Raw genomic sequence first — 72089 nt, 5'->3', positions numbered from 1 at the left:
CAGCTAATACATATGCTAATGTATTTATTATAAAAGACGGGTTCATTTGATTATGAAGACTAAGAAATCCCCAAATCTGAAGTGGGTAAACTGGAGACCCAGGACAGCCAGTCTGAAAGCTGGCAGGCTCAAAACCCATGAAGAGTCATCTTCAGCTCAGTTTCAAAGCCAGAAAAGACCAGTATTCCATATAAAGCAGTCAGGCAGGAGAAGTTCCCTCTTACTCTGCCTTCTTGCTCTATTCAATTTTTCAACTGATTGAATGAGACTCACTCATAACGGGGAAGGCAATCTGCCTTACTCAATCTACTGATTCAACCATTAACCTCATCAAGAAATACCATCACAGATACACCCAGAATATGTTTGATCAAATGTCTGACACACCATAAAATAAACCATCATAATATGGACAGAGGAGCTATACTCCATGGGGTCGCAAAGAGTCGGACACAATTTAGCAATTAAACAACAACAGGCCTAATGCAGAGGTGACAAGTTCATAAAATCTTGAGCGATCCAACTGGTAATAAACTCATTCAAGTGTGCAACAGTGACTCAGACTAAACCTCAATTCTTGAGGCGCCGACATTCTACCTGGAGAGGAAGCGGTAAACAGTAAGTTTAACTAGTGGGAAGTAACAAACTCCTCAATCTCCTTGCCTTTACTGTGGCCATTTTTGCCACATCTCTGAAAAGCCTGGGGAGCCAGCTGCTGCCCTGGTATCATCATGCTGCTGCCTGGGGACTGCTGGGTGCTCAACAGCCAGTCTTTGGCGACTTTCATAGGAATCTGTAAATGTCACACTTGTGGGTTTTGGACATAAAATGGTTCTATCTGAGTTGGTCCCTTTCAGAACCTATGTCTGGGAGGATTTCCAAATCCCCCAACTAGAATATGGGCAGCAAGGACTCCAGTCAAAACTCAACCAACCAGAAACAGCAGTGACACCCTTTCTTCTCAGATCCTCCAGGGAAAATGAGGAAGGAAAAGTAGACACAGGTCATTTTATACCAAAAATATTTGGTCAGAATAAAGGGAGAGAGACTTTATGACAATGTGAACTGTTAATACTAACATGGAGAAGGAACTGTTACCTTGAACCTAAAACTAGCTGAAGCAAATTAAAATAATTTCCCTATAAACTTATCAAACCTAAAATTTTAATCTGAAAATACAATGTTTCACAGAAACATTAGGTTATTTATGTCTTTATTGCCAGAGTTTTTTGCAGTATATATAAGAAGTGTAATACAGTTGAAAACATGTACATTTAAGTATTTTATTGTCAAAATTATGCTTATGAACTGGAAATGAAGGAATAGAAATAGATTATTTTAACTGTTAAATTTCTTTTTGCTTATGAAAGATTATTTCCTTCACTAGCATAGCATTGAAATATATGTCTAATATCCAGATTATAGTGTTATATTGATAGTGGTATCAAAACCTGATATATTTTTAAAACCTTACTAATTTTTAACAACATTCTTCTTGGTTGTTCTAAATCAGTTCTTTACAGATCTGAGAGCCACTGCTCAAAGTGCCTGGTTTAATTAACATCTATTTTGTTTTTACTGTGATTGTTTCTAATAAATTATATCTAACTTAAATATTCACCATAGGAAGATTTTATTTTGTTTAAGCCAAACATAGTAACTTGTTTCTAACTAAAATGGCATTAGAAAAATGATTAAACAAGAAAGACAGAAATTTTATGCAAGTGTAAAGCATTGTCATGTTTCACCTTGAATAAGACCTGGTGAGATTTAGTGTTCCTCAAATTAATGAGGTTCATAGGAAGAGAAGATGAAGCTTCTGCATGTTTAAAGAATGATGTGTTCCAAATGTTTCTTACTGTACTTGAAAAGTGGCTGTGTTGAATGAGAATCACGATTGGAAACACACTGAATTCCTAACTTCTCGATTTACTGGCCCACAAGCACATTGCTGGATTGGGTATTCCTTTATCCCTCATTTAATCAATGTCAGCCTGGGCATCATGGTAGAGACCTTAAGATATGCCTATATTCATTATTCTCTCCTGAGCACATAGATTATGCTTGTTTTCACTTATGTAGGATCGAACAACACTGGGGTTTCCTAGGTGGCGCTAGTGGTAAAGAATCTGTCTAAAAAAATAAAAAAAAGAATCCGTCTGCCAGTGCAGGAGACAGAAGAGATGTAGGTTCAATCCCTGGGTTGAGAAGATCCCCTGGAGGAGGGCATGATGACCCACTCCAGTATTCTTCCCTGGAGAAGCCCAGGGACAGAGGAGTCTTGTGGGCTACATACAGTCCATAGAGTCACAAACAGCCAGAGATGACTGAAGCAATTTAGCATGCCTGCAGGATCAAATAACTAGCTCTGGCCAATGAAGTGTGCGTAAAAATAGTGTGTCCTTTAGTCAAAATGTCTTATTGCTAAAACACGAATCCCCGGAAGCCACAGGGGCCTCATATCTCAGATGGAACAGGTTCAATATATGAAGCCTTCCCATCCTGTATATCTGAGTCACCAAGTATAGCAAAGGCCCCACTGACCCAAGATGCAAATGTTATGAGACCAAGAAATAAATCTTTGTCGGGTTGAGCAACTGGGATTTGGGGGAGAGGATTTTTACTCTGGAGGTATAGCATACAAGCACTTTGTATAAATTAGCCTATTAGCAGCAAAAGAAATAGCACCTCTCCAATTGATTATTAATGATAATTTCTATCTACTGTTTCCATAAATATCCAAATATTGTACCTGTAATCTACTTTTTGTTCCCAATTTTTCATTTTCCAAAACTAGATCCTTAAAGATTACTAAAAGACGAACCTCTTTAATCAATGTGCTGACTTATTTGGAGTCTTTGGGTTTGTTTTTTTGTTTTCAGTTTTTATTTGTTTTTAGCATAGCGGGGCAGAAGGCTCATTTCTACTTTTTATTTAAGGAATTTTAGTTACTTAATAGGTTGTAAGTATATACTGTCTGCCCAGAACCATAACTTGTAAAGTCATTTTTCAATGTTTAGCATGTTTAGAGTCATTGTGCCATGTTGTGCTACATGGAAAGCTTTACCGCAACAGCCAGACTATCTAGGACACCTAGTAACCAAATCCCATCCCTTTTCATATTGGCTTTTTTTAAAAGTTGTCCTTTTTTCAGAGTTTTCTTCGTCCCTGGACTTCATGCACTATGACTCCTATCTTGCTCCTTTCTCTACATGTATCTGACTCGAAGCTTAGCCACCTGTTTCTGCATCTCTGCATCTTTTTTTTTTTTTTCCTTTCAGAGCTTTATGCTCTTGTGAAGTGAAAGTCACTCAGTCCTGTCTGACTGTTTGCAAACCCATGGACTATACAGTCCACAGAATTCTCCAGGCCAGAATACTGGAGTGGGTAGCTGTTCCCTTCTCCAGAGGATTTTCCCAACCCAGGGATCAAACCCATGTCTCCCACATTGCAGGTGGATTCTTTACCAGCTGAGCCACAAGGGAAGCCCCTTTATGCTCTTATCTAATAGTAATATTATTTTTTAGGATATATAATTATTGATGTTTTTAAAAGTGTTCCTTATTAGAGAATAAATGTTGCCAAATTTAAGTTTATAAAGAATTATAGATAAACCAAAATAACAGCAAATTTACTTGTTAATCAGTAAAGCAAATAAAATTACTTTATCTGTTTTTGTGATCCATGTGTATTTTCAATAGCTGTTTCAGCTATACAAGAAAATTTCCACTCCTTGTATTCCAGGACTGCATGCTTACTCAAGTTAAAAGTGACAACTGCTTGAAATATTTGATATCTAAGCAAACATAAAAAGAAGGATATTATACATTCATCATGATTAAATAATACTTCCCTGATAGCATTTATTTACATTTCTCCAAGGAATCCATTAAATTTGACAATTCATTATAAAACAAAGCAGTTTATGTGTAAAGCAAGTTTTGTGTTTGAGTCAAAGCAATATATTTTGAAAGCTGTGTGAAAGTTGTTTATAAAGCAATGTGGTTATATGGCATAGTTTCTCTTAAGAGTATGAACTAAAGCAACAATAGAAGAGAGTAAGAGAGTGGATGATAGTAAAGGGGCTTTTGCTGGAAACAGAAAAAATACAGGTTAAACTTAATATCATACATTTCAAATTAAATTATTTCATTCCTTTCTTTTGTATTTTACTTGGGGAAAATACTTTAACTCAGAATGAGACCATCAAGTAAGTCAACTCATGAAAGATTGTCAAAACTTTAAGTTAAAATGATGTAGCTAAAATTGTGCCTTGATGTGAATTTATTTTCTAGCTGAAAATGATCCAGTCATGTGGTGTGCAAGCATTTTAGTGCTTTAGGAGAAAGCTAAGACAAACCCTTCACTGAAGCGCTGAGGAGACTGACGTTTAGAAAAGTAAAGTGAGTTACCCATGCCACTCAGCTACTGCCAACTTTCAGCCTTTTAAAAGTTTATTACTGCTTTTGTAGTTTCTTTTCTTTCTGTTATGTGTTAGTCATCCCCAGACATTCATTTTTTCTCTTGGTGCTATTATACTTCTGAGAAAATTAATATTTTAGTTCTAAGGCAAGACACAGCATTTGTGCATAAAATTCTAATGCAAGTTTTAATAGTATAATCTTTACATCCAGGAAAAGACCTAATAGTTTCTGGGAGGAGTCCTTTGTTTCTTCATTTCCCACTAAGCATTGAGAAATTTGACTGATGGAAAATTGGTGCCTGAGCCCTGCAGCAGAGTAGCCTACTTACAGATTTCAGGGGAACCTGTCTGCCCCAGTGCTGCTGCCTTTCTTGAAAACACATTCTGGAGGGAGGAGGGAAATGGAGCGCATGCACATCCAGCCTTTCCTCTGGGCTTTCAGGAAGTGATTTTCCTAAAGCTGCCTGGACAGTCCGCTTTACAGTGAAACTTGGAGAGCCTGCACTAGCAGGGCTCTAATTAAGACACTGTTTTTAGTACTGTTTCAAGTATTACTCTGTTTGTTGTTGATTTGCTAAGTCGTGTCTGACTGTGATTTCATGGACGATAGCTCATCAGGCTCCTCTGTCCATGGGATTTTTCCAGGCAAGAATACCAGAGTAGGTTGTCCTTTCCTTCTCCTGGGGACCTTCCAGACCTAAGGATCAACCCATGTCTCCTGCATTGCAGGCAGATTCTTTACCAGGGAAATCTCTGTTTACCTATTTTGAATTATTTTCGCTTTGTGCTTTCCTATTTTACTCAGAGTAGTTTGAAAATCACTAACTTCAGGTGCTCATTTGGTCTTTACATGCAAGGTTTACAAAACAACTGGTTACTTGACAAAATCTTCGCAGTAACTAGAAATGCAGTTGGTGGGTTTTAGAATGGGTTTTAGAGTCACGGATTCAACCAAATTTCTGTGTTTGCTTGCATCTGCAGACGTGAAACGCAGAGATAGGAAAGATACATTGTATTCAGTGTCCTGGGCCATTTTATGCAAGGGACTTTGGCATCTCTGGTTTTTAGTATTATCTGGGGTCCTGTAAATAATACTCTAGGAGATACCAAGGGAGGAATATTTCGTTGTTTTCTAATTGTTTAAGAATGAGAGAGTAACGGAAATATAGTGGGTGTTTAAGGAGAATATAAATGATGTAATGTTCACCATTATAAGAGCTTGCCTGTTAGCCTGTTCCTCCTGACTTCATAAACACTATATCATCTTCTAGAGATTTCAAGTAGGCAGCATTTATTCAGAATCTCTACCACCAATGCCATAAATGCAAAAAGGATTTATGTTTTATTGAGAGCAGGATTAAAGCAATTTAATTGAGTCTGTTATCCTGTGGATGTAAACAGCAGAGACGGTGAGAAGTGAAGATAGAGGAACAAAAGGAAGAAAGAGGAAAGGATACAGAGTTGGGCTTTAGGAAGCTATAATGAGGGCAGCAGTATGAAAGCTGATGGCTTCACTGCATTTGTGAGTTACTCTGTGACGCCTGCCCATATCACGTTTCTTCAGCTGGCATGATTACCATGAAGAATAAAGAGGAAATTAGGGTGTTACTAAGTTGTCTCTGACCTGTTTATTCCTACTCAATGATGTGTGGAGGCTGAATCAGTATGTACCCTAGATTATCATCATCTTAAAATTGAATGGGAAAAGGTAAATGTAAAATATATGAAATTAAAATAATATTTTGTAACAGATGTTAGGAAAAGGTTATGGCTGCACAAAATAGTATTTTGCTGAGGAACTAGGCAAAAACTCATAAATAGCTACCCTGCAGTTCTTTCTCTCATTTATGGCTCACATCTAAGCAATCCCTATGCCCAGAAGATTCTCCTTTCTTAAGCATTCATTCACACTATCACTGACCTCCAACTATAGTCCAAGCATTCCTACACTAATTCCCACTGCTGTGGCTTCATCTACTCTTCCTTCAAATTTATCTCACTACCTTTAATCTTCTCTTCAAACCATTGTCTGTATTGCCTCTAATATTCAATGTTGCTCATTAGCATCCAAGAGACTATTTTCATCATAAAGATCAATGATTCTCAAATGCCAGTTTCCATGATATTCACCTAATATTTAGATTCTGGCTTAGACTAATGACTCAAAATTATATGTTCTATAAACAAACTAGCATTTAATTTTGATCTTTAAGAACAAATATGTAAGAGCTAGGTAGGAAAAAAGCAGGAAAGAATATTCCAGATGTAAAGCATATTCTTTGAAAGAAAATAACTTTAAAAAAATTAGAATTTCAGTATCTTATAACAGATTTACTATCTCTAATCATAATTAGCAAATATCTCATAAAGCATAATATATGTGTGTATATATATACATACTGTGTGGTTAGTCCTTCAGGAGTGTCTGACTCTTTGCAACCCCATAGACTATAGCCCACCAGGCTTCTCTGTCCATGGGGATTCCCCAGGCAAGAACACTGGAATGGGTTGTCATGCCCTCTTCCAGGGGATTCTCCTAACCCAAGGATTAAACCCAGGTCTCCCGCATTGCAGGAAAATTCTTTGCCATCTGAGTCACCAGGGAAGCCCATGAATACTGGAGTGGGTAGCCTATCCCTTCTCCAGGGATCTTCTTGACGCGGGAATTGAACTGGAGTCTCCTGCATTGCAGGCAGATTCTTTACCAGCTAAGCTGAAGCCCCACATACACATATAAAATAAGAAATGGAAATAAATTTAAATTTTTATTTTATGCAGAAAGACTCTACCAGGGAACATCCTGCAAGATGTCATATTTTTCAAAAGATTTACCATTACCTGAATTACATTTTACCTTATTTGAAACGGCTATCCTTAAAACAGTATTAACTGTGATTTCCTCTTTGATGTGACTATCATCTGACTAGTAATCTCTGTGTAAACAACTATAAAAGTGGGTCAATTATAATTTATGAAATACCTGTTTTCAGGTTTAGGACAAGAAGCAGCACAGAACAGTGATCCCTAATAGAAGTGGAACAAATGAGGCAAGTGTTGGGAGTCAGTCGCCCATGACTGTATTTCTGCACACATTGCCAACATCGATATTGACTACTTTTGTCCTAATCCTTCCTTTCAAGTACATTTGTAAAACAAATAGCCTCAGAACAGTGAGATAGCATCTCCCTTCTTGGCAAAGATTAGGCAGGTGTTCTTACAAGCTCCACGTAAAAGACTGGGCTTTGCTAGGCTCACGAGTCTTCATGTGTAACACAAACTCACTGCACATGTAGCATCCGCCTCTGCCTACCTCTGCTTCACACCCATAAAATTTATGAGATAAAAGGAACTCACATGAACACAAAGTTCATTATATCTGCTTGTATTGTGAGTAATAATCTGTTTTGTCTCTGACCTAGGAGTCTAGTATCTTCTACTGGCAACCATGAAACTATGGTAGGTTAACTGATCAGCTTGCACGTAGGGTGAAGCCCAAACTCATCAAAGTTTTTGACAGTATGTCAGACCACTGCTCTGGCTCTCTGTCAAAGTCCTGTTCAGAGTGTGGTACAAGGAAGGCAAATCCAGAGCATGATGGTTTTACCATGAGAGAATTATACTAAAGTTTGAAGCTCCTGAATCATCTGGGATCTGTGGAATAGAGTAGCAGACAGAAAAATAATATTCTTTAAAAAGTTCTAGAAATTGACAAATACTAAGCATTAAAATAAGCCAAGTCTACATTCACCTCTCAAAACTCATCCTTAAGCTGTGATCAGTTTCCCTTCTATGGGCACAAATTTTATACTTCTTATACCTCCCAGGACACGCATTTGCAACTCTGTCCCCTTAAAGCTAAGTATGCATTTCATTTATATGTGGGCTTTTATTCTAATATTAATTAAAGTTTTGTGAATAGATATTAAGTATGATTGCATAATTCTTAACTTTACTCATTGGAATAGAAGTATCTAAGGAATATCAGAATGTTTCTTATATCCCTGAAGTCATTCTATATAGAAAATTACTTACTCAAGCCTTGCACCAAGGTAAATAAAGAATGAATATTAGAGAATATTGGGCAGCTTGAAATGAAAGGTAATTAAGAGGACACCAACATTCAAAGTAAATGTGCAGTATTGGAAACCATAATAAATTATGATTTAACTAAAGGAAAGGATCAAGAATCAAGAGAAATGACCTATGGACTGTCATGGAGTTACATAAGTCAAAAAAAAAAAAAACAAATATGATGTAATATTAGTTATATGTGGAATCTAGAAAAATGGTACAGATGAACTTATTTGCAAAGCAGAGCGAGAGACACAGATGTAGGGAACAAACCTGTGAATACCAAGGGGGATGAATGTGGGGACTGAGATGGACACACAGACAGTACGATGTGAAGCGCTGATGAAAACCTACGATTAGCACAGAGAACGCCACTCAGTGCCCCGCGGTGATCTAACAGGAAGGAAATACAGCAAATAAGGGATATATGTAGACACATAACTGAATCGCTTTGTCCAGAGCAGGAGCCAACACAACTTTGCAAAGCAACTACACTACAATAAAAATGTTTAAAAGAGAGAAATAGGAGCAATACCAGGTAAGCAGACAAGGCACTTAAATAAATTTCTTTACACTCATGGTTTTGATGAAGACAAACTGTTAGGTGAAAACAAATTGCATCTGGAAAAAATATTATTCTGCTATCACAGAAAATGGTTTAGAATTCTTTTAAAGTTGAAATAGCCATATCCTGTGACTAGCAGTTCCACTCCTGAATAAACACACTGTAAAAATGTACATGTGAACAAAAGATGTGTATAAAAACATTTTTAGAATCAACAACAATTTTAAAAGTAAAAATATATTGGCTTGGCCAGAAAGTTCACTCAGGTAACATCTTATGGAAAAACCCAAAATAAATTTCTGGCCAACCCAATAAAAGTTTTGTTCAGTGAAAAAGATTCACTCATCATCACAGATGAACACAAAATTGAACCCTAAATAAAAAATACTGGTCCATGTGATCAGTTTGATTAGTTTTCTGCGACTATTGTTTTCATTCTGATGAAATGAATGGCCCTCTGATGGATAAGGATAGGAGGCTTATGGAAGCTTCCTGATGGGAGAGACTGACTGTGGGAAACCTACTAGACCATTTAGGTATGACCTAAAACAAATCCCTTATGATTACACAGTGGAAGTGACAAATAGATTCAAGGGATTAGATCTGATAGACAGAGTGCCTGAAGATCAATGGATGGAGGCTCAAGACACTGTACAGGAGGCAGGGATCAACCCCATCTCCAAGAAAAAGAAATGCAAAAAGGCAAGATGGTTGTCATAGGAGGCCTTACAAATAGCTGAGAAAAGAAGGGCAGCTAAAGGCAAAGGAGAAAAGGAAAGATATATCCATATGAATACAGAGTTCCAAAGAATAGCAAGGAGAGATAAGAAAGCCTTCCTCAGTGACCAGTGCAAAGAAATAAAGGAAAACAATAGAATGGGAAAGACTAGAGATCTCTTCAAGAAAATTAGAGGTACCAAGGGAACATTTCATGCAAAGATGGGCTCAAAAAAGGACATAAATGGTATGGACCTAACAGAAGCAGAAGATAATAAGAGGTGGCAAGAATACACAGAAGAACTGTACAAAAAAAGATTTTAATGACCCAGATAACCATGATGGTGTGATCACTCACCAAGAGCCAGATATTCTGGAATGTGAAGTCAAGTGGGCCTTATGAAGCATCACTATGAACAAAGCCAGTGGGGGTGATGGAATTCCAGCTGAGCTATTTCACATCCTGAAAGATGATGCTGTGAAAGTGCTGCACTCAATATGTCAGCAAATTTGGAAAACTCAACAGTGGCCACAGGACTGGAAAAGATCAGTTTTCATTCTAATCCCAAAGAAAGGCAATGCCAAAGAATGTTCAAACTACTGCACAATTGCACTCATCTCACACACTAGCAAAGTAATGCTCAAAATTCTCCAAGCCAGGCTTCAACAAGACATGAACCATGAACTTCTAGATGTTCAAGATGGTTTTTTAAAAGGCAGAGGAACCAGAGATCAAATTTACAACATCCACTGGATCACCAAAAAAGCAAAAGAGTTCCAGAAAAACATTACTTCTGCTTTATTGACTACACCAAAGCCTTTGACTGTGTGGATCACAACAATCTGTGGAAAATTCTTCAAGAGATGGGAATACCAGACCACCTGCCCTGCCTCCTGAGAAGTCTGTATGCAGGTCAGGAAGCAACAGTTAGAACTGGACATGGAAAAACAGACTGGTTCCAAATAGGAAAAGGAGTATGTCAAGGCTGTATATTGTCTCCCTGCTTATTTAACTTATATGCAGAATACATCATGTGAAATGCCAGGCTGGATGAAGCACAAGCTGGAATCAAGATTGCTGGGAGAAATATCAATAACCTCAATGACCTCAGATATGTAGATGCCACCACTCTTATGGCAGAAAGCGAAGAACTAAAGCTTGTGAAGAAAATAGGCCAATACACTTTCCATAAAGTACAGTTAAAACTCTAAGTAGCTTTCTGCAGGGGAGGGAGGGAGATATCTAGCCATTGAAATGGTACATTTTTGTCATGTGTTAGTGAACTCAGAGTTGGAACAAAACTCAAAATAAAAATCCAAGTTTTTTTGAAACCAGCTAGGCATATGTAAATGTTCTACCTACATGTCCTGAAAAATCAGAATAGAGGAAGTCTATTTTTCATTTAAACAGTTTTTTCAGTGTTAAAATTTTTTTCAATGTCAAAATGCTTCTGGACATAATGGAATGATTAGTACTGAATTTGTGCTCCAATCCTACCTTACTCAAAAATGGATAAAGGATAAGACCTTGTTACCGTGAGAGAAGGGTTTCCCTTCTTTCAGAGAGAGAGAACCCAAGCTGAGTGTGGGGCTCTTACTGATCTGAGGACATTGATCAGCACCAGGAGAGATCAAGGAAGCTGGAAATTGTAGGTAGTGCAGAGGAGGAAGCCACAGCAATGAGGAACTCTGCACAGCAAACACCTAAGTCTTTAGATGCTAAATTACTGTGTGTGAGCTGGTTGGTTGATACTCTACAAACTAGGAAAAGAGCAAGTAGTTATAAAAGGAACAATTTCTACAACTCATCAAGACCTAGGAGACATCTGTGTACTGATCAGAATAGACAGAGTACGAAGTTTAATATTCAGATGGACAGAACGCAAAGGTTATAATATTCAAAAATAATCAATATAATGTTTTGTGTTAACAGAATAAAGGAGAAAAATCATATAATTACATCAACATGCAGAACAAGCATCTCATCCAAAGTCAATACTTACTCATGGGAAATTTTCTCAACCTGATGAAGAGCAAATAACAAAAGGAAAATTCAGCTAAAATCACACCTAGTGGTGAAAGATAAAACATTTTTTTAAGATCAGAAACAAGACAAGATATTCATTTTGACCACTTCTAGACAACACTGTACTGAAATTCCTAAAAAAGACAATGATTTGAGAAAAGGCAATAATACACGGAAGGTTGGAGAGCTGCTAGAGCTAATGAATGGATTTAGCTATAGGTCTATAAAACAGCAATAAATACTGGAAAATAACTTTATAAAAATAAATACCAATTTCAATATAATCAAAAATGTTTAAAAAATATATGTAGAAACTTAGTTAATGAAATATATGCAAGATATGTACACTGAAAATAATACAACATTGCTGACAGAATAAAGAAGCCCTAAATGTATTAAAAGCAACTCCATGTTTAAGAAATGAAAAATTCAATATTAAGATGTCAATACATTTATGGTACTATCCTAAATTGATCTATAAATTTACTACAATCTCAATAAAAATCCTACCAGTTTTATTTTCTTGTAAAAATTAACAAGCTGATTTAAAAATGTATATAGAAATACAAAGTACCTAGAATGGTTACAATGATGTTGAATAAAGGAACAAGGTAGGAAAATATTTGTCTGATTTCCAAACTTACTATAAAGGCAATAATCAAGATATTGTATCATTGGCATAAAGATACATACAAATCAGTGAAACAGAATAGAGGGTTCAGAAACAGACCCAGGCAAGCTTAGTTCCTTTTAACAAACACACCAAGGTGATTCAATGAGGGGAAAGAACAGTCTTTGTATCAGATAGGCTAAAACAGTTAGCTATCGGTAAGGAAAAAGAAAATAGAATCTTAAGTTTTAACAAACACAAAATGTCTTAAAATTGCTCACAGATCTACATGTTAAAATAAATCTATAAAAGATACTGAAAAATAACATGGGAAGAATTTTCATGGCTTTAGATTTCTTAGATTTCACAGATTTCTTAGACAAGATAAAAAGGTAAATTTCAAAAAGACAAAATTGATAAGCCAAATTTAAATATTTAGCAATTCTGTTCTTCAATGAGACTTTTATAAAAATGAAAAGGCAATCATCAGAATTAAAGAAAATATTCAAATACATATATCAACAATGGACTAATATCCTTAATATATTAAGACCTTCTATAAAAGCCTAAAAACCACTACAATATTGTAAAGTAATTAGCCTCCAACTAATAAAAAAACAAAAAACAAAAAAACAAAAACAAATAGGCAAAATGTTTGAAATAACACTCCACAAGAGAAATCATACTACTAGCCAATAAGCAAGTGAAGCTATGCTCAGTACAATTAGTCACTGGAGAAATGCAAATTAAAACTTCAACCAGATACAAACCTACTAAAATGGCTAAATTTAAGTGATAGACAATAGTAAGTTTTGGCAAGGTTGTGGATAGGTCAACTAAATCACCTTAGAAAAATTTGCTAGTGTTTTGTATAAAGAAAAGTCTGCTAGTGTTTTATAAAGTTAAATGCACACTTAATGTATGATCCATCAATATCATGTCTTACCATTGATCCAAGAGAAATGAAATCACGTACAGACAGACACGCTTCTGTGTGAATGTTCACCGCAGCTTGATTTACGTGTGTGCTCAGTCGCTTGGTCATGCCCACTTCTTTGTGCCCCCATGGACTGTAGTCTACTGGGTTCCTCTGGCCATGGATTTCCAGGCAAGAATACTGGAGTGGGTTACCATTTCCTCCTCCAGGGCATCGTCCTGACCCAGGGATCTACCTAAGCACTCAGGAAGAGTGAATATGCATATAATGATACCTCCATGCAGTAGCATACTACTAAAAATAATAAAAGAAATAAACTGTTGATATGTGAAATAGTCAGAATAAACCTGAAATTCTTAAGCAAGCTAACCAATAATGACAGAGAACAGATTATTGCCTGAAGCTGTCTGACTGCAAAGGAGCTCAAAGGGTAGTTTGGCGGATAATGGGAATATTTTACCTCTTGATAAGATTGATGGCTATTTGGGAGTATGCTTCTGTTAAAACAAATCAAACGTTATACTAAAAACTGCATTTTAAATAAATTATAACTCGTTTATTTGAAAAATAAAATTCAACTCCACCTAGAAATTTCCATTACTGAACACTTTAAACCATAATTTAATTTTCATGGAGTGTACATTAAAACTGGAATGGGATGATGTTTTCATCACAAACACTTATGACTAGATTTTAGCATAAATGGTACAAATGATAAACATGGAATCATAAACTTTTACACACTTGTCAAAAGCAACTTATACTGAACTTGGTTACATAAGCTTTATTCATGATTTTGCCTATTTGTTTTTATGCTATATGGTTTGCTATTTTTTTAAGAACAAAAAGTCACAGAGAAACATTAAATACTATAAATGTAATGCACACTCACACAAAAAAAAGTTCAACTAGTGATCCCTAATAGCTCAGTTATTAAAGAATCTGCCTGCAATGCAGGAGACCAGGGTTCGATTCCTGGGTCAGGAAGTTCCCCTGGAGAAGTAAATGGCAGCCCACTCCAGTATTCTTGCCTGGAGAATCCCACTGACAGAGGAGCCTAGCAGGCTATAGTCCATGGGTTGCAAGAGTCAGACACGACTTAGCAAATAAACCACCAGAGTGCTATAAGCATTCGTTTCCAGAAGAGTCCCTGAGCACCAATGTGAACAAAAAGAAGGTGACAGATTTGATCCAGTCTAGTCTCTAAGAGGATTGTTACATCTTAGCAAATTATAAAATAAGCCTGTTTACCTGGATGGAGGAAATTACATTTCAAAAAGTATACATAAATAACAAGCACTGGGGATAAAGATGTGAAAAGAATTCTATTTCCAACTAGTATAAATATTATATAAGTTTATATAAATTAACTATTCACATGAACTTATATTTTAAATATAAAATATCTTTACACAGTAATCAAATGGCTGTTTTAAAGTCCTAACTAAATGAATTTATTTTAATCTTTATCTGAATTCAAAAATTACATTTCAAAATCTACGTTTGATTTGATGAAATAGTGGATTTGCATATATTTGTTTATTTAATGTCTCTTTTAGTTCATTACTATGTTTAAATTATATGTGATGACAAGTTCAGTTCAGACACTCAGTCATGTCCAATTCTTCGCAACCCCATGGACTGCTGCATGCCAGGACTGCATGACCCCATGGACTGTGATGACGAAGGCAACAAATAAAATAATAAAGAATCAGACCAAAATAATTATAAATAAAGAATGGATACAGAATCCAAATAAGTGTAGTTTTTTTAAACTTTTTACACTTTTTTTCCCCACTAAACATGAGATAGCCAGAGATTGCTATGATATTCTGTAACCAGCTTGCAGAGCAAATTGAGCACTGCAGAACATGAAAACATGCACACACATTAGAACGATAATTACCAGCTTGTTACAACACAGTGCAATAAGGCTCCAGTTTGTTCTACAGCTTTTGCTCTATAAAATGGCACTTAAACCATCTTGGAAGCATTGATTTACATGCTACTGTATTTAACATTATACTGATGAATTTTGAGGACAAAAATATTTGAGTTAACTAAGCAAATTGCTCTGCAACTAAGTCCCCTAGGACATTTCTTAAAATAAAAAAGGATGGTATCTATTGATCTATTTATCTATCCATGCTTTCTTTTCTTATTTAAATTTGGAAAGCACTATAAAGTGAGGCTTCCAATGAACAATTTCTAAAACTTTTATCACATGAAGAAGCACCATGAAACTTAGAGCAACCCATACCATCTGACTCTTGAAAGTCAAAATATTAGGAAATATTTAAATAATAATTCAAATGTAAGTTTAAAGTAACAAAAAGGACTATAATCATAAATAGTAGCTCTTTCTTCCATTTCTATGTACCATGTTTTAATGACATTGTGCTAGAATCTACCATTTTATAATTTTCAAATAGTCATATTACAAAACTTACAACATGTAACTATTTTTATGGATATTATATTATATACTTAAAATTAACATGCATATTAATAAAATATATAAATGTATGGTTTTCTCAATGTGGAATTGATATGCTGACATGGAAAATTAAAATAATACATGTATTTTAAACATCACAAATATTCTAATGTAATAAGATTTGAAAGTTCCTAAAATATATATATTTATATTACAATTTTAAATTTTCTAAAGGCATTTTAATAACCATCTTAAAGTGTAGGTTCAACCCATACAAATGCACTAATAACAGTAAAAACATTGAGTTTTTTTCCCCCCTTGTATCTAATTCAACCCATTATTTGCAAAGCAGCCTGACATAATTAACTTTAGTTCCCAGAGAATACTAATTTTTGTCTCTGCCTGTTACATAGGTTTCCTTATTGTATAGAATAATGTGAGGCTGGCTATAGGGTATTTTCAGGACCCAAAAGAATATAACCACATTGTTTTTCAGGATTTTATTAGTATTTACAAATATTATGCATTGTAGAAATCACATATTAATTTGGCCTTTGCCATTCATGTGCTTAAATTCTTATGTGATGTAAATGCAGTGGTAGGTGCTATTTTCAAAATTATTTCTGCATTTCAAGGTTTACAATCACTAGTTTACTAGAAAACTTTTAGTTTGGGGGAAGAAATTCACAACTGGGAAAAAATACAATGAATCAAGCAGTCTAGGGGGTTACAATCAAATTCTTTAGCACTTATATTCAACTGAGCATTATCACTTTACCACCACGTAGGAAGGAAGCAACAGTTTATCTCTGAGATTTAAACCCATTACCCATACTATCCTATTTTCTTTCATTTCTATAACTCAGAAGATATGGTCTAAATGTTTGTGTGCCTCCAGATTTTGTATGTTGAAATCCTAACCTCCTAAACGGTGATGGTTTTAGTGGGAGGACATTTGACATATGTGTAAATCATGAGGATGGAACCCACATGAAAGGGATGAATGCATATAAAACAGCCTCCAAACAGAGAGAACCCCTAGTTTCTTCACTATGGGAAGACACAATGAGAAGACACTGGCTATGAATCAGAGTATCTTCAACAGAATGCAACCATACTAGCTCACTGATTTTGGATTTCCTGGCTTCCCGAACTGTAAGGAAAAAATTGCTATTAATCTACCCAATCTGTGGTATTTTGTTATATCGGAGCACAGACTGAGATAACTTATTAAATACTAAACAGGTTTATATTCTAGTCTCTACACATAAAACATTGAATTGATTATATCTATCCCATTTGCACACTATATTTCACCTTAAGTTCTGAAAAATGTTTGAAATCAGCAAAGTAAGAAAGAAAATAAAACATATTAGAAACTACATTTTGTTAAGGAATTGGAGTTTGAGTTTTAGTGATTATTAACAGCTCCTATGGGATAACTGAATTGACCACTTAGAAACAAAGTTAGATTTATTTTTAGGCTACCTCTCATTACTTCCACGTAGTTTTATACTAAGCTAATAGTGAATAGGGCATATTAATGGTGAAGATACTTGTCATTGCTCAAAAGTTACTCAATATCCTCTATAAAAGAAAAAAATCTTGACTCTACTGCTAATGATTCTTAAGTTGAAATGTGTGAATATAGGAAGCTAATACAATTGGATACTATAATATCCTGACATAAGCTTTGTCTATGGAATGAGTTGTATCTTTTTTTAACAGCCTTACTGAGGTATAATTAATGAACAAAAACTGCACATAATTAATACATACAACTTGATGAGTCTGGACATACCTGTGAAACATATACCTGTGAAACCAGCATTATAATCAAAGCAATAAATGTACCTGTCACCACCTGAATTTTTTCTTGTTATTTCTGTTTTTGTGGTAAGAACACTTAACAAGACACCTACTTTGTTAACAAAAAGGTTTAAGTGTACCACAGTATTACTAATTATAGGTACTATGTTGTAAGAAGGTCTCTAGAACTAATTCCTCTCATATAATTAAACTTTTATAACCACTAAACAACAACTTTATATTTCCCTCTTTCCTCAGTCTCTGGAAACCACCATTCTGCTCTCTGCTTCTATGAATTGACTATTTTACATTTCACTTAAAAGTGAGATTGGAGAATACGTATTATTAAAAAATAGATCATATCCCATAAAAATATTTATCTCTAGAGTTAAGCCAAAATAACAAAAAAGAAGTACACAATAAACCTTCCCTTTGCATCACACACACCTTCTATGAATTTTAACATGAGTAAAGGATGAGAAAAAATCATTTGGCTTACTCTCTATGTAGTAGTCTCTCCAGGATAAAAGTATATGATGAATGAAACTGACCTTGTCCTCAGGTCATGAATTATTTGTTTAATGGCATTAGACATACATAGTTAAATATTTAAATTCATGCACGGGACATGGTTGAAACTTCATTTATTGAATGTTTGAATGTGTCATCTACAAAGAACATGATAGTCTTCTGAGTTTTAAAACACTGACTAAAGCAAAAGCTAACAAAATAGGAAGAAGAGAGGTAAATACCATTACCCGAAATAGCAGTTCAAGAATAAGCAACACGGAAACAATTCAAGACAATAGACATTCAGGGTCTTGGGTAGTTGAAGCCCAGGTGTTTGAAGGAAAATGTACTGAGAAGGGACATTTATCAACACGAAGTGGCTTAGGAACAGGTCTCAGAACAACGAGGCATTTGAATGTGGATGATGTTCACAAGCAAGACAGAGATTCTGTGTACCAGGAATAGTTCTAAATGTGTTACATGCATCATACTATTCAACCTCATCAACCTCAGAAGTAGGAACTTTTTATTACTCCTATTGTACAGATTAGGAAACCAGGCTTAGATACATTCAGTAACTTATTCCAGTTATAAACCTAGAGGTGGAACTAGAATTTAACTGCAGGCCATTTTAACCTGGATATTACAATCTTGACCATTTTGCAATCACCTCCTTATAAACCCAGGATTTAGGTGCATCAACTTTGAAAAACAACTTGGTCAGAAGAATTAGTTGAGGTAAGGATGCCAAGAGTTTTAGCTATGTTTTTAAAGTAGTACGTGCTGAGTTGCTCTGTTGTGTCTGACTCTTTGTGACCCCGGGACAGTAGCTTGCCAGTACATGGGGATTCTCCAGGCAAGAATAGTGGAGTGGGTTGCCATGCCTTCCTCCAGGGGATCTTCCCAATCCAGGGATTGAACCCAGGTCTCCTGCATTGCAGGTGGATTCTTTACCGTCTGAGCCACCAGGGAAATCCTTAAAGTTGTTAAATGGCACTCAAACAGAAGCAAAAACAGGCAGAAAGAATGTAGTGATGGAATATCTAGACACAGTTTCAGATATTATTAAATTATACATCTTTCAGGAAATTTATTCATAGGCAAAATAACTTACATAGTGAGATAGTTAGGTTCTTCAAATAAAAGCATTATTTGAGAACACCTGAATAAGATCAAGAATGCAGGGGCAGAAAATAAAATGTAATTCCTACAATGCGATCAGTTTTTAAATTTCTTTATCACTTGGCAGTGTTAAACATTATGAGAAATTCTGAGAGCACTAAAACAATCTCTTCCTATAAGTAACCCATAAGCTAGCCTAGAAAAGACAAGCATTAATTCTTAAAAGAAGTCAATGATTAATGCAATTCTTGTTAGTCACTCAGTCATGTCCAACTCTGCAACCCCATGGACTGTAGCCCACCAGGCTCCTCTGTCCATGCGATTCTCCAGGCCAGAATGCAATTCTTGGGATGTAGAAAACTGAGTTCTGCTTTTGACACTCAGATATACTGGACAGAATTTACTTTAAGGTCAAGAACATGGCTTACCACGACTTTGAGAAGGTAAGATGTCAGCAAAACTTCTCTCTGAGAGCACCTGTCCATTTTCAGAACTTCCTCAATATTGCTCTTATTCTGAGATGTTTATTAATATTTTGCTTCTTGTGATCAGAGCAGCACCACAATGCATTCTGGAGTATAAAAATGCTGCTATATGTTCTAGTATTTCAAATTATAAAGACTCATGTCAAATTAGAAACACTCATGTAATGTGTATGGTAACTCTCATGTGATATTAACAGTAGCTATTAAATTACTATTTAATATCAATTGCCTAAAACATGATTGTCATAATGACAATGGGGATAAAATAATAACAAAAATACCAGTTCTAAGAATGGTTCTAAGACATATGCCCATAAAAGACAATGAAACTTTCTTTTGGAGAAAAAAATGTTGTTAAGTTTCCACTTTATCTTCTATTCCTTCATTCAACAAAATACTATTGGGCACGTACTAAAGTGCAGGTAATTTGCTCAGGATAAAGATATAGTTTAAAAAAATAACTCATTCCCTGCCTCCAACTTTGAAGAACTCATATCTAAAAATGATAGACATTTTAAAAAGTTAATAAAAATAATACAATTTTAAATGGTAAATTATGTTTTTACTGTAGAATGTAGACGAAAGATCACTTGAGTGCTTGGAAAGTCAGAGATGACTGAACAGAAAAGGCAGCCATTGAGTTTCTTGATGAATTAATCAGAATTTTGCCACATGGTCAAGGGTAGAATAACATTATAGGATATAAAATTTGTTAAGAATGAATGATAAATCCTAGCATAATTATGAACTGTAAGTTGTGTAGCACTCTTGAATGGTAAAATGTAAGAAGGGGAGTTACAAAAATTTAAATCAGATATGTAAAAGGGGGCCGATGGATGCAGGGGTTTCAAGATGGCATGCTTGAGGAAATTCAACAAGAGTGTTAGTGAACACATTTCTGAAACTCCACTTGTGTGGCTCCACTAAGACTAAAGTTTCTCTTGTAAGAAATCCAACTCAAAGGAAGAAAGACAGAGACATACAAATTTTGATTTACTAAGAAAGACAGTTGTCAAACAAGGAGTAATAATCAGAACACGTCTATCCCTCACATAAAACTTGGAGAGGTTTTAGAGAGCTCCAAGTATCCTGGACTCCAAAACATCTCTGCAACACTTTCCACTTGGTCTCTCTTGCTCCAGAAAGCAGTCTTTCCCTGAAAAGGCATTTCCTTCATTATAGAGAAAATTACCACTTTCCCTCCAGCCAATCCTCCACTGGGTTTAGGCTAACCACTGAATAAATGCATTTCATTGTAGAATGGCCACCAGAGACAACACTACATTGATGGCATTTGATAACAGAACATACAGAGCAAGAAGGCATGCTTCCAAATAGTAAGAAGTATGAATGATAAAGGGTAGTTATTAAGCCCAACAGCCCATAACCTCAATTAGGCTTCTGAAAAGTTGAACTAAGAAGTAAAAAAGTAAAGCATTCACGGTAAATTATCTGATTATTAAATTAGAGATATTAATAATCTCTAGTATCTCTTGCAGGAAATTGACTGAATTAATTCACAAGACTAAAAATAATAATTCAGAAAATACCATTTAACATTATAAAAAGGTAGGAATTTTAAACAAATTAAATTTTGTAATTACCTGAATACATTTTTAAGAAAACAATCAGCAAACTTTTACAACTACTTCCTTTCAATGAAACTTTTCTCCATATCTATAATTTAACCTAATGAACAAAATTCTCTTTTTCTCATCCTTAATCACTCATGTATCAGAATATGGAAAATCTATTTTGATATTTTAATAAAATCAAATGCATTCAGCATGCAAAGCAGATTGGGTTGAACCATTTTATTATACCCAGATGCTCTGTTATCATCATGGAGGTATTTCTTTTTGAAGTACAGAGTGATATAATTTTATAGGTCATTGCTGAACATTCCATTAAATCATAAAATAATAATAACTCAATTAAATCATCAAAGAATATGTTGTGACAATCTAAATTATGTTTTAACAGTTTCATTAATATAATTAGTCTTAGATAACAAACATGATTGGGCCCTAGTAAAATATGAGATTTAATTGGTTCATTTCCCTAATTGGAGCTATCCTATTTAACTTACCATTTTTTTCTTTTAAAAACATAGTTATTTCATTTTCACAGAATAAGCCTTTTGAATTAGATGTAAGAAGTAGACATATGATGAAACATAAGCACTGGTCTTCATTTAACCCTGAGATTAATTGGGTAAATGGATCCCCTCCTTAATTTTAATTATAGGCCCATGCATGTAATACACATTTTGCATTCCTAGACCGTCAGCTATCTACCTTTGGGACTTTAGTCTTTAAGTACAAAAAGAAAAAAAAGAGAGTATGTCTCTTTACATGCCTCACATACATATTAAATTAATAATATGAGGGTATAGCTTTTTAAAACTATGACATTCTAAAATTAATTTCTAAAATGCAATGTTGGCTCTGCTCGCTCTGGTAATTTAGCTTTATGAATCTGCCTTTCTGGTGGCTGCAGTGGAAGCAAAATGCCTGGCCAGATGCAACATCACAGGCTGTGTTAGTGATACTCTCTGAAATGAAATGTTGAGTAAATTCACCAAGAAGAGTAGTAAGGAATCCAGGAAATGGTTTACAGAGAGTGCTTCATCTGTGAAGATTCAAAGAGACCTATAGGAAGTAGCTAAAGATGCATGAGAAATTACATTAAGCAGTGTAATTCAGGAACCCTAGCAACACATTTGTGGTGGCTCAGATGGTAAAGAATCTGCCTGTAATCCAGGAAACCTGGGCTTGATCCCTGGGTTGGGAAGATCCCCAGGAGAAGGGAATGGCTACCCACTCCAGTATTCTTGCCTGGAGAATTCCATGGACAAAGGAGCCTGGTGAGCTACAGTCCATGGGGTTGCAAAGAGTCGGACACGACTTTGCAACTAACACACACATGCAAAGGGTATGTGATGTACTCACATATACCAAGTGGTAAGCTTGGAATTGAAAATTGCATATGCCCTTCCTACTTTCTAAATGAAGATATTGCATGTTTTTTTTAAATACAACCTTTGGGAACCAAGTGAAAATATTAGATTTCCCCTTCTTAAAACTATTCTATTGTGCCCCATCAAAACCTCCCTCTTTATAAATGGTTCAAAGCTTGACAAATAGTCATACTAATACAAATAAACATTCACTGAGCTCTTACTATGTTCCAGAAACAGCTTTGATTACTTACCAAATTTAATCTTAAAAAATAAGCCTAAGTGTTGGTTGATGACTCACTTATGGAGACCTACTCTTAAACTAGACTAGATCTTCCTAGTTAGAATTTTCTCACTCCCTCTAAGTCATTATATTTACAACACTTTGTTTTTATCACTGGTTTTATTTTCTTTACACCTATATTTTAAATATAGCGTGGATAGGTTCAGTGTCTGTTCTAGTCATTATGTATTCCTAGCTTGTAACACTGTGCTGTACTCATAATAGTTATTTGAAAGTATTTATTGGGTTATATAATAAAGGGCAGTTTGAGTGAGTAGTTAGAAAATCTGTACAATCTTCTTCAAGAACTCGAAGTTAAATAAAATAAATAGATGGTATAAATGAATCCTCTGGTGACCCTTTAAAATGTGTGCAATTTGAATAATTTTAAAGAATGAAAACAATAAAATTATTGTCTAAATGCCTCTCTTTTAGTAAAATATCTGAAGGATAAAGATTTCGTGGCTTACTAGTTCCGTTTTTTGGCCAAATGTTTGAAAATAAATACATGGGTATATCCAAATGAATTAACATCCTGAACATTTCCTCCAGTAGAGTTTCAGAGGGATTATTTTTGCCTGCAAGTGAAACCAGCATGTCTTAAAAACCTAAAGCTAAAATATTCTGTGATCCTTCCTCCAGTGGTGGCTTAGATCCCTGAAGTCTGGAATGCCAATCAACCTGTGTGAACATGGGTTTCAGCTCTGGAGTGTGCCATATTGAATACTTCACCAGCTGACTGGGCTTTGTGTAAACCTTTATTATCTCCACCCTGTCCTGCTTCTCTTTCTGCTTTTCATCCTTGATCAGTTACATTCCCCGCAGTGTCAGGGAACAAAGCACTAGTTTTAATGGGTCTTTTCCATCTCTAGTTTCTGTTTTCTGCTTTCATTATTGCCAGCTGTTTCCTAATATTTTTCCTGTGTGTATGAAAAGAGACCAAACTCTGAGAGGTACACAAAATAATTCAAGGGATATTTATCTGAATTTAAAAAGCCAGATGCTCAAGAAAGCCCTTCTACAGGAAAGTATGTTAAATAGTCTATCATGTGTAGGTTTATATTTATAGCTTTAAATAACAGTAAATGTAATTTGGTCCATTGCTCAACAAAATAATTCTTCCACTATTATAGGAATATGCAAATTATAACTTCAACTTTTTATTTAATAAGTTTCAGTATACACTGTATTATATATAATTTTTCTAATAAATTACAATCAATTTATTTCAATTTGAAGAGATACTATATACTTAATAATTGTAATCTGAAGAAATTTGCTCACAGTAAGACCTACTGAGGGTAAAACAAAGTGAAATCAAAAATTTACATTCCCCATATTAACTGGGATATACTGCAAATAAAATTTTATTAAAACCAAAATATTTAATTTAAAAGTATGTTAACATAGGCAATAAGCTAACAACAATACATTTCATGAATAAAATACCTACTTCAGAATAATATCCCTTTCTGAAAAACAGATACTAAGTTTCTTATAGTTGATGATTAATCAGATTATTTGCATTTTAAAAATTATATTAAATTAATATCATTGCTTATGAGGTTCTGAGTTAACTTTCCTTTGTTTTTAAGAAGGTTTTCTCTCCCAGTTTTCTAATGGATTGTAGGGTTCGTAAATGTGTCAGTCTCTTCAATTGATCCTTAGTGGTCCTATAGTCATCAAAATATTTGCACATAGCACATGTAATGCTGAAGTATGTGTAATATATTGTACATTTTATGTGCTTACTATTGTAAGAAGTTCCCTCATGCTAACTTTTTTTTAATTCATCATAACCCTTTATAGTATGTACAACCCTTATTACCATTTCATAGATAAGAAAAATGAAATACAGAGAGAATACATAATTTGAGGTCACACAACTCGTAAGAGCAAAGATACAAATCAGGGATTGTAGTTCAACACAATATGCATTTAATCAGTATTCTACAATACAGCTCTACATAAGTGACATGAATCAAACACGAGAGTTTATAAAGTATATTTTGATTGTCTCAAAATATAATAGATTAAGCCTCGGGGGGGGGTCTTTTTTTTAAAATGTTTGCATTTTCGCACAAGCTAAACACTAATGCACAACAAATGTTTCTTTCAACTGAAAGACATACATTTGTAGAACTCTAAAAGAAAACTACTTGTAAACCTGTAGAAAGTTGTGCAATATGTATTTTTAGTCAATACATTGCTGCTTATAGGAAATGCCTGTAGGAAATTGTTCAATTCTTGCCCTTAGAGTCAATATTTTTTTCCTAAAATATAAACTAAAATGGACTAAATATTAAAAATATTGTTCACAGTCTTAGGTAAATCTTTTCTTAATATTTTCCACACTGTACACTATCTGAATGATGACAGATGTATCAATAATAGCAGTAAGGATAAAAATACGTCTCAAAAATAGGGATATATTATTCCTGTTTTATACTGCTGAATTAACATATCATCAAAAAGCAATGGCATTAAATAACAGAAATCATTTATTTCCAGGAGTTGGTGTGTTGATCAGTTTCATATGGTGTCTAACGGGATGCCAGGATGCCTAAAAAAGTAAATATGGCTTTTTACTCATAAGGCTGGCAGCTGGGAGATGGGCTGAGGCCATGAATGAGTAGCCTCCGCACTCCTGCACAGGGCCTCACCACACGACTTCAAGGACTTATGTCAAAATGGTTTAGTTCCATGAAGGAGCATTCTAAGTATACAAACACCAACATGTCAGCTCTCACCCAGCCTTACCATTCATCAGGCCTGCTTATGTTTCTTGACCCACACTAGTTACATGGTCAACTCAGAAAATAATGTGGGTGAAGACCACAAACAGGAATGAATACAGGGGGTGTGGTTCATTGAGTACCTTCAAAGTAATAACTACCATTCAAGAAAAAAATATCACTCCTACCTAATTTACCATTTTTGCTTTAATCAACGACAAGTTCAACTGAAAATCTAGATCCTACCATCTGTGCAAACTCAGAGCTAGCATTATACAAATAGCCTCAGCATGAGAATATTGTGGGGCATTATTTTTCTCGTTGAATTCCTTATATTTTAGGAATGAATGTGGACTTATCTAATTCCCCTTGGAATCTAACTAAATCTCTCATCCTTTGTTTGAAGTGACTAGGATTTTGCCTTTACTCTCTCTTCTAATATTTTATTGAATTATTTTAAAATGTATTTCCTCTCTTGGATTAAAGCCTAGTTCTGAAAACTAAGTCTGCTTACCTAGCTGTTGACCTATGAAGAAAAGTATCACAAGTAATGGATATCTCTTTAAGCAGAATGCTAGCAAAAATTTGGTCATAAGTTCATGTGCTTACTCATCTCTGGGGGATCTCATTTTCTAATAGGAATCTGACTAGTCCCCACACTTTTTTAAAACACATATTAATATTTATGTTTCCTAGACACTATGCCTTACCAAACCAGCTATACTTTTAGTGTTCTAGGCACATCTGGGTAAATCTCCAGTAACCTACACTTCTCTTGTTATTTATTTTATTGCTACACCACAGTTCTTACATGTGCCCTCCTTGTTATGACCAGTTTTGACAAATTATACATTCATTTAACCATATTCCAAACAAGACTGTGGATATTTCTATAAAGCAAAAGTTCTTAGATCCCTTACTAGGTAATCCTCATCTATCACCTTCCCAATTATCTTACCGATTTCTATCACTACAAACTAGATTCAGGGGTGTGCTGGTTTAAAAACTGTCTCAAAAAAAAAAAACATTTTGTAAAGTTTGTCAATTTTGATAGTGTAAATACTCCTACTATGATAGCAAGGCTGATTTTAAACTATCAATGTTAACTTCACTGAATGCAGATTTAGAAAGAAACATGAATTAGCATACTATTATACATTATGGTGGGCTTCCCCTGGTGGCTCAGATAGTAAAGAAACCATCTGCAATGCAGGAGACTTGGGTTTGATCCCTGGGTTGGGAAGATTCCTCTGGAGGAGGGCATGGCAACCTACTCCAGTATTCTCGCCTAGAGAATCCCCATGGACAAAGGAGCCTGGCAGGCTACAGTCCATGGGGTCGCAAAGAGTCAGACAGGACTGAGTGTCTAAGCACACATAAACACTATTTCCATCTTTCAAATAAATGTAAATGAATAAATTCAACATAGGTAAGAACTAATAAATTTTAAGTGTTCATTGTACATTACCTAATTGTAAATTTATACAACTTAATTTCTAATAGTTACTGTGTTTAACTGGCTCAATGAAACCCTGAAAGTTTTATAACAGGTTACTGTGAGCTGATGTGAGCAAGCTCCACACAACATTAACAAGATTTGTCTGTTCTGTTAAACAAATGCCATATAAATGGAATTCTTTTGTATGCCCTCTTTTTTATCTGGTTTATTTTGCTCCAATAATGTGTTTGAGATTCAGGCATGGTATTGCATGCATCAGTAGTTTATCATCTCTTATTGCTGAATGATATTCCACCATATGAATAGAAAAGAGTTTGCTTAACCATTTACCTATCAATGGACATTTGTATTCTTTTCAGGCTTCAGTTCAGTTCAGTTCAGTCACTCAGTCGTGTCCGACTCTTTGCGACCCCATGAATCACAGCACACCTTGGCTGTTACTAAATAAAGCTATGAACATTTGTGTTGATTTTTATATAGACTTAAACTTTTATTTCTCTTGAGTAAAATCCTAGACATAGAATTGTTGGGTCACTAGATGTTGAGCTTTACGAGGCACTGCCTAAATATCTTCCAAATAGTTCTACAGTTTTACCTTCCTACCAGCAAAGTATTACTATGAATTTTTAAGTTGAATCACATTCTTGCCAACACTTGGTATTGCCAACCCTTGCATTTTATCCATTAGAGTGGGTAAAAAGTGTTATTTCATTGTGGTACTGATTGACTTTTGCTAATAAATAATTTCTTTGAATATCTTTCCATGTAGTCATTAGTAATTTTTATATTTTCCATAACAAAGTGACATTTAATTTTCTTTTCCCCATTACACTTCTTTCATCAGATTTATGTGCTATATTTTCCCCACTTCCACAGTCACTGCTTAGTAATTCTATGGGAGAAAGGAATGTCATGCAGCTGGCAGCATAGACAGAGAATACATTGAACTGACTGCCCTCTGGAAGTTCTTTCAGAAACAAGGTCTACACTCAATTATTTGAACTGAACTGGGAACCCAGAGACTTAATAGCCAGACAGGAGCACATATTAAAGATTCTGTAGACCTGTCACCCTTCCTGACGTGAGCCCTACTTGGAAGACCCTTATACCGTAAATAACATTTTCTTTCTGTGGGCATCATCTATGCTCTGGGACTGTACTTCTTGTGGGAAAGTCAGATATTGGAACACTGACTTTCTTCTTGGAAGTAATCATATGAGTTCTTCAATTATGGAAGAAGATAGTACTAGTAGATCACATAGCTTTCAAACTACAGAAGTTTCACCAACATGAGGCTATACTTGGTTATGAAGAGACCTTTCCAAAGGGAAAACTAAGATGATTGACACATTATTTATAACCACTCCACAGGCAATTGTCTGTACTCCAGCTAGAAAAGTCTTCAATTAGGAAAAGTGGTACAAAATTTGTTCCTAAAATGATCACATTGGATCTGAAAAGATTCAACTCAATGTCTACCACTGTTTTAGATGATAGAATTGGCCTAGATTTCTTGGTTGCAGGCCAAGGCAGAATTTTTGCAATCACTAATATATCCTGCTGAATCTTGGGCTTCAAGGCATGGGCTAAGTGAAAAAGGTAACACAAATTACCTTTAAAAAAATTGAGAATATCACTTGGAATTCTAATTATTAATGACTTATGGAAATTGCTCTGCTGGTTTTGTCCTAGACTCTGGTTCTGGATTGAAGTCAGCACTGTATACTGGTCTCATCCTGCTGCTCATCCAGTAGATGGTATCGATAGTTTTAATTAAATGTTAGATTTGGTCCCATCCTGTTAGTCAGGTTAATCGCCAGAATATTCACCAGAGACCAGGGTGATATAGAAACAAAGGTGGATATAGTTGAAAACAATTCTCCAAGGGTCTCTTGTACTATGTGTCTTTCTAGTAGAGATGTTGACTGTCCCTTGTCCCAGACTATCTTTACAGGGTTATTTGTATGTCAAATATACACAATTTTCCCATTCATTATAATAATAAAAAAAATTTCCTTCTGAACCAAAGTACCTGCAGTCTTGGTGCCCATTTAAAAAGATGTGTGTTCCCTAAACTGAGGGATCCTCTCGTACAATGCACTGCATGTACAGTTGTCAACTAGCTCTCTTTGTATTGCTCTGTAGGAATTGGGGCTCAGAGAGCCGATGCAAAAATGCTAATATCCCGGAAACTGTTCTTGTTGTGAGTAATAAACTGGCCTTCATCTCTGACTCAGGAAACTGTGGCTGACTACCTTGAAAGCCTATAAGAAGTGTAAAAATCTCAGACCTTTACAATAACTGACAGTATCAAGGTCCAGTAAAATTCATGTAAGAGAATGGTCATAGTTATACTAGTTAAAGACCAAAGTCTGGAAACAACGTACCTATCAAAATGAGAACAGACTTAAAAACAGACTATACAACATATAGTGTTGTAACAGAATGGCTAAAACACATTAAAGAACTGATAAACTCAACAACATGGATGAATCTCAAATACAATATGTTGTGTAACAGAAATCAGAAACAAAAGAATACGTACAATATGATTCTATTTACATAGTATACAAGAATCTATCAATATCAAAACTATGAAGGACATTAGAAATGAGAAAAATCTGAGAAAATATCACAGCCAAAAGAGTCTAAGGAAACATAACAACTAACTGTAATATGACATAACAGATGAGCTTCTGGAACAGATATAGACATAGTTAAAAAGCAAGGATATCTCCATGTAGAAACTAAGGATATCAACAACCTTGGATATGAAGATGCACCTACTCTAGTGGCAGAAAGTAAGGAGGAACTAAAGAGCCTCTTGATGAGGGTGAAAGAAGAGAGTGAGAAAGCTGGCTTAAAACAACATTAAAAACACTGAGATCATGGCATCTGGTCGATCTGTTTCATGGCAAACAGAAGGGGAAAGAGAGGAAACAGTAACAGATTTTATTTTCTTGGACTGTAAAATCACTGCAAAAAGTGAATACAGCCAGAAATTAACAACAACAAAAAAAAGTGCCTGCTCCTTGAGAGGAAAGCTACAACAAACCTAGACAGCATATTAGAAAGCAAAGACATAATTTTGCCGACAAAGGTCTGTATAGTCAAAGCTATGGTTTTTCCAGTAGTCACGTACAGATGTTAGAGTCGGACCATAAAGAAGGTTGAGCACCATAGAATTGATGCATTTGAATGTGGTGCTGGAGAATACTTTTGAGAATCCCTTGGACAGCAAGGAGATCAAACCAGTCAACCCTAAAGGAAATCAGCCCTGAATACTCATTGGAAGGACTGATGCTGAATGGAAGCTCCAATACTTTGGCCACCTGATGCTAAGAGCCAACTCACTGGAAAAGGCCCTGATGCTGGGAAAATGGCGAGACAAAGGGGTGACAGAGGATGAGATGGTTGGATGACATCACTGACTCAAAGGACATGAGTTTGAGCAAACTCGGAGATGGTGAATGCCAGGGAAGACTGGCGTGCTGCAATTCATGGGGTTGCAAAGAGTCGGACAAAACTTAGCAATTGAACAATAACAACAAAAGGACATCTCAATAAACTATAGACTTCAGTTAATAATAATGTGTCAATATTGAGTCAGTTGTGAGAAATATTCCAAACTAAGTAATTATTGGGGAAATTGTGTATGGTAATGAATATGGGAACTCTGTACTATCCTCACAACTTTTCTGCAAATCTAAAACTATTTTAAATAAAAGATTTATTTAGAGTAATAAATGACTCAGTATCCTTAGAGAAAGAGAAAGAGAGAGGGTGCAAGCTGACTTCTGAGGCACATGATTATGATCTGTTTTAAAGTTTTCTCAATTTTCCATACTTTCAGTAATTATGTTGTTTATCTCTCACATTATCTATTAGTCTTTAATCAAATTTTCAAAGCTACTTATGGACATCATCAGTATCTAATTAAATTATATGTAGTAATAAGTCATCCATGGGTCATCTGCCCTTAGCAATACTTCATTATTGGTGTTGAGACACTATTTCATACTGTGTTTATAGACAATTCTTACTATAAAAAAAAGAAACCAACTGGCTTCATTATAGTTATCAGGATTGTGTTATAACAAGCAGCAGAGTTCTCCATACATTTCGTAGACTTATGATTTTAATTGATTCATACTTCTTCCTAAGATTTAAAATAAAAATTACTTGATATAAATGTCTCATAGTCAAAATATTATTCCAGCACACAGGAAAACTAGGTCATGGCCACAGTAAGTTATAAACTGGGAACATGGTTTTATAAAACTTTTAATTTTATCATTGCTTATTTTGAAAACAAACTCTCACATAAGTCTGGCTCCAAATTATCAAATTTGCAGAATGGCAGACACCAGCCAGTTGTCATTTATGTAATAATTTTGTCAAATATGAACATTACTAAAGAGTTTCTTATCTATTCCATTGGCCTATGAGGAATGGATATTTCAGTTAATTAAATGGAGAAGTAGAGAAACAAGAGTGACCTTGACAGGACACAGGCCAAGTCTAGCACAATTTGAGATCACAGGCCAAATGGGATGATTCATTCTATACTACCGAAATAATGACTATTTCTTTAAGTAAAATATTCACAGAAATATTATAGATAAGAAACCTGAATGTTAAATCTGAGTATAGATTCAAGTAAGATCATGATCATGCCATGTCACTGAATGTTTAAAATTAAAATTTGAAGATTAAGTATTAATACAAACATTGCTAAGAAACTTTAATAATTTAAAAATAAATTTAGTATTAGCCATTATGATTGGTTCATTAGTTATTCAATTTTCTATCACTACCTATATCAAATGAAAACCATAAACAGACTAAAATGTTAATAACTTTTTAAATTGCATTTTTAACCCAAATGTCTCATTAATCCTTTTGATAATTTTTTGAGTCAGGAATGAAAGTATATACCTTAATATATCTTTTCTTTACAAGAACTCACCAAAACAGAACTAAATTTTCTTCTTTATTTAATAAAATGTATAAACATTCTTAAACTTCCAAAAATGGTATGAACATAAATCTGGAAATAAAATTTTAATCTGATTTCCACTAAAGGGAAGATATAGTTGCATTTGGTTTGTCTGGTCTTATGCAAGTTAATCATTTATAATCATATCAAAAATTCATTTTTCTATTTCCAAACAAATATTTGTTTAATATAGTTTGCTGAAAAGAGATCACTAAATCAATGTGTAGTTTGCATGTCCATTCTAAATATTAGATGCTGCAACAGAATTTTCTGAAGTTAAACTAGGGAAAGAGAAAGAGATATTTGATGGATATGAGTTTTCCAGATCACTAGGAATTATTTTTTTATCTTTTATTGTGCATCATTTACCTTAACATCTATTATAGGAATAAACATAGGTTTCCAACAAAATATAATGAAGTCTGTAGATAGAAATTTACATTGCAGTAATTGTTCTAGAGATGCTAGCAGACCCACCAGTAACTATTTCTGTTAATCTTATGAGACCCATAAAGGGCAGCTTTTGTTTAATAGCAAGTTTTGACATTTATTACCTTGCTTCTAAAAGTTTTTATCCTGTTCAATTTACGAAGTCATAAGTGCATCACCTTCCTTGAATATGGTGTTATCACTGATATTCTAACATGTTCTTAATTCCTCTGCTCTAAATGCACAGGGTTCTAAGACAATGTCCTTAAATAATAAACAGAATGTGTCTATACAGCTAGTGTTTCTAATAATGGCAGAAAGCTCTTCTGTTCAATGGGAAATGAACTATAGGCTTAAAATTTTAAATGAAAAATTGAAGTATGCATATGTATGATCCCTCAGTACTCAGGTGTTCATGTGTGTGAGATTTGGATTTTATTCATGTGTGTGGTGGGAAAACATGTAAATATATCATCTACATCAGACTCTACTGGCTACTAAAATAATCAATCTGAATTTTTTTCCAGTTATAGTATACCAGTTTGTTTTACTTTGTGAAAATATTTCTCTTTTTGGATGAAAAGAGACCTTTCAAATAGCTACTGAAACAAATATATATATTACATTTTTTGAACATAACTTCACAGTTTTACTATCTTAATTTTACTAAATAAAGATGAAGTTTAGAACAAGATGACTTGGCTTTTGCTCTTGTTGCTCCTTCCAGTTAAAAATGTATTTATCTATTAATGGCCAGTAAACCTCAGAACAATCCCTTTTGAAATCTGACCTTCTTCTAGAAAACATGCTTAGCATGATAACCATAACTGTTCTTTCTGTTATTAGGATTCTTTTTTAGGGCACAGAGGAAATCATTGCACTTCTGGTCCCATGTCATGTCATGAGACTGGTAACTTCCAACATTTGAACTGAATATTTGGTGTGTTTTAGGAATGTTCACTATGTTTCCAAGAGAAATACTGGCATCAAAAGCTATTGGCATCAAAAAATACTGGCATCAAGAGCCAACTCATTGCAAAAGACGTGATGCTGGGAAAGACTGAGGGCAGGAAGAGAAGAGGGACACAGGATGAGATGTCTGGATGGCATCATCGACTCAATGGACATGAGTTTGAGCAAACGGGGAGACAGTGGAGGACAGGGAAGATGGGCATGCTGCAGTCCATGAGGTCGCAAATAGTCAGACAAAACTGAGCAACTGAACAACAACAAATCTAGGAAGGGAGTGAATGCAGAAACAAGGGAGGAACAGAGGAGAAACAGTGCAGACTTGGGGCAGGGTCCTGCTTCCTCCTCAAGGGATAACAAAGCAATACCTCTGAGTTCTTCTGCAGAAACTAATGGCTTCCAGGTGGCACTAGTGGAAAAGAGTGTGTGCATGCCAAGTCACTTCAGTCGGTGTCCAACTCTTTGCGCCCATATGAACTGTAGCCCGCCAAGCTCCCCTGTCCATGGGGATTCTCCAGGCAAGAATACTGGAGTGGGTTGCCCTTCTATCCTCCAGGGGACCTTCCTGACCCATGGATTGAACCCATTTCTCTTATGTCTCCGGCACTGGCAGATGGGTTCTTTACCCCTGGCACCACCTTGGAAGCACTGCGGTAAGGAATCTACCTGCAATACAGGAGACATAGGAGATGCAGCTCTGATCCCTGGGTTAGGAAGATCCCCAGGAGGAAGAAATGGCAACCCGCTCCAGTATTCTTTCCTGGAAAATTCCACGGACAAAGGGGCCTGGCGGGCTACACCCCCTGGAGTCACAAAGAGTTTGACAGAACTGAAGCAGAAACTATGTCCCCTACCCAGCTGAAGGATGGCAACTGAAGGCAAGAGATGGGACTCCTGCAACACTGCCGGCCACCACAGTCCCCACCAATCAGAAAGAATGCAACACCCTACAGGCCTCACACCAAATTTCACCTAAAATCTTCTCTTTGAAAATCATCAGGAGTTTGGGGGTTTTGATCAAATAACTCCAGGGCTTCCCAGGTGGTGCTCAGTGGTAAAGAACCCACCTGCCAATGCAGGAGATGTGAGAGATGTGGGTTTGTTCTCTGGGTTGGGAAGAGCCCCTGGAGAAGGGAACGGGTACCCACTACAGTATTCTTTCCTGGAAAATTCCATGGAAAGAGGAGCCTGGCAGGCTACAGTCCATGGGGTCGCAAAGAGTCAGACATGACTGAACGACTTTCACTTTCATTGTGCACCAGACAAACAAACTTGTATTCAGAAACACTAAGAGTTTGGGAAGGAAGCCAAAGCCAAAATAGTAGAGACTAAATAAAGTTCATTTTTCTGCACATTCAAAAAAAAAAAAAATTAGATTGAAATCTCTTGACATTGTTTTTGCATTCAATCAGATTGCTTCAATTTGAAATTGTTGCTTAGTCTCTAAGTCATATCCGATGGCAACCCCATGGACTGGAGCCTGCCAAGCTCAATGGGATTTTATAGACAAGAACACTGGAGTGGGTTGCCATTTCCTTCTCCAAGAGCTCTCCCTAACCTGGGGATTGAATTTCTCTCTCCTGTACTGCAGGCAGATTCTTTTCCACTGAGCTGCCAGGGTAATTTGAAATTAATTTAGGTCAATTTAGTTGGCAAAGTGTGACAGTATAAGACTTCATTTATAGTAACTAAGCTTCAAATATTCGTTTTATTTTAAGGAGCTTTGTAATCTCTCAGATTTTCAATATTATTTGATACAATGTTTTGAAATGTTATATAGAAGAGAGAAATGCAATCAATTGATGGATCAAATCATTTAAACAAATCATTTAAAAATCCAGTTACTAATATACCAAAATTTTATTGAACACCTGAATGTGCTAGACAATATTCTAAGAGGGGGAAGAGAACTGTGAATTAACTTCTCAAATATCCCTATGTTAAATGGATTTTAGATTCTAAAGAAACAGAAAATAAACAAAATAATTACTGTAATTTCATTATTCTCAGAGTTCTCTATGTTTGCTTATTTTCTCTACAAAATTTAATTATAGTTTTAAGTTTTAAAAATTGTTAACCAACACACTCAAGTAAATAAGTTCCACAGCAAAGTCCCATGACCATTAGAAGAGATTCAGTTATGATTAAACACTTTTTAAAACCTAAAATGGCTCAGAAATCAAACCTAAAAAAAAAATTAGTAGAAGTTTAAAATTTTTTAAATTTTTTACTTTTAAATTTTGCAGAGAGTTATCTGTACATGTTAGTAGATAGCTGTGTTTTGGCCAACAGTGACTTGACTTTTTTTTTTTTTTTTTTTTTGGTGTGATGCAAGGAATTTTGTTTCATGTTTTATCTTAAAACCAAAATAATTTATTTCAAAAAATAAAATAAAACATACAACCAAAAAACAAAAAATGAATCAATATTAGAGGGAACACATTTTCAAAAGATAATAGATGATTATCTTTTTGGTAGGAATATAGTTTTCCATATTTATATGCATCCAGTTGCTAACTATCTGACTTTAGTTACAATGTGACATGCCTAAATTAAAATTTCTTTGCTTTTATGCATAAAAGTAATATACCTATATTGCTTAGAAAGGTTGTTCTCAATTCCTATAAGCAACAAAATAAACATGCAAGGCATCACAGGACAAAAGAATTCAAATTGGCTTTATTAGCCTCACAGTCTATTCACAAACATAAACAAGGCAAATTCACTGTTAAATTATAGATAACCTGCTTAAGTCTCTACTAATTCTTTTCAATGGTGAAGTAAACACTCATGTAAAAGGGCTGTAAAAATGGTCAGTCAAGTCATAACTACTACCTGGTAGCTGTTTTTCCTATGTAGGTTTTAAATCATGCACATTTATAATTTTGAATTTATTGTATATCCTTAATTTATAAGTAGCCATTAAGATACATTTAAATATTTAAGCATACCCTGGGTCCCCTTTGTTATTTTATTTTGTTTTCTCTGCATTTGCAATGGACACAGCATGTTGTAATTTTCAATATCCATGATAACCTCATCAAATATTTTTATAATTAAGGAGTTTTAATTCATTAGTAACAGCATTTTACTGTGTGTTCAATCACAGGAAGAATTTATTTGAATGAAACCATCCTCTACAATGTAGCATAAGCAAAAGTGCATTTGTAGTCTCTGGTTATTTGGTAAAGGAGCTGCCTGCAACCCTGGAGACCCAGGTTCCATCCCACGGTCCATAAGATCCCCTGGAGAAGGAAATGGCAACCCACTCCAGTATTCTTGCAAGAATCCCATGGACAAAAGAGCCTGGCAGGCCACAGTCCATGGGGTTCCAAGAGTCGGACACGACTTAGTGACTAACCCACCACCATACATAAGAATGGTCTCTGAGCTTCAAAAATATCAAGGAAAAATAGAAAATTTGCTGTTTTATATTTTAATGGCAAAAGCATGAAGATTAAAATTAGTTTCCCTGATTTATATAGCTTAGAAACAGTAATATGCACATGGGAAAATTAATACTTAAAGTCATATTTTCCTTTGGGAAGAGATACTCTGTACAGTTAATGATTGCTATGGGGTGATTGTTTATGTCCCTCCAAATATGTTGAAACCCTAATCCCTGAAGATGAGAGTATTAGGAGATTTAGTGCTTAGGTCATGAGGGTAGAGCCTGCATGAATGGGATTAAAGTGAAGTGAAGTGAAGCCGCTCGGACGTGTTTGACTCTTTGCAACCCCATGGACTGTAGCCTACAAGGCTCCTCTGTCCATGGAATTTTCCAGGCAAGAGTACTGGAGTGGGTTGCCATTTCCTTCTCTAGGGGATCTTCCCAAGCCAGGGATCGAACCTGGGTCTCCCGCATTGCAGGCAGACGCTTTACCGTCTGAGCCACCAAGTTAATTCCATGAATGGGATTAACCCCTTAAAATAGAGACTCCAGAGAGATCTCTCTTTCTACGGTATAAAGACATAAGAAGGTACAGGCTATGAACCAGAATAGGGACTTCCATTAGATGGTGATCATACTAGAGTCCTTGATTTTGAACTTTCCAGACTCCAGAACAATAAGCTATACAATTTTGCTGTTTATAAACTTCTTAGTCTGTGGTATTTTGTTATAGCAGCCTGAACAGACTAAGACAATGATATAGACATGTGGCAGAACATGAAAATTCCAATATGAAAATTTACCAATTATATATATATATATATGTATATTTTTCACCTCCTTGCATCATTAGAATATTTTTCCTATACCCTCAGGATATTCTTGGAGATTAAGGCATCCACAACCTTTAAGAAAGTGGTCTGGTTTTTCACTTGCAATAATTTTAGTCATAGAATTTTTTCAATTGTAAGCAGTCTCTGAAAACTGTAAGCTGTTCAAGAAGAGAGGCTGCCAATAACTTCTTTTCTTAAAGATCTTACAATTAGCCAGATAAATAATTTTACCAAAAGACCCCTGTAACAACAAATCTGAAAACAAGAAGCTTACAGGAGAAATTGCTGCTGATTACCTAGCTTCCACAGAGATAACAGAGCCAGTGCCCAAGGCCTAAAAAGTTGAGTCACACATCAGTATGTGTAAAGGGTGTTTACTATCAATCAACTTCTACCTCCAATTTTCTGGCAAGAATAATTACCTACACTACCAGACAGTTAGCATCTGTGGACAAATAATTATATGATGACTGTGCCATCTACAAGCCACCTCTACCTCCTTCGCTGTCCCCCCATTCCCCCACAAAAAACAGAAAATCCATAAACACAAGCTGAATAAGTGAAGAAGCAACTTAGGAAAAAACTCAAATACTTCTCAGATTTTCTGAATTAGAAGAATTGTTATGATGCCCAGTTTTAAACAGGTTGCAGAAAACATATCTGAATTGGCATAAAATTGGAGAATTGGTATCTATTTCACAATATCTTAAGAAATGACTCTATGAAAACTAAACATAATATATGAATAAAATATTTACAAACACATTATACTTACATTCTTTTGGTACTTTGGGTTGCCTTATTCTGGTCCAATATCTGAGGGCTATGTAGGAAACAACCCCTTTCTTTACACTCCATGTCTACTTAAACACACAAATAGGGAAACTCACCCAATGTTCCCATTCAGTGAAAAGAATTTTAGCCATTTCTCATTGTTTTTACTTATTTCTTTCCAAAAGATGAGCATCTAATTAAGGAGGACATTAATTAGGCTGCATAGTTGATGGTGGTTACTTTGTCTTTAAGCCTGAAACATACTCCAACATGTCTTTTTTGTGTTGACTTAAGCGCTGCTTGTGAACATAATCTCCTGTCTTGAGAAGTAATTTATTGAGAGTGTGCATAACTTAGATTGTCTAATGACTGACACTTACTATTCATGAGCCCATTAAGCAAATACTCAGGCAGTTTAGAACAGAAATTGACTGATATTCACAATGTGTATTGTATAATCCTCCCAATTAGTGAAAGCCTCCTCAAAGTGGAAGCAATTTTTATTTTACACATTCACAAATAATCCCACATGTTGGATACATTCAAAGTTCTATCCATGGATCTATGCTTGAAAAATTTTCTCATCTATCAAAAATGACTCCAAAAACCTGATGATTATCAAACTATTGGATATCTGGATCATAAAAATTAAGAGGTAAAGCAGTTTGAATTGCAGTTCAGGATAACCTAAAAGGTAATTTCTTTATTGAGGTTTAATTCAAAGGGATCAATTGGAGCAAAAGATCCAATTGCAACATACATTGCATTCAAAAGTTAAGGAACTCCAAATTTTGTGAGTTTTGTTGGTTTTTATTTTTTTGGCAGCATAGGTGTAAATTATACAGAAACGTATCTTTCACTAGGCAGATTATGTCATCATTTCCAAGCATATATGATCCTCAGGACTTGAATTAATTGTATGGTCCCTGTATTTTTATAAAATTACTTATTCACAGTTAGATATGTGTCTTCTCAAGAGAACTTGGTGTTATTGCTATTTGTGACTCTATAGATCCTTCCATCATAATGCTTTATAGGAATGTAAGAAAATCTAAGATGATGGGAACCAAATTGCTACATAGAGCAAAAGAGATAATATTACAATAAGATGTCTCTTATAAGATGTACTCTTTCCCTAAAATGTCTTAATGAAAAGTTATGACAAAAGTCATAATCTTAATGGTCTTTGTGAACTTGGATGGGAAGAAAGGGAAGACTTATCAGACCTGTATTTTACCAGGTACACTAAGTTGTGTTGACTTGTTTTAAAACAGAGAACATAAAGGGAAAAGTGCAGAAGTAACTAGCATTTTAATTTTATAATGCCCAAGATCCTTAACGTCTTTTCAAACTGCCAAAGAGTTGAAATTTCACTACTATAGTTTCAAGACTTAAATGTAATCTCTGTGGTTTCTCCAGAGTTGGTATCATTTGAGATATACTCTTGGTTAGGAGGCATTCTACAGTCTTCTGTGCATTCATGCTACTTGGCCATATTTACCACAGCAATTCATATTTCATGGGTCAGGTGTCATGGAGGGCTCATTAGATACACAGAAAAATAGGCAGATGCATAGACAGATACACAGATAGGCACATAGATACACAGATTTTTGCATTTAATATCCAGAGACTCAGAAAGTAATTAAAAAGGAAGGCATCAAGCCTTACACTTAGATCATTTTGAAACAGACTCACATTAAAATTTCATTAATCACCTGATATTACCGTATCTGTCAAAATCACAGTTTTCCTAGAATTAGTATTAACTCATATCCAGTGTTAAATAAACACTGAGGACATCTCAGTTTTCTTTTCCAAAGTGCAGCTGCCTGTTAGAGATTCCATTTGTAAACTGCTGAGGAAAAGATTCACATGATGCACTTGTCATGTTATTTTGAGGGCTTGTTTAAAAAGCACTTGGGCTTTCTTTATTGAAAAAGTATCAGGTCTGAGAAATAACATATTTGGAAACTGGGCAAAAGGCTGTAATTCTCTATTGCAGTTGCTCAAGTCAGGCAGGCCTATTTTCATATTTAAATTTTGCTTTTTTCCAGTGTAGCACTTACTAATAACTTAGCAAGTTGCCTAACTATATCAGTCCTAGGACTACAGGACCAAAAACTTCCACAGGTCACACTATTCTGATTAACAAATATATTTATTACTTTATTATGGAAATCAAATTTCACATTTTATTATGGAAACCAAATTCACTTTGCATTCAGCCCTGAAATGCCAATACTTGGTCTGTGCCTCACTGTGAACCCAATATTCCCAAAGAAATCAGTGAACTCATTTATAGCATGTCTCTCCATCACCCCTGGCCTATGAATATTGGTCTCTGCTTTTTAAAGTGTAGTTTCTACCTTTATCAATATGTGCCTCATTGTTTAGCTGGAGCATATGACCATGGACCCCTTTATAATAAAGTTTGAGTGTGTGTACATAGACTACAATTAACAATTCCATGGAAGTAGTCTTATCTAAATCTCTAAACTCTATCATGTACATTTGCCAAAGTATTCTGGTTGCTTGACTTAATTTTATCTGCTATAGATCCATATTTCTATCCATTAACCAAATGAAACGAGTGCAAATTCTTCCAGGCCCTCCTGCTGGCACACAGTGAATCTAATATATCTTCTAGATACACCATGCTGATAAAGTCACTTTTAAAAAAGCTGGATGTTTTTATATTTAGTTAAACATTCCCAGCATTTATATCCTCATGCATTCTCATGATTTTAATTTTTATGTGCTTTATCAAAACGCATTTTGCATTTTCAAGTGTATATACTTTTTGTTCAGGGTTTAACACTGTTATTACCCCTTCCACTTCACCCATGTAGCACAAATACAACTTTCCTTTAATTAGATGGAGATTACAAAGGATGGCCAATTTCAGTTACAAAGAGAATTGTCCGTCTCTTTCAAAATATCAGCCTCTTCAAACTTTGAAGGGAAGGTCATATCAAATGAAGAAAGAAAGTCTGCTTCAGATGCCAAGTAAGATTCAGGAAAGTTTGAGGGCTCAGGACTTAAATTATCAAACTATCTCAATTCTATCTGTTGCTCCTTTATATGCCAATCAATATGATCACATCATATTAGTGACCTGAAGAGGATTTAAATGTCTTTGAAAGTCAGTAAGGCACAGGATTGAAATGTGAGTTTGATTTCAGTTTTGCTAAAGAATGTGGCTTCAAGGGGAAAATGTAGAGCAGTTTAATATAAAGTGTCTGTCAGTACACAATTTGAGATAAGATTCAGGAAATCTGGACTTGTATTTCCATTTGTTTAAGCTCTCTATAGTTTCTAGAAGAAGGGAAAAAACAAAGACCTCCACATTTAATGCAATTTATCTTAACCATCATGTTCCCTACAGTAACAGTTCCTGCTTGCCCCCAAAACTTTGCATTCAGTGGATGTTCCTTGCAAATGATGATACACAAAAATAGGATCTGTTTTCTATTATTCATGAAAATTTTTTAAATTTTTAAAGAGTAACTGTATTTTCACTGCCCTCAACCCTAAAATTCCCAGAAAATAAATCATATAATCCCTCGTGTTCCTGTCTGCAAATAATCTAGGTTACATTTTCTCTATCAATATGGATTATCAGTTCAAACAATAGAAAGCAATTCCAAAAGAAAAAAGCTTTGTAGAGGATTCTGGAAAAGTCTCAGAATTGTTTCAAGAGAAACTGGCTTGGAACATATTCTGAAAATAACAGTAACCAAAATCAGAATGCAAATTGGTCTAGGGTTTGACGCTTTCATTGGGTATAGACATCACTTGTTCTTCTGAGCTGTGGTGTTGGAGAAGACTCTTGAGAGTCCCTTGGACTGCAAGGAGATCAAATCGGTCAATCCTAAAGGAAATCAGTCCTAAATATTCATCGGAAGGACTGGTGCTGAAGCTGAAACTCCAATACTTTGGCCACCTGATGTGAAGGGCTGACTCATTAGAAAAGACCCTGATGCTGGGAAAGATTGAGGGAAGGAGAAGGGGATGACAGAGGATGAGATGGCTGGATGGCAACACCTGATCGATGGACATGAGTTTGAGCAATCTCTGGGAGTTGGTGATGGACAGGGAGGTCTGGCGTGCTGAAGTCACGTGACTGAGGGACTGAACTGAACGGACAGACATGACTTACTCACATCACCAGCAAAACCACTAGGCAGCTAGAAGCAGCTGAAATCAATACCATTCTAATATTGACAGGCCAATTTTTCAATATACTACTCAAATTATTTTCCATTTCAATGCAATCTCTTTCAATAGTCCCATGACTTTTTTGGAGAAACAGAAAAAAATTCTAAAATTTATATGGATTCTCAACGAACTCCAAATATCCAAATCAAACTTGGGAAAGAGCAAAACAGAAGACTCACACTTTGTGACTTTAAACACTACAAAGATAAAGTAATCAAAACAGTTAGGTACTGGCATAAGTACAGATATATAGACCAATGGGATACGGCAGATAGAGTGGAAATAATCCCTTGTATGCAAGGTCACTACCGAAGCCCATGCACCCTAAAACCTATGCTCTGCAACAAGAGAAGCCACCACAATGATAAACCCACACACAGCAACAAAGAGTAGCCTCCACTCGCCACAACTAGAGAAAGCCTGTGTGCGGCAATGAAGACCCAACACAGCCAAGGACAAAGTCGCCATATTGTGAATTACATATTTGACATATCCAGAATATATAGATAACTCCTAAAACTCAATAACAAAGAAAACTGCACTGAAAAATGGACAATGGACTTGAACTGATATTTCTTCAAATAAGATCTGCAAATGGTCAAGTATATAAAAAAATGTGCAACATCTTAACCTTTTAGTATGTTATTGTTGCTTAGTCTCCAAGTTGTGTGCGACCCCGTGGACTGTACCCTGCCAGACTCCTCTGTCCTCAGGATTTCCCAGGCAAGAATATTGGAGAGCGTTGCCATTTCCTTAGTAAGGCTGCTATCAAAAAAGAACGTGTGTTCTGCTGCTTTCAGATTAAATGTGCTCTCTCTCTGTGTCTCTCTCTCTGTCTCTGTCTCTGTCTCTGTCTGTCTGTCTCTCTCTCTCTCTCTCTCTCTCTCTCTCTATATATATATATATATATATATATAGGAGTGGAATGCTGACTTATATAGACTTAATTGTATGTATATATATATATGCATATCAATTAAGTATATATATATACATATATTAAAAAACAGTAATTTGAAAAGATATATGTACCCCAATGTTCATAGCAGCATTATTTATATATATATATGTATATATACATACCAATTACGTATATACATATCTAAAAAAAACACAATCCTTTGAAAAGATATATGGACCCCATGTTCATATTTATGAACCCAATCATTATTTATAACTGCCAAGATACAGAAGCAACCTAAGTATCTATCAGCAGATAAATAGATAAAGAAGGTGTGGTACATATATACAATGGAATACTACTCATTCATTAAAAAAGATGAAAATTTTCCATTTGCAACAATGTGGGTGGACTTGAAAGGTATTTGGGTAAGTGAAATAAGTCAGAGAAAGAAAAGTACTATATATTATCACTTACATATGGAATCTAAAAAATACAACAAACTAGTGAATAAATTAAAAAAGAAGCAGACTCAGATATAGAGAACCAACAAGTGATTACCCTGAGAAGTGGGGAGGGGTACCATAGGCATGAGGGAGTGGGAGGTACAAATTATTGGGTATAAAATAGGCTCAAAGATGTATTGGACAACATGGGGAACAGAGTCAATACTATATAATAACCATAAATGGAAAGTAACTTTTAAAAATTTTGTTAAAAAAACTGAAAACTAAGAGAGGAAATAAAATAGAATCATATAAAAAATCTTTAAAACCAGAGAAAAGGGAAAATAAACAAAAGCAACAAATATGAACTGATTTGAGATGCACGCAGTAAAAGACAGCTTGTAGCAAGCAGCAGCCAGTGGAAGATGGAAGAAAGGTCTTGGTTTCCCAGACCTGGAGTCCTAACCACTGAACCACAGGAGGCAGCAGTTAGGGCTAGGGTTGCCTAGTCAAGAATGAATTCAGGCGAGGAGGCAGTAGGTAAAGAGCAAAGTAAAAAGTTTATTGAGAAGAAAAGTACATGTGGAAAGGCTCACAGGTGAACTCAGAGAGTTGCACCTTGGTGGTGGTGGTTTAGTTTAGTCGCCAAGTCACTCTGACTCTTGTGACCCCATGGACTGTAGCCCTCCAGGCTACTTGGACCATGGGATTCTCCAGGCAAGAATTCTGGAGTGGGTTGCCATTTCCTTCTCCAGGGGATCTGCCCAACTCAGGAATCGAACCCGGGGAAGTTTAAGTCTTTCATGAGGGGGCAGTTTTCTGGGTCTTTGCCTTCGCTCAGGCCAGTCATCTTGCTTTGTCTCCAACCCACCACCCCACCTCCCATTTCCACCCTGGTTAGTTTGTTTCGGGATCCTCAGGTCCCGAGGACAGCCGAGATGGGTCTCTAAATGAAGGCTTCTGGGAGGAGCGAGACTCATTATCCCTTGAGTTTTGACACCAAGGAGTTTTTCTGCACATAAGTAGTGTCTCCCTTGTCATAAAATGGGGAGACTGAGAGACCCCTTAATTCTTTACTCAAACAGGTTTTTGTTTTTTTTTTTTCTTCTCTTTATCTTTGCCATGATTATTACCTTGAGGTGTTTTCAAGAGACAAACAAGGACTGGCTATTTGTAAATACAAGGATGACTGTAAATTGCTCAACTGGGGCCTACCTATCTCATGCCTCAAGAAATGCAAACAGGAGGCTAGTTGCAACCTGCAGCCCATCTACCTCCTACCTCAAAACCAGCTACAAACAATATAGTACATATTAATCTAAATACATCAGTATTCACTTTAAAGATGAAAGGTCTAAATACATCAATTAAAATACAAAGATTATCAGAATGAACTGGGGGAAAAAAGACCTAACTCTACTGTTGATAAGAAATCCACTTTAACTACTAAAAAATCCAGATAGATTAAAAGTAAAGGGAGGGAGAAAAATATCCTATGTTAACACTAATGCAGCTGGACTAACTAGATTACTTTCAGATAAAGCTAAGTTCAGAATAAAAATGATTATCTGGGATAAAGGCAGACATTAAATAATAAAACAGTAATAATTCTCTAGGAAGGCATAATCTTAAATGTGTGTGCACATAACAGAAGAAAGTAAAACTGTATAAGACAAAAACTAATAGAACGGCAAGAAGAAATATTTCCTATTATAGCTGGAGAGACTTCAACACCCCTCTCTCAGTAATTTATAGAATCAAACAGCCAGAAATTCAGAAAAGATACTGTTGACTTGAACAGAACCATCAATTAACGTGATCTAGTTGTAATTTATAGGATGCTTCATCTAAAACCACCAGGATACATATTTTTCTCAAGTCCAGAACAGTCACAAAGATAAAGGACTTTCTGCGCCACAAATGTTAATTTAAAAGAAAAGAAATCACACAAAGTTATGTTTCCATATCACAATGGAATTAAACTAAAAATTAATAACATGCTATCTAATTACTAATTATTTGTTGACTAAATAACACTTGAAAACATCACATGGATGGAAGCAAAACCCTAAAGAATTTTAGAAATATTCTAGTTAAATAAAATAGTAAATTATTAATATTTATGGGATGCAGTAAAATCAGTTCTCAGAGGGAAATTTATAGCATTAAATGCATATAATTAGAAGAAATTAGAATTATACATATAATTAGAAGAAAGATCTATAATCAATAACTTACATTAGAAGAAAAAGAAGAGCAATTTAAGACTAAAGTAATCAAAGAAAAGATAAAATAGAAATAAAAACAGAAAGCAATGAAAATGAAAATAGGATATGGTAATTCCAAAAAACTAAAAACAGGGTTTTTTGAAAAGAAATCAAAACAATTGCCACACTTTTGCCAAGTTAAAGAAGAAAAAAAGGAAAAAGACACAAATTACTAGTATCAGAAATGAAAAGACCTTCACTATTGATTTCATGAGACATTGGAAAACTTTAAAAGGAAATATTATGAACACCTCTAGACCTGCAAATTTCTAATCTAGATGAAATAGATTAATTCTTTGAAAGACGCTGACTACCAAAACTCACATAAGGAGAGACAAGCTTAATAGTCCTATAGCTATTAAAATTTTAATTAATAATTAATAACCTTTTAATAAAGAAAGCACCAGGCCTGGATAATTTGGTGTATTTTACCAAATATTTAAGGAAGAAATCATATTGATTCTCTATCATTTCTTCCAAAAAAATGGAAGTAGAGGGAACATCTTCTAACCCATTTTATGTAGGATAAAACTGAAGGCTTTTTGCCAGGGTCAGGGGAGGGTTGAATGGGTCAAGAGGATCAGATTTTTTTAGGATAGGGGAACTATTCCTTGTCATACCTGTTGACCTGAAACAGATAAGACTGCCAGATATTTCTCCAGCAAAGATGGATTTTTTTCAGAATCAGCAGAGAATTGCAGTCTGCCACCCTGGCATATTCAGTTTCTCACTCAGCAAGGGAAGGAGAATGCTTTTATAGGAAGAAAAATGAAGTTGAAAAGACTGTAGCAAGCAGTCCATGCCTTTTCATCAGCTGAGTCCTTGGCAGGGAAGTCCAGGTGTTTTTCTTCTTCCATTTGGGCTCTGCTTTTGTCACAGGGCATGAGAGCTCCTGCTTTTGGTCTCCCTTCTCTGTTTAACTGAGGTTTCTACTTACTAATCATTTACACACCAATGGTGGTTACAAGACATGCCATATTTAGTCAAATGTCCATAGAACTTCACAGCACAAAGAGTGACCCTTATTGTGTGCAAATATCTTGAAAAGAACATTTAGGTGGTAAAGGGTTGTCAGTATGGTATGTAGAAAACAATCTATTATATTATACAAATGAATATAACTTCACCGAAAGATGTAGGGTAAAAAGATGCTAACCTAAGTAAATTTTTTAATTGAATGTAGTGTGTGAAACTAAAGACAAAAAAAACCCATACATAATCATCGTATTCTAGATGGTAATTTTTTTCCAAGGCAGCATGACTTAATAATTCTGGCACCTACATACACGTAAATTGGAACTGAACAATTAAATAAACCAATGCAGGATTGGTGAAACAAACTCACTATGGAAGATGGATTTGCATACAAGTAAGGGAAGGAGGCTCTAATGAGACATGTGGTCAAAGACATCATTCAGTTCAGTCACTCAGTTGCATCCAACTCTTTATGACCCCATGGGCTGCAGCACACCAGAATTCCATGTCCACCACCATCTCCTGGATCTTGCTTCTAAATTCTGCTCAAACTCATGTCCGCCAACTTGATGATGCCATCCAACCACCTCATCCTCTGTTAGCCCCTTCTCCTCCCACCTTCATTTTTACCCAGCACCAGGGTCTTTTCTAATGAGTCAGCCCTTCACCTCAGTTAGCCAAAGAATTGGAGCTTCAGTTCAGTATCAGTCCTTCCAGTGAATATTCAGGACTGATGTCCTTTAGGATGGACTGGTTTGACCTCCTTGAAGTACAAGGGTCTCTCAAGAGTCTTCTCCAACACCACAGTTCAAAAGCATCAATTCTTCAGCACTTAGATTTCTTTATGGTCCAATTCTCACATCCATACATGACTACTGGAAAAACCTTAGCTTTGACTAGACAGACCTTTGTTGGCAAAATGATGTCTCTGCTTTTTAATATGCTGCCTAGGTTGGTAATACCTTTTCTTCCAAGGAGCAAGTGTCTTTTGATTTCATGGCCTCCAGTCACCATCTGCAGTGATTTTAGAGCCCCCCAAAATAAAGTCTGTCACTGTTTCCATTGTTTCCCCATCTATTTGCCATGAAGTGATGGGTCCAGATGCCATGATCTTAGTTTTCTGAATGTTGAGCTTTAAGCCAACTTTTTCACTCTCCTCTTTCACTTTCATCAAGAGGCTCTTTAGTTCCTCTTTGCTTTCTGCCTTTCGGTGGTGTTTTCTGCTTCCTCCAGACCAGGATTTCACATGATGTACTCTGCATATAAGTTAAATAATCAGGGAGACAATATACAGCTTTGACGTACTCCTTTCCCGATTTGGAATCAGCCTGTTGTTCCATGTTCAGTTCTAACTGTTGCTTCTTGACCTGCATACAGATTTCTCAGGAGGCAGGTCAGGTGGCCTGGTATTTCCATCTGTTTAAGAATATCCAGTTTGCTGTGATCCACACAGTTGAAGGCTTTAATGTAGTCAATGAAACAGAAGCAGATGTTTTTCTGGAATTCTCTTGCTTTTTCTAGGATCCAATGGATTGCGCAATTTGATCTCTGGTTCCTCTGCCTTTTCTAAACCCAGCTTGAACATCTGCAAGTCCTCGGTTCACATACTGTTGAAGCCTGGCTCGGGGAATTTCGAGCATCACTCTGCTAGCGTGTGTGTTGTGCCAAGTGCTCAGTCGCTCAGTCGTGTCTGACTCTTTGCAACCCCATGGACTGTAGCCTGGCAAGCTCCTCTGTCCATGGGGATTCTCCAGGTGCAAATACTGGATTGGGTTGCCACTTCCTTCTCCAGGGATTAAACCCAGGTGCCCCACATTGCAGGTGGATTCTTTACCGTCTGAGCCACCAGGGAAGCTAGCATGTGAGATGAGTGCAACTGTGCAGTAATTTGGACATTCTTTGGCATTGCCTTTCTTTGGTATTGGAAGAAAAACTGACCTTTTCCTCTCCTGTGGCCACTGCTGATCTTTCCAGACTAATAACATCAATATGAACTCCTTTTTAGATTTACAGAGATACAGACTGTTACATATAGACATATACAGATATGTCTATATATATACATATATGGATAGTATATATATGTACATATATAGATAGTACACACACACATGCAAACATACTGTGAAGATTACTATGTACATGTCAGCTGAGATATCCTGAATCTTGTCTTCAAATACCATTCCAATAAAAGCAATCAATGCACTTTAGTCAGATGGCTGATTTTAGACCCTGTCAGGAAACATACAAATGAATCTGGGTCATATTTAGTGCCAGAAAACAAGGAAATACTAAAAGAAAAAATGAAAACAAAAACAAGAAAGCATAATTATAGGTATATGTCAAACGGACATAGGAGTCAACAGAAATATCTCCCAATGGCCAAAGTGAGAATAATAGGAGTAAAAACAAGCAATATTGCTTAAAACCCAAAGTACAAAATGTATTTTTTGAGGCCATACTGATATAAATGAATGACTGAATAAATCTATGAGTGAAGGAGAATAGATAAATCTCTCAAGAAAAAACATTCAAATAAATTATGGAGATATTGGATCCTCAGTGAGGTGGAACATAGCCCACCTTCCTCATTAAGTGAAGTCTTCCTTCCATAGTGACTTTCTTCCAAAAAGTACACCTTGACAATAAAGAAAGCTAACAAATCTCACCTAAAGAAACCAAGGAAGGTGATCACATGTCACATCAAAGTATTGGAGCTTCAGCATCAGTCCTTCAGGACTGACTTCCTTTAGGATGGACTGGTTGGATCTCCTTGCAGTCCAAGGGACCCTCAAGAGTCTTCTCCAGCATAATTCAAAAGCATCAGTTCTTCAGCGCCCAGCCTGCTTTTTGGCCCAACTCTCACATCTATGCATGACTACTAGAAAAATCATAGTTTTGACTATACAAACCTTTGTTGGCAAAGTGATATTCCTGCTTATCTCAATACATCCATTCTTTTCTGGATGAAATAGATTTACTAGTCTACAAAATTTCATTCATGATAAACTTTCTACCGCTGGTCTGAAGGATAGGAAACAGGTAAGTTCAGTACATTGCTTTTTTGGAGAGTTGAATATTCATAAGTAAGCTTTTTTAAAGGAAAAAAGTTTTTAAAGGTTTTTTTAAAGTATAGGAATATAGATTCTGTCTACTTTTTTGCTTGTATATACTCACATTTGTCTATCATTCAACTATTTTAGTAATACAATAATTATTTCAATTATTATTCAGGAAAATATCAATCTATACTGTACAAGCAATACACTGTATAATCCTGGCCCTGATTCATTCTCTATACTCTTTAAGTCAATTTCTTTAGTAAGGAAGTGTGCCCATCAGGCAGCAAAACTAACACAGACAATACTTTTATACAAATTAGGATACTAAAAAAGGACTGACTCTAGTCTCTGATTCCGTGAACTAAGTCTAGAGGGGTGAGTCGAGGGCTAATATGGGGGTTTATAGTACAGGCTCTAGGATCAGACAGTTTAATTTGAGTTCTTGCTCCACCACTTGCCATATTTCTGATTTGGAGCAAAATATATTACGTGTGCTTGAGCTGTCTCACCTATAAAATAGGGAAAATAGCAGTGACTATCATGAGGCCGATACCCAGCCAATATACCAGTACATCCTCACCAATTGTTTACACCACTGTCCATTCTGAGTGGGCCGCATGTACATCAATTGAGTTGCATTAATCTGATGTACCAGTTGTAAATATTTTGAGAGTCACTTATGCCTACATCATAGAATATTTGTGATTACCAAATGAGTTAACTGCATGGAAAAGTTGATTTAGTGTCTGACCCAATGATTTTTCAGAAAATAAACAATATTCTATTATAAATCTCAAGGAACTGCATTTCTGTTGGGTATTAACTTGGAGAAAAGAATCTTTGGCTCCTGGGACATCAATGTGCTTGAGCCAAAATATTGTAGGTACCACATACTGAATAGAATGCACTTGAGAGATGTCCTTGGTTTAAAGAACTGATAGTAATCATTATGGTGGCCAAGAGGAAAGGAAGCAAGAAAAGCTTAGAGCTATTCTACAATGTTCTAAAGAGGTAGGGGGACAGAGGGAGAGAGATCCTAAAATTTATCTATGGAGAATTACTGAAGCAAGAAAAGATAAAAGCACTCAACATAAACACCCTGAAGGTGGCACCTAAATGTACTTAGTAGGGGTTTCTCCATTGCTGAATATCTCTATAACCTCAGTGGGAAGAAGGTATCTAGGTGTAAATAAGCCTCAACTACATGCAGGGAAATCTTAACTTCTGATAATTCAATGCATTTTAAACTTATTTACTATGATTTATCAGAGAAGGCATGTTAATTTATAGTATATGAGGAAGAATTCCTTTTTAAAAATTGCATTTTTCTATGGCACTTATATATCTAAGTCTCAATTACCTGAAAATGTCAAAAACCTAACTTCCTGGTTTTTGTTTTTTTTCCCCCTACAAATGAGATGTAACTATTATAAGTTATCTTAAGTCTAGTGTACTTTCTTTAAAAAGTTTGTACTGGTTTTCTAGTTTCTAAATGAACCAACAGAGCGTATCATATTGAAAAAAAAAAATGTATACTGCAGACTATTAGATGAATAGCATTTCTTATTCTATGTTCAGAGCATTCTAAAAATAAGTAAGAAATATTATCAATTGTTTGGTTATTAAGAATGTCATGACAACCTTAGGTCTGAGTTCCTTCTTGTTGGATTAAGTTATGTCCTGAGGGGTTCAGCTCTCCCACACTTCACCAAATAATCTCATTCTGTTTCCTTAGAGAGCAAAGATTAATCATTCAGAAACGTAATGAGCTGGAAAAACAAATACCAATAGAAAAAAGGTACCTGAACACTTTATATAAAATGAATTAGTTTCCATGTGAAAAGTAAATTCATTGATTGACAAATTTCTTCTTTTTCTCTTCTCTTTATAGTCTCTGCTTTACCACCTTCATCAAAAGTCCATCCCTTCGAAGGTCAAGTCCACTTATGAAAACTTTTTTTTGACTTTTGCTCATTTGCTACTTTAGAATCTATTTTCCCACCACAAATATTTTTATGTTTTGCATTTATTTTCTCTAAGTTACCATTCTAAACATTTATTGATGATTTGCTACTGAAAAACTCTGCAGTTAAGTTTTGAAAATTCATAGAAAAATAAGAGAATAAAAATCAAAGATAAAGGAGGATTTATTTAATAACCCATTAGAAAATATTTTTGACATATTTTTAAATGTGGTTATATGACTTTTTAAGTTTGTTCTAACATTCAAATATTTTCAAATATACTATGTTATCATGGAATTTTATTTAGAAATATATTTCATAATATGAACAATGTAAGAAACCTTAATAATGTTACTCTAATTTTCAAAGAGGTCTATTGGACTTGAACTAAAATGTATATATCCTTTCTTTAAGCAATGTCTGAAATTGTAAGTATTTAATCTATACTTATGTGAATAGTAATGTGAATTACTGTCAGGTAAAAAGTTTATGAAGACATGTTAAAAACAACTTATGCATATACATTAAAATTTTAATTTATTTGAAATTTTGCTTTCCTTTATCTAAAACTTGCTTTATTATACCATCATTCCTAAATAATTCCCATATTTCATCTTGATTATAGCTTAAATATGACTTACCCAAAAACTTTATCTGACTGCTTAAATCTGAAGCATCAATTCAAGAATTGTGCCCTCATAATGCTTCAACCAACCTTATCATTGATGTATTAGTTATATCTTTTAGCACACAGATAGTGACACTAAATTTTCTAGTCAACATATGGATAGGAGATGCAATTAGAAAATTCCTAACTTGCCTTAAACTTGAAGGTCTCTACTTACTTTGTAATGTTGAGGGAATCACAGGCCTTTGAGAAAAATAACTTATCTAAACAATGCTAGCCTTTGTACACTACATTAAAGGGCCTGGATTTTAATCTGTAGAGTTTATGGAACCATTTAAAGAAATTTAAGCAGGAATGGGACACACTATTTTTGGTATGGAGTGACCCCTCTGATGGTGCAACTGGAAGCACCATTTTCTCCCTTTTCTGTTGTCATTTCCATTTTGCATTATCCTTAAAAGAACCTAATCACAGGAGTAAGATCACTAAGCAGTTGAAGCTAACTCCTGACTTACACTCTCCCGAATGCACACCATGCCTTGATTCTTTTCCTAAATAAGAAAGAAGTAAGAATGCAGAAATAAGTAGTTTAAAAAAAGCTAGCTCTCTACCCCCAGCAATCCCCATAGCAATCCTGCAGGCAGATCGCCCGAGCAAGATAACATCTATAGAGAGTGGGTCAGTCTGCTCATTTTGGAGAAGGATACAGAACCAAACCTCCTGACCTGATGATTAGCTGAAGTTATCCCCCCATCCCTCATTTTTTCCCTATGAAAACTGTCATGACTTAGCAGAAACTTTGAAGTTGGTCTCCAGATAGGAGAGCATCATCTCCCCAGACTGCCAGCTTTTCTGATTGAAGCTCCTTTCCTTTCAGTGGACATTTGCCTCTCGAATTATTGGCTTATGAGCATTGAGCAACTGAACCTGGGTTCGCTAGCACGATGAAATAGACTTGGGGTTGACACGTGAGATGACAACACCAGAAGGATGGTGACCAACAGATTAGAGATTATAAATTCCTAACAGGATGACTGAAATAAGGACTGAAGAAAAGTATGTGTGTGTGTGCTTAGTCGCTCAGTCTGTTAAGACTCTTTGTTAACCCCATGGACTGTAGCCCACCAGGGTCCTCTGTCCATGGGGGTTTTCCAGGCAAGAGTACTGGAGTGGGTTGCCAAGCCCTCCTCCAGGGGATCTTCCCAGCCCAGGGATCAAACCCAGATGTCCTGCATTGCAGGTGGATTCTTTACCGTCTGAGCCACCAGGGAAACACCTTGAAGAAAAGTGACAGAGAACAAAATATATGAGAGACGAAAATGCTAGGCAATTGATAATTAACCATATGTGAAAAGTAAGAGAGAAAAAGAGTCAACACTGACAACTTCCCCAATTATACTGACAAAAGGAAGATTCCTCACGTTGATTGTTTTTGCTTCCTATGTGAGTGTGTGACTGTGGCAGGGAATGACATTAAGAGAGTAGACAGACTTTTCCACCTTTTATAGTACAAAGTATATAATGAAATATAAGGTTTTTCCCCATATTTCTTCATACTTCTATTTTTATTTTTCTATTTTATTTAAACTGTAATATTTGTCTTAAAAACATTGAAGTTGGAGACATACAAATCTGTTGATTAAAGAGGAAATTAGAGAATATACAGCATGTGAGGCTGTTGAGTCATTTTTTCTAAATTATTACCATCATTTTGAATTCTTTAACTTCTATTAAAAAATATAACAGCTGTTATCTGGATGTGGCATTTATATACATACATATAAATAAGTTGCCCATTACTTATAAATAAGTGGAAATAGAAATTAACTATAAGCATTAAATTTTATTTTCCATAAATGGATATTCTACTTATTTTAAATAAGTAACTTGAAAATAGCAGTATTTGTGAAATAAAATATGAAATAAATTACAAAATAAAATTATGCCTGAATAAATTTGTTTGTCATCTCTCTCATTTTTATAAATCTAAATATTTCCTCTGCTTCCTCTGTGTCAAATTTCAAATGTCTTTAAAAGAAAAATAGAAATGAATTTTGATATTTAATGATTCTTTAGAACAGAAAATCCTTCCCAAGATTGCTCAGTGCAACTAGTCATCAAGTCAAGACAAGCTGGCTGATGAATAGTAGGACAGACAAGGAAGCTATCACTGTGAGAATTACAAATACATTTCCTGTCACAAGTTCACAAAATTTATATGAAATCAGGTTGAAATAACTATCAAAGCGAATATTATTTTGTGAAAATCCTATTGAAAAGGTTAAACGGTTATGGTATCCCCACTTCATTGCCTAAGGATCAGTTGTTTTTTCCTGACCCCAAATTCGTCCTTTGATTTTTCCCAGGATGAGCATCTGCTGTTATGCAGAACTTCACTCCAAAGTCACTTCTTCACAGAGAATTTTCCTGCGCACACCATCTAAAGAGTCCATCTGTCCTAAGTCCAGGACTTTCTCATTAAGCTGCTTCTTTTTTTTTTCCTTGGTGTTCCTTACTTTGGAAACAAAAGGTTTAATGTCTATATCTTACCACTGGGAAGGAGTCCCACAGAGGCAGGAAGGTTCCCTGACTTATTCACTGTTATGACATCCAGACTTAAATCTTTTTTTAGGAGAGGAGCTCAAAAATAGTTATAAAAATAAACTAATAATTTGTTATCATAGAATATTGTTAAAGAATATTATAGATTTTCATTCTTAGACTGCCTATATCAGGGTTAATTAATATTTATATCATTTTTGTCCTTACAATTACACAGTGTATGTTACAAACGTTAGCCCCTTAGCCAAATTATGCTCAAGGGTAATTTTTAAGAAATTTGATTGTATCTTCACCTCTTGTTCTTGGCTGTCCACCAGCTTTCAATCTCATCTGTCAATTTTCCTTATTTTTTGACTTTATATCTCACTCATCAGGTTCTGGTGCCAATATTATAAAATGGTTCTTGAAAATCAAGTTAGTACATGATGTTTGTTACATACCTATTTTTGGTCCATGATGTAAAGGCCATATAAAATGCCAAGAAACAAATCAAACTATGTTATGCTTTCCTAGAAGGGTCACTGGGAATTTTAGTAGACTATCTATGTAAATGTGTTACCTACAAATACAGTTAAAAGGCAATTCAAAGGTCATTAGGGTTAGTCTATCCCTACCTGGCAATGTATATGTATTTATAATTTTTTAATACAGACACTGTAAAATTACATACACACTGTGTGTGTATGTGTGTGTATACAAGAATATGCCTATAGGACACAAGGATCATCATAAGTAACTAAATATTATATCCTTGCTTCTATTACATAGAGAACAGGATTCCTAACTATATTTAAGGTTTTTAGAGATTTAAAAAAACAAACACTATGAAGATAAGTTACTTTTCCTCATAAGAAAAATCAAATGTTTTCTGTTTCCAAATACATATTAATGTCCCTTTAGTTGTTTTCTATGCTTAAAATTATATTAAAATAAAAAAGTTGATATTTAATTTTATATGGAAGTTGCAGTGGATTATGTAAATAGCAAAATAATTCTCAATTTATTTCCATCTCAATGATATACTACAGAAATGTGAACCTAACTTGATATCTATTTTTGCTCAACAGCTTTATCATTGGGAGAATAGAGGACTTATTTTCTTCAGCGTTATTCATTTTATTTCCTTTCTTTGTTGTGCTTAATTTTGATATTACCTGGGTGCGCTTATTAAAATGGATGCATTGCCATAAATTTTTGACTTATGAAATGATTAACAACCTCTTCTTCTTGCACTTTTAAAAACTCCATTTTGAATAATTTCAGATTTTCAGATGTTATAAAGATGATACAAATGATTATCTGGCATCTGGTATATTATTGGGTGCTTCCTGTTGCCCATTTATTTCTCTACTCCCAGTTCTTAGGGATTCAGCAAAATGTTTCAAGATAAGGTTCCCAGATTAATCCAAGGATTCCAAAAAGGCAGGATGACCAGTTACATTTAAATTTCATAACAGTAAATAAATAAGAGTAAATATTTTGTACAAGTGTGTCCCATTCAATATTTGACATACATTTTAAAAATATTGAAATATGTACATTACCATATGTAAAACAGATAGCTAGTGGGAAGTTGCTGTATCACACAGGAAGCTCAGTCTGGTGATCTGGGACAAACAAGAGGGGTGAGGTGGGGAGTAGGGTGGGAGGGAGGCTCAAGAAGAAAGGGAAATATGTATACTTATGCTGACTCATGCTGTTTTATGGCAGAAACCAATGCAACATTGTAAAGCCATAATAATCCAATTAAAAAATTTTAAAACTCACTGTTTATCTAAACTTCAAATTAACTAAGTGCCCGGTATTTTTCCTAGCAACCTAAGATGGAAATCAGTCAAATGGGTTAGGTCTCTTGAGTTTTCAACATTCCACTCCAACCTTGTATGACCACAAAAACTTGGCTAATTTCTCTCTCTCTCAGGGGCCCTATGCCACGTTTAGACTTCAAATCAGACCTTCTAGCTCATAAATAGAATAGGCAACCAGAAAAGGCAGAATGCTTCCAAACGTAGCTGAGGAACATCAGCTTATTTCTGAAAGTCTATCATATTTATGGAGTCTTATTTCTTTTACTCCTCATGACTACTTCAACAATATGCTGCCTCTGGGCCTTAGGAAGCATCACTAAGAACAAAGCTAGTGGTGGTGATGGAATTCCAGTTGAGCTCTTTCAAATCCTGAAAGATGATGCTGTGAAAGTGCTGCACTCAATACACCAGCAAATTTGGAAAACTCAGCAGTGGCTACAGGACTGGACAAGGTCAGTTTTCATTCCAGTCCCAAAGAAAGGCAATGCCAAAGAATGCTCAAACTACTGCACAATTGCACTCATCTCACACGCTAGTAAAGTAATGCTCAAAATTCTCCAAGCCAGGGCGGCCTAGGGTCCGAGCAATGACCCGGGCTCCCCGCGGGGGCCGGACCCCCGCAAAAAAAAAAAAAAAAAATTCTCCAAGCCAGGCTTCAACAATACGTGAACCGTGAACTTCCAGATGTTCAAGCTGGTTTTAGAAAAGGCAGAGGAACCAGAGATCAAATTGCCAACATTTGCTGGTTCTTGGAAAAAGCAAGAGAGTTCCAGAAAAACATCTATTTCTGCTTTATTGATTATGACAAAACCTTTGACTGTGTGGATCACAACAAACTATGGAAAATTCGGAAAGAGATGGGAATACCAGACCACCTGACCTGCCTCTTGAGAAACCTGTATGCAGGTCAGGAAGCAACAGTTAGAACTGGACATGGAACCACAGACTGGTTTCAAATAGGAAAAGGAATATGTCAAGGATGTATATTGTCACCCTGCTTATTTAACTTCTATTAAGAGTACATCATGAGAAACGCTGGGCTTGATGAAGCACAAGCTGGAATCAAGATTGCCAGGAGAAATACCAATAACCTCAGATATGCAGATGACACCACCCTTATGGCAAAAAGTGAAGAAGAACTAAAGAACCTCTTGATGAAAGTGAAAGAGGAGAGTGAAAAAGTTTGCTTAAAGCTCAACATTCAGAAAATTAAGATCATGGCATCCAGTCCCATCCCTTCATGCCAAATAGATGGGAAAACAGTGGAAACAATGGCTGACTTTATTTTGGGGGCTCCAAAATCACTGAAAATGGTGACTGCAGCCATGCAGTTAAAAGATGCTTACTCCTTGGAAGAAGAGTTATGGCCAACCTAGACAGCATATTAAAACGTAGAGACATTACTTTGTCAACAAAGGCCCGTCTAGTCAAGGCTATGGTTTTTCCAGTAGTCATGTACGGATGTGAGAGTTGGACTATGAAGAAAGCTGAGCACCAAAGAACTGATGCTTTTGAACTGTGGTGTTGGAGAAGGCTCTTGAGGGTCGCTTAGACAGCAAGGAGATCCAACCAGTCCATCCTAAAGGAAATCAGTCCTGAATATTCATTGGAAGGACTGATGCTGAAGCTGAAACTCCAATACTTTGGCCACCTGATGTGAAGAGCTGACTCATTTGAAAAGACTCTGATGCTGGGAAAGATTGAGGACAGGAGGAGAAATGGATGACAGAGGATGAGATGGTTGGATGGCATCACCGAATCAATGAACATAAGTTTGAGTGGACTCCAGGAGATGGTGATGGACAGGGAAGCCTGGAATGCTGCAGTTCATTGGGTCACAAAGAGTCGGACACAACTGAGCAATGAACTGTACTGAACTGAAATATATGATTTATATAATTATTCTGGATTTTCCTATTTGATCTCGGTGTAATGGCTGGGCTACCGCTATCTACTTCACATTGTTTAGCATCCCAAAATGATCTTATGTGAATTTTATTTTATTTTGCCTTTTAGTTAAAATATGTTTAAATGTGTTAATATGTGTTATTAGCCCTATTATAATTTCTTTTCTGACCCACAAGTTAAAGTGCATCTTTACAATGTTTGACATGCAGTTTTTCTAAAATTCTTTTTCTGTCACTCGTTTATGACAATTCTATTTTGGTTCGAGGATATGCTCTACATAATTTAAATACTTGAAACCACTGCAGATTTTCTTTATGACTCATTCTTTGGTCCAGTTTTGTAAATATTCTGTGCTTTTAATGCACACAATTTGTGCAGTATTTTAAATGCCAATTCAGTCATATATGTTAATTATATGGTCAAATATTCCATATCAATACTGTCTTTTTTACCTGTTGGTTCAGTGAACAAAACAAACCATTTATTTTAAATTAGTTGTTTATTAATATTTTAGATGATTCTCTTATATTGCTGGATTGTTTTAGGCATACTGATAACCTCTGTCTTTCAGATGGAGTGTTACATTGTTTAATACATATTTATTCATTGATATAACACCATTGTATTATTTGGAGTCTGCTATTGCTCTTTTTTCTTCATTCCCTTTTCTTTGCTTTATTTAGTATTTTTTAAATAATTACACATAATCCTGTCTATTCATTTGAGAGATAAATACAGGATTTCTTTTAGAAGGTGCTCTATGTATTTAAACATGAATATATAACACCAAAATCTGAGATAATTAGCACCTTTACTCTCTTTGTGAATAATAAAGTGATGTTGAACACTCTTCTTATTACATTTCACTTTGTGCTATTATTTTATTTTTTTTAATTCTTACTTTTTAAATTGCACTGCATAAGTTTGCATGGGGCCCCATAGCAAAATACCACAGACTGGGTAGTTTAAACAACATAAATTTATTGTCTCACAAATTTGGAAGCTAAATGTTTAAGATCAAGGTATTGGTAGGTTTGTTTCTCCTGAGGCCTGTTTCTTTGGCTTATTGACGGCCATCACTTGTTGTCTCCCTACAAGTTCATCCCTCTGAAGGTACTACCCTTGTTCTACTCTATTCTTACAAGAAACAGGAGTGACTCAGACAGTGAGGAATCTGCTTGCAATGCAGGAGGCCCAGTTCCATCTCTGGGTCAGGAAGATCCCCTGGAGAAGGGCATGGCTACCCACTCCAGTAATTTTGGTTGGAGAATTCCGTGGACAGAGGAGACTGGCGGGCTACTGTCCGTGTGGTTTTGCAAAAAGTTGGACATGACTAAGCGACTAGCACTTTGAACACTTTGGACTAATAACCTCATTTTACCTTAATTACCTATTTATTTAAAGGCCCTACTGCTAAACAGAGTCACATTCTGAAATTACCTGTGTTATAATTTGAGCATGCAAATCGGAACGGAACACAATTCAGCCCATAATCCCACTAAACTTTGCTATTGTTATTGTTTTATTCAACCAAACTGGTAAATTTTATTTAGATGTACCAGTTTATTACTTTCTTGCTCACTTTTTTTTTTTTTTTTTTGGCATTTTAGGTGTCTACTATGAAATTACTTTATCTTCTTGAATCACTTGAATTACATACTTGCTATTGTCCTTGTTAAGAATTCGTGCCCTGAAAATGACTGCACACATTATTTTCCTCGAACACACTGAATACATCATTTCACATATTTTGGCTTCCATCGTTTCTGATAAAGAGTGAGTATTTATGTTGACAGTGATTACAAGTAATATGTCCTTTTTAATGATGATTTTAAAACCACTGTTTCATTCAATATATCATAGTTTCACCATGATGTATGTATGCATAAGTGTCCCTTTTATTTATCCTGTTGCCAGTTTTCAGTATTATTATTTTTTGATCTGCAGAACCTAGGAGGGTATAATGTAAGTGATACATGGTAGCAAGTATAGCAAACGTTAAAAGTAGAGTTGATGTGTATGTTGCAAAATTCTTTCAGCTTTGCCATTTAGCTGACATTTTTTATAACAAAATGTTTGAAAATTAATTATCCTCTATAAACCAGCACAAAATATAAGAGCAGTCATATAAGATCAGTTAGCAGCTCTCACAGATATGAGAGTTGGATCATAAAGAAGGCCAAGTGTCAAAGAATTGATGTTTTTGAATTGTGGTGTTGGAGAAGACTCCTGAGAGTCCCTTGGACTGCAAGGAGATCAAACCAGTCAAAATCTTTTTTGTACAGTTTTTCTGTGTATTTTTGCCACCTCTTCTTTATATCTTCTGCTTCTGTTAGGTCCATAATATTTCTGTCCTTTATTGAACCCATTTTTGCATGAAATGTTCCCTTGGTATCTCTAATTTTCTTGAAGAGAGCTCTAGTCTTTCCCATTCTATTGTTTTCCTCTATTTCTTTGCACTGATCACTGAGGAATACTTTCTTATCTCTCCTTGATATTCTTTGGAACTCTGCATTCAAATGGGTATATCATTCCTTTTCTCATTTGTTTTTGGCTTCTCTTCCTTTCACAGCTATTTGTAAGGCCTCCTCAGATGGCCATTTTGCTTTTTTGCATTTGTTTTTCTTGGGGATGGTCTTGATCCCCCCTGTACAAGGTCATGAACCTCCTTCCATAATTCATCAGGCACTCTATCAGATCTAGTGCCTTAAATCTATTTCTCACTTCCACTGTATAATCGTAAGGGATTTGATTTATATCATACCTGAATGGTCTAGTGGTTTTCCCTACTTTCTCCAATTTAAGTATGAATTTGGCAATAATGAGTTCATGATCCTAGCCACGGTCAGCTCCCAGCCTTGTTTTTGCTGACTGTATAGAGTTTCTCCATCTTTGTTTGCAAAGAAAATAGTCAGTCTGATTTAGTGTTGACCATCTGGTGATGTCCATGTATAGAGTCTTCTCTTGCATTGTTGTAAGAGGGTGTTTGCTGTGACCAGTGCGTTCTCTTGGCAGAACTCTATTAGCCTTTGCCCTGCTTCATTGTGGACTCCAAGGCCAAATCTGCCTGTTACTCCAGGTGTTTCTTGACTTCCTACTTTTGCACTGCAGTCTCCCGTAATGAAAAGGACATCTTTTTTGGGTGTTAGTTCTAGAAGGTCTTTAGGTCTTCATAGAACCGATCAAGTTCGGCTTCTTCAGCACTACTGGTCGGGGCATAGGCTTGGATTACTGTGATACTGAATGGTTTGCCTTGCAAAGGAACAGAGATCATTCTGTCATTTTTGAGATAGGACACAGTACTGCATTTTGGACTCTTTTGTTGACTATGATGGCTACTCCATTTCTTCTAAGGGATTCTTGCCCACAGTAGTAGATATAATGGTCATCTGAGTTAAATTCACCCATTCCAGCCCATTTTAGTTCACTGATTCCTAAAATGTTGATTTTCACTCTTGCCATCTCCTGTTTGACCACTTCCAATTTGCCTTGATTCATGGACCCAACATTCCAGGTTCTTATATTATAAAGTCACTCTTTTCATCCCCTTTCCATCCTGTACTCTTTAGAAGAAAGTCACTATGTGAGGCCCATACTTAAAGAATAGGGAGTTATATTCCTTCTCAATTAGGATGGAATATCTACATAATTTATTTGGAGTTATTTTGTACTAGATATTTCTTTCTTCTCCTGTATTTATCAATTTATTCAATAATTTATTTATATCAGAATGAATTTGTGTCTTTATTTTATACTGTGAGTTGTAAACTAGTGTAACTGTATTTTCTTTCTCAAAATATTCCAGCTTTGGCCATTGGGGGCTCTTTAAGGTTGTTCCTGGGATCCTTTGACATATGTTCAATTTAGGTGAGTTTTTAAATCACTTCTTCATTTTCAATAAATGATTTTTATGACTATTTAATATGGATTTTGTTCTTATTTAAACATATATGTGCACACACATACACACACAAAGAGAGGCAAATGCAAAGAGATATTTTTGTTATAACAGAGTCAAGCAGCAGTTGGAAAGGAGGATTATCAGTTATGAGATACTTAATAATTTCCAACTAGTGGATGTAAAACCAATTCAAATTATATTACTCTGATACATGAGATAATTTTTGAATGAAGATAGCTTTTTTATATGTCTATGTGTAAATGAATACTCAAAGAGAGGGGAAGAGAAGAATAATTACTGATGTCAAGATTGCAAACAATTTTGTCCTACCTCAACTCTGAGCTTCAGGGTCCAAGAATATAAGATCACAGACTGCATTTATGGGTTTTGTTTCATTTTACAAGTTTGACACTAGAGAGTGAAGCATAAAACAAAAGCTGTGTTCTACTTGTGCATATTTCACACCATCATTGACTCATGTAGATTACTTACTAATTATACTGAATGATTAATTTTATTTCTTATACCAAGATATAAAAACTAATAACAAGGTAAGCATTATTACTCTTTTTCCTTCACATCTACTTCTCAGTCATTCCTATGAGATGCTTATTTAATCTGGCAATTTTAATAAAAGACTTAACTCAGTCTTCTGAATAATTAAGAGCACAGATTACTTCATTAGTAACTGTTGGCAGCAGTTATTTAGTAATACCCACATATGGATGTAAGATATTCTCACATTATTCTGAATTATATATCTGGTATCAGTTATTTTCACTCAAGTGTTTGCAGAGTATAACTGAGTAATCAATAAGTGGTAGAGATAATGCCCATTACGTCAGAGAAACTATGCATGACTACATTCCTGACAGGAACACACATTTTTCAGATGTATGTATTTTGTCAGCTGTATGTATCTATGTCAGTACAAAGGCAGCCTCATTCTTAAAAAAGATGACCAATTAAATCATTACTTTAGTGTCATTCTACTATACTTCCCCCTTGAAACTCATAATTATTTCCTGACTAATTTAAATATTCAGTCACATATTCAAATAATGTTTGCTATTCAGATGTTAGCAAGCACTCAGAATTTCCAGTGGAGATAAAGTCCAAGAAGTTTTCTCTACCCTCCCAATAAATCATCATGTCCAGAGAAGTCCAACATTTTGGTTTTCCTGTGTACCATTTAGGAGCTGAAGGTCTGGAGTCAGTTAAACCTGATTCAATCACTTACTTGTGATCTTTTCTAAGTTACTTAACCTTTTAGCACTCCAGTTTCTTTGCCTGTTAAATGGCCTCGTTAGGAGCTTTATAAGGATTAAATGTTGTAATCTGTGCAAAGCACATAGTGCAATGCCAGAAACCTTCATTGTAAAACTCTCCATGGGAGGTCAGCCATGTACAGAAACTGTGTGATAAATGGTAGTTATTTTTCTTATCATCAGGATCATTATTATTCAAAACACTCTGCTCAGCTGCTCACAGCCAGACTTAACGAACAATTGTTCAAGAAGAACATTTCTCAAGGTTTGCTTGAGACTACATGATCACCTTATGCTGCAGAGAAAATGAAAGGGCTTTTATTTAATTTCTAGGCTGCTTTGGAAACATAAAATCAGAGGCAGATGGTAAAGGAGAGATGGACTGCTGAATAAGACCCTCAAATTTGTAGAAGACTTAGACTATCTAATGTGATTCAGACAGTTTTAGCAGATTTGAGTTCTACTCAGTACATAGAAATAGGAAGACAAACTAGGCCAGGGGAACTCTGCATAATTTTAACATGTTCTATCCCTGAAAAACACTAGACAGATGAGTATTCTTGAAAGAAGCTGTTTCATATGCTAAAATATGAGATTTATGTCAGAATGTTAATATTCAAAAGAAAGTGCTCAACAGATGTCATTTGAATCAAAATATATTAACGCTTGCTAGGTAACATATTGGGGGCTGCCCTGATGGCTCATTGGCAAAGAATTCACCTGCAATGCAGGAGACTCGGATTTGATCCTTGGGTCGGGAATATCCCCTGGAGAAGGAAATGGCAACCCACTCCAGTATTCCTGCCTGAGAAATCCTATGGACAGAGGATCCTGATGGTCTACATTCCATGGGGTTGCAAAAGAGTCAGACTTGACTTAACAACTAGACAACCACCACCACAGGGTAGTATATTAGGATTAAAGTCCTTAAATTAAACAATAGTGTCACAAACAGTGGCTAGAAGGAAAAATTTAGATTAAGTATTCAAACATTATTATGTATAGATCCAATTTAGTGGTAGATGGGATCTTATAAAGAATTTTATAGAGCAACAACAGCAGATGTTTAGAATCCAGAAATTTTGGTTAGATCTCCCATGCTGGACCCACTTCCATTTATTAGTATATTTATTTCATATACATAAAAAGAATTTGATAACCAGCTGTTTAGCAACACATACTATAAAAATTTGAAAAGCCAATAACTTAACAAATTACACAAGCCTTTTGGAATAAAAGCAACGTGAAGAAATGGAGCCTAGGACAGAACTCTGAAAGAGGAAAATGGAAGACAGTGTAATAGTCAGAAGCTAATTCCAAAGAAGGAGGAATATCCAAATATATGACTAAGTGGGGTAGGTGCCTGAAGGTTGGTATACTCTGTCCTGAAAGAGCTGATCATATGAGCAAGAGTGAAGTAGAGAAGGTAACAGTGAACCTAAAGGTCAAGCACCTTCGAGCAAGGATCAAAACATCAGACTTGAGGAGAAGCACAATGGGCAGCTATGCGGAATAATGGGAAGGAAGGTCATGTTGCTTTGAGGGAAATAATTCCAGTTGCTGAGGTTTGAGTAAATTGGATAGGAGAGAGGTTGGAGACGGGTCTCTACCTTGAAGGCTGTCTCAGTAACCCTGGCACATGGTAAATGAATTCCAGATAAAGATTGTGGCAGTGTGAATAATGAGTGGTTCTCAGCAATGTCCCAGAGGGCAGAGTGACAAGTAGTGATGGACTGAGTGACAGTGGAGGGTGAGAAATCAAACATGATTTTATTCCTGTGGCTCTCTGAGGTGTTCAGACACTGGTGTAAGAATGTTTCTTAGGAAAGTCAGTTCAGTTCAGTTCAGTCGCTCAGTCGTGTCCGACTCTACGCGACCCCATGAACCGCAGCACGCCCGGCCTCCCTGTTCATCACCAACTCCTGGAGTTTACTCAAACTTATGCCTATTGAGTGGGTGATACCATCCAGCCATCTCATCCTCTGTCATCCGCTTCTCCTCCTGCCCCCAATCCCTCCCAGCATCAGGGTCTTTTCCAATGAGTCAGCTCTTCGCATCAGGTGGCCAAAGTATTGGAGTTCAGGTTCAACATCAGTCCTTCCAATGAACACCCAGGACTGATCTCCTTTAGGATGGACTGGTTGGATCTCCTTGCAGTCCAAGGGTCTCTCAAGAGTCTTCTCCAACACCACAGTTCAAAAGCATCAATTTTTCAGTGCTCAGCTTTCTTCACAGTCCAACTCTCACATCCATACATGACCACTGGAAAAACCATAGCCTTGACTAGATGGACCTTTGTTGGCAAAGTAACGCCTCTGCTTTTTAATATGCTGTCTAAGTTGGTCATAACTTTCCTTCCAAGGAGTAAGAGTCTTTTAATTTCATGGCTGCAGTCATCATCCTCAGTGATTTTGGAGCCCGCAAAAATAAAGTCTGACACTGTTTCCACTGTCTCCCCATCTATTTCCCATGAGGTGATGGGACCAGATGCCATGATCTTAGTTTTCTGAATGTTAAGCTTTAAGCCAACTTTTTCACTCTCCTCTTTTACTTTATACTGAACTAAAAGCTGTATTTTCGTCAAGAGGCATATAGACTCTGATAAATATAAATGCTAGAACAGGGGAGTCAAAGAAGCTTTACATGTATATGAGCTCCTGGAAAATGAGGACAAATTATTCAAATTATTTGGAGAATGAAAACATGTAGGAAAAAACTATACTGCAGATTTTAATATACCAGGGACATCAGACACACAAACCCAACTTCATTTATGTAATCAAACTAACTTCTAGACAAATAATTTTTTTTCCTTTTTTATGATGACTGAAGTGCTTTGGCATATGAAAGCTCAAAAACACTTGTTAAAGACTAGCATAAATAACCCTTGCTTACTTCTCTCTACTTCCATGTGAAATATGGGGCAAATCACCAAGTAATTTGATTGAATAATTTGTGTGAAGTAAACAGCATTTGTGTGGGTGTACCCACCTCATAAACAAGCTAAAGGAAATGTTGAGTCAGGGAATTAACTTCAAAAATGTGTAAAATTCTCTCTGCTAATTATCAGCTAGCAGGTTTTTCTCAGTTAAACAAGTCTCCCTATTGACTAAATCATTTGTGTTTTTCCGTTTTATCCTTAAGTGAGTTAACTAAAACTCAACTTAGACTTTTTAGGATGAATACTATTTGTCTAGAACATACAGCACATAGCTCAAAAAGAAAAGCTCTTCTTTTCTTTATTTAATGGGAAAATGTTTATAGAGACTCACATTTTTTAAAGAACATTGTGAGGTAAATTAATATAAAAAGAGTAAGATTATTGAGACATCTGGGTTTTAAAAATCAAGGCAACTTGTATTTTGTACTTTGCCTTCTCTAAGTATTTCTTATTTCTCCTCAGTGCACCTACTATGTTCCAAAGGACAAAAGAGGAGACAGGGACAGTTGTTTTGATCTTCACTTTTAAAGGCATCTGTGTAAGGGAATTAAAAGGAGTCCTAGGGAGAGAATATATACTTATTCCATTCTAACACAATGATTTTGGCAAACAATACTGGGTCAACCTGGAAATTCTACTCTCTTTAATATGCTAACTAAAATATGATACAGTCCTCTTATGTTTTGATAAAATTATAATACACTCATACTTCACACAATTTGCATTATCTTTGAAATTTTTATCAATATTTTCCAGGAAAGGAAAAAGAATCTCCTGAGGTATTAATTTTACTACAGGTCTGTTAATGAAATGCATGCAATAATAATTAGCTATATCAAAAATCTATATGTTTTGGTAATATCTAAATGTAAATTAGTTATAATGAAATTTCTATCTCATCGAGTTATGTCATCTATCTTAACAAATGAAATATTTTAAATAAAGCTAGTTACAGTGTAAAACCACCTGGAACTTATAAGTTAATTTAAGAGGGCGAAAAGTAGGAGAAAATCAAATATCTCTATATACCTACTTCAGTGCCTTTTCTAAAGCAATAGCTATATCCCCTAAGAACTACAGCTGCCGACCAAGCCGCCCCCTTTCCCAGCTACAGCTTTGAGTGGACTTGTGTATATACTTTGCTGCCCTTGTTTCTTCAATCCTAGACATGGTGATTTCTGCTGTTCTCTTCACCCTGCCTACATCTCTGCCACGTGTTCTGTCTCTGTCATCACTGAACCTGCTGGGATCCTGACTGAAACAGTCATTGGTACCAGAATCAGCCTCAGGAAACAGACCCTCGAGAACGTTTACAGGTACAGGATTTTATACACATTTAAAATATAGATGGATAATCTCCATGCCTGGAGATATTTAGAACTAGTAATACATGACATTGTAGAATAATTTTGTGCTACAAAATTATTATTTTCTAACATAAATATCATAAATACGTTTGTGCAGACTTTTCTTTTTTGAAGTTTTCAACAGATCTCCCTTTCCTAAAGGTGTAAGTCTAAACCAATCTATCCATCACCAAGTAGGCTAATGAGCAGCACTCTATTTCCAATTTTTATGGGTGAAAAGCTTAAAAGTTATCTAAATGAGCAGATATACAAGTTTTATACTGAGAGAAGTAGGTAAAAAATTGTTATATTAAAATAGCAATATTAGAAATTGTGTTTCCCCTTATGATTCTTATGTCTTGAGCTATATTTGTCAGGTTGCATGTGTACATGGTTTATTCTTAAAAGAACTGGTTTAAATCTATGCCCTTCCTGGTTAGTAGACCTATAGCTAAATGGGGGTAGGAGAGAAAACAGAGCCTGAGAGCAGATTTGCAGGTGAAATAAGGAGGGTTAAGGTGCTTTGGGAGATAAGCTGGCAGCAGATGAATATGTGCTAAAAGAAGGATGGCTCATGGCAGCTGAACAAGGAGAGATGAACAAGGAAAACAAGAATTTAACCAATGGAAAACTGGGAGCATCTATTTTCCTTTGCTCAAATGCCATGATTAGCTTCATGTGTTAGTGATAAAAAGGAAAAGGTAAGTCAAAAATAAAGCAGAGCAAGTAAAAATGAGGTTAAAAATTTAGAAGACAGAAAAATGATAAAGCTAAAGACAAATCTCAAAACATAGGGGCTTTTTTTCATATACTATTTTGGAATTGATATTCTATTTAAAGTCATAATTCAAATTTTAGTAGGAACATAAGTAGAGAAAGAGGAAATTTTTTAAAAATGCAATAAAATGTATATGTCATATACAATATACATGTACATGCATATAATAAATGTACATGAATATATTTTACATTTCCACATATACATGTATGATGGTAAGCTAGGAACTGTTTGTGAATCAATTAAATGTAAACAACAATCAAACAAAGTGGCTTCATTCTAACTTCTAGCATCCCTTTTTTATATATATATTTTATTTATTTTATGTCTTTGTTGCTGCCCGTGGACTCCCTAGTTAAGGCGAGTGGGGAATACTCTTCATTGCGGCGCACAGGCTTCTCATTGCAGTGGCTTCTCTTGTTGCGGAGCACAGGTTCTCGGCTCACGGGTTTCAGCACTTCTGGCTTGGGCTCTCAGTAGCTGCGGTGAACAGGCTCTAGAGCGTGGGCTCAGTAGCTGTGGCCCACAAGTTGTGCTGAGGCATATGGGACCTTCTCAGACTAGGGATCAAACCTGTACCCTCCTGCATCAGCAGGAGGCTTCTGAACCGCTAGCCCACCAGGGAAGCACTAGCATCACTTTAAAATTCTATGTTCCTCAAGAATGTTGAGTTTCTGATTATTTATGAACCTGGTTCATGATTTTAAATGTAACCCAGATAAAACTGTTTTCTTCTTGTATTAAATGTAGTTTCAGCCTAGAAAAATAAGAGCTGTTTTTCAAAAACATTAAAAAGCTATGGAAATCTTTGGTGGGGCTTTTGTCAGAACATCAAGGAGGAGATGACATAGCATATCACATTGCATTATTTCTTTAAAAATATCACTAAACATTTATTCTTGCTAAAGTTCCACTCATCATGGCAACCTCGTAAAACTCTTTCCTCTGTGTACCCTACTCACACTTACTCTGTTTCACTTTATTTCAGGTCCCTTTAACCCTTCCATGCCTTTGCCTCTATTTCTCTATAATTCTTCCTCATATACAAAGCACAGTTTTGAGGCTCAACATTTCAGGCAGAATTTGGCTGGGTGATTGTTGGGTTTCATGCTATGTCCACTGGAGGTTAATCAGTGGTATTTAGCTGGTCTATTCTGAAAGATCCTGGAAGTCTTACATATATATGACTCCTCAGAAGTGATGGAGGGAAAGCTAAGCTTCCCTGGCTCTGCTTTCCATGTGATCACAGAGTTTCTCCATACAGTCTGTCCAGTTGAAGAGTCAATTCCCTACATGGCAACTCAACTAAACACTTCTAGGGTCTCAAGAGGAAGCTGCAAGACCTTTTATACCTAGTGTATAAATTAACATCATTTTCTACCATTCCCTCCATTCCATTGTATTGATATCTACATTTCCTACATATTCCCTGGATTGCAAAGTAACCATACATTCATTTAGTGGTCATGTCAAAAGTTAGGGATCATTTTTTATTCTGATCCTTTTACTCTCCAAGTCTCATCAGTAAGATTAAATAGATTATAACTTTTAACAGACTATTCCCAGCTGGCATCTTGCTGCTTAACTTGTCTTATTTTCTCTCTGGTGTGCATCAGTCTACCCTAGATAAAATACTCAGGAACCAGAATGACTGAAAAGACCATGGTATTCTGTTCAATAAATAACCCTAACCCTAAAGACTCTTCCAGAAAATTACTAGAGCTAATCAATGAATATAGTAAAGTTGCAGGATATAAAATTAACACACAGAAATCCCTTGTATTCCTATATACTAACAATGAAAAAACAGAAAGAGAAATTGAGGAAACAATACCATTCACCATTGCAACAAAAAGAATAAAATACTTAGGAGTATATCTACCTAAAGAAACAAAAGACCTATACATAGAAAACTATAAAACACTGATGAAAGAAATCAAAGAGGACACAAATGAAGAAACATACTGTGTTCATGGATGGGAAGAATCAATATTGTCAAAATGGCTATTCTACCCAAAGCAATCTATAGATTCAATGCAATCCCTATCAAGCTACCAACAGTATTTTTCACAGAACTAGACCAAAGAATTTCACAATTTGTATGGAAATACAAAAAACCTCGAATAGCCAAAGTAATCTTGAGAAAGAAGAATGGAACTGGAGGAATCAACCTGCCTGACTTCAGACTCTACTACAAAGCCACAGTCATCAAGACAGTATGGTACTGGCACAAAGACAGAAATATAGATCAATGGAACAGAATAGAAAGCCCAGAGATAAATCCACAAACCTATGGACACCTTATCTTTGACAAAGGAGGCAGGGATATACAATAGAAAAAAGACAACCTCTTTAACAAGTGGTGCTGGGAAAACTGGTCAACCACTTGTAAAAGAATGAAACAAGAACACTTTCTAACACCATACACAAAAATAAACTCAAAATGGATTAAAGATCTAAATGTAAGACCAGAAACTATAAAACTCCTAGAGGAGAACATAGGCAAAACACTCTCCGACATAAATCACAGCAAGATCCTCTATGACCCACCTCCCAGAATATTGGAAATA

This window comes from Dama dama, chromosome 3 (genome assembly GCF_033118175.1).
Source record: "Dama dama isolate Ldn47 chromosome 3, ASM3311817v1, whole genome shotgun sequence".
In the NCBI taxonomy this organism is placed as follows: Eukaryota; Metazoa; Chordata; class Mammalia; order Artiodactyla; family Cervidae; genus Dama; species Dama dama.
Note: the sequence above shows the minus strand (reverse complement) of the source record.